Source organism: Zootoca vivipara, chromosome 10 (assembly GCF_965207765.1).
Source record: "Zootoca vivipara chromosome 10, rZooViv2.hap1.1, whole genome shotgun sequence".
In the NCBI taxonomy this organism is placed as follows: Eukaryota; Metazoa; Chordata; class Lepidosauria; order Squamata; family Lacertidae; genus Zootoca; species Zootoca vivipara.
The window spans coordinates 8,942,147-9,014,235 of NC_142593.1; positions in this window are offsets into that span (position 1 = coordinate 8,942,147).

The window sequence follows — 72,089 nt, forward strand, 5'->3', positions numbered from 1 at the left end:
TTACAAAGGAAGCATGACCTAGGTATAGTCTGCATGCCTTTTCTCGTTGCTCTAAGAATTTGGGTGCACATATCTTATCAATATATATAGAGGACTCTATATCAATATATAGAGGACCCAGGTGGCGCTGTGGGTTAAACCAGAGTCTAGGGCTTGCTGATCAGAAGGTCGGCGGGTTAAATCCCTGCAATGGGGTGAGCTCCCATTGCTCGGTCCCAGCTCCTGCCCACCTAGCAGTTCGAAAGCACATCAAAGTGCAAGTAGATAAATAGGGACCGCTCCGGCGGGAAGGTAAACGGCGTTTCTGTGTGCTGCTCTGGTTCGCCAGAAGTGGCTCAGTCATGCTGGCCACATGACCCGGAAGCTGTCTGCGGACTAACGCTGGCTCCCTCGGCCTATAGAGCGAGATGAGCACCGCAACCCCAGAGTCGGACACGACTGGACCTGATGGTCAGGGGCCCCTTTACCTATCAATATATAGAATTCCTTTGTAGATACCATAAAAACGCCCCAACTCACATTCCTCTTTTTCCCAAGAAGGTCAAAGCTTAAAGCATGGCTAGGCAAACTAAGGTCTGGGGGCTGCCGGCCCAATCGCCTTCTCAATCCGGCCTGCAGACGTTCCGGGAATCAGCATGTTTTTACATGAGTAGAATGTGTCCTTTTATTTAAAATGCATCTCTGGGTTATTTCTGGGGCCTGCCAGGTGCTTTTACATGAGTAGAATGTGTGCTTTTATTTAAAATGCATCTCTGGGTTATTTGTGGGGGATAGGAATTCATTCATCCCCCCCCAAATATATATAGTCCACCCCCCACAAGGTCTGAGGGACAGTGGACCGGCCCCCTGCTGATAAGGTTTGCTCACCCCTGGGTTAAAGGAACTGTCAAGCCTCTATAACCTTGCAAGCAGTGCCTGCCTTGAGGTTGTTCCTGTTCTGACATCAGTGCCAGAGAAACGTACAATTATAAATGTCTGGCGATGTTTCCTTTTGCCCTTCAGGTGACCCACTTCTGTAGGATGCATGGGGTTGTTAATTTTCACACACAAGCAGTTAAAACAATCCAGCATGTTAAACTGGCACCACAAAAAATCCACGAATGCTGGACGTTTTGTTCTGCCGCTACAGTGGGCTAATTAAGATGTGTCACACAAAATGTGCTTTGACAGTCAGAATCGCACCAGTAACAGAGCTTGGATGCCTTGCATGACTTATTGCTTAGAGTGAAATTCTCTGTTGAAAATCCAGTGCAGGCAGGAGAGATAAAATTAGACCTTCATGATTTGGACTTAATATATTTAGTGATTTCCACTTATCGGCTATTGTATCTTGATGGCTACAGGCAGGGAGCCTGTGCCTTCTTAAATTAGAAGTATTGGATGACAGAAATATACTGCGCTGTTTTGAGCCGCCAAACAGCAACTCTAACAAAAATGTCTCCCAACAAATGCTTTGACATATGTCTGGACACAGGCATATATTGAAGACCAAAAAAGAGGACACATTTGCCCACTTCTACTTTTAACTGTAGATCGCTATGATGACTCTAGCCATGAAAAAGTAGACATGTCCTGAAAAAAAGAGACATATGTCTGTAACTGATAATGGGTTGGATCTGAAGGCTTCCTTCTACTGATGGAAGGAGCTTTCATCTGGTGGAACATCTAGTACAGGGGTGTCAAACTCAAATTCATCGGGGGCCGCATCAGCAGTTTGGTCACCCTCAAAGGGCCGGTTGTATCTGTAGGACTATGTGTCCACTCTTTATTATCATAAATTATTGTCACTGCATTCAATTATTACTGTTTTTTGTAATAATGTAAGTAATAACTAGCTCTGAAAGCAGAAACATAGTCAGAATAATGGCAAGTAGATATTCAAATGTACAATTATTGTACAATTTATTGAAAAATGATTTTTGGTAACTGCACTGGGTGGTGGAGGCTCACTAGGATTTCATGCAGGACCTTTGCAGAGCTACTAGTACCTGGAGATTCTGGGGTCTTTCTGCATGCAGGACAGATGTTCTGCCAGTGAGCCACCACCCTTCACCAAAGGGACTGGCTGAGGTTGACTCACTGGAGCTGCTCTCCTGGTTCCAGGGTTTAAGGGCCAGAAGTATAAAGCAGCATCCTATGTTTCTGAGGAGAGGGAGAGGGAGGGGAGAGAGGAAGGAAGGAAAGAAAGAGGGGAGAGATAGAAGAGTAGGAAATAAGGAAGGGAATAAAGAAGGAAAGAAAAAGAAAGAGGGAGAGAAGACGGAAAGGGAGAAAGAAGGAAGGAAGGAGAGGGAAAGAAAGAATAAGAATGAGGGAGAGGAAGAAAGATGGGAAGGACGGAAGGAAGAAAGGAAGGAAGTAAGGAAGAAAGAAAGAAAGAAAAGAGGGAACAGGAGGGAGAGAGGAAGGAAAGAGGTGAGAGAAAGAAGAGTAGGAAAGAAGGAATAAAGAATGAAAGAAAAAGAAAGAGGGAGAGAAGACAGAGATAAAGAAGGAAGGAAGGAGAGGGAAAGAAAGAATAAGAACGAGAGAGAGGAAGAAAGAATGGGAAGGGGGGTGGCCACCTTGATTCAGCGCCAGAAAAGAGCACGAAGGGACCCAGGGGCAAAAAGCATTTCCCGTGCAGCATGAGGCAGCGGGTGTCCGTTTTAGGAGAAGTGTGTAAAGCCTCAGAGTTGCACGTTCGTGAGGCTGAGCCGCTGCTGAGCTCACGTTCATGAGGCTGAGCCGCGGGAGGAGGAGGTGAAGCAAGAGGAGGAGGAGGTGGCGGCTACCCGGGTCGGTGCCCGGCAGCACCGTGCGGAGAGTCCTGAGCCTCTGAGACGCAGCAGTGCTCTGTAGCACGTTGAATCCTCCTCCTCCTCCACGCGGCGCTGCTGGGTGCTTTGTCTGTGCTTCAGCAGCAGCAGCAGCAGCAGCCGTTTCCAGGCGCCGAGCCATGGCAAGAGGAGGAGGATTCAAAGTGCTACAGAGCACTGCTGCGTTGCAGAGGCTCGGGACTCTCCGTGCGGCGTTGCCGCGCGCTGACCCGGCAAGCTGCCTCCTCCTTCTGCTGTGGCTCGGGGCGCTCCACGCAGCACTGCTCCGGCCGCCTTTCTACCCCCCCCGGCCCCAGCTGTTTGTCGGCGCTTTGTCGGCGTGGCGCTTCAGCAGCAAGGTCCCGCTGCTGGGTCCCACTGGCTGGGGCGCTCGGCGGGCCACATGTCGAGGTCTGGCGGGCCGGATTTGGCCCCCGGGCCTTGTGTTTGACACCTGTGATCTAGTACAACCCCCTCCAAGGCAGGAATCTCAGCTAAAGCATCCATGACAGATGGCCATCCAACTTCTGCTTAAAAATCTCCAAGGAAGGAGAGTCCACAACCTCCTGAGGGAGACCATCCCACTGTTGAACAGCTCTTACTGTTAGTTCTTCCATTTATTTTTCCTGGTTTTTTCACTTCCAGGGAAAGTCATTTGTGGGATATTTTCCCCCTCCGGTGCCTTGATTTGGGGGCAGGCATCGTTTGTAGCTTTACGTCAGGCAGCAAAATACATTGATTCAAAAGAGATTTGTGCTCTAAAAGAGTGTTAAGATGAGCAGCATTAAAGGTGTTCACTTGTGACGCTGAACACAGCTACAATCTGTCTCCATGCATGTAAAATGTGTTTGTGTGGAAGACTGTACACTTGTCAAGCTCACCTACTGTGTAAACTGGTACACAAACTGTACACTTGCTGAAGATGTCATGTGAATAACTGTACAGGGGTACAGCTCCACTATCTGTGTACACAGGTACACATATGATTCCTTTTATTGAATAGAACAAGATTGATCTGAATGAGCACAAGTTGATCATGCGGAAGCCAACATAAGGCACAAACTAAAAAAAGTTAAGTTTCTCTTTAGGAATTCTGCAGCATGCAAAGTGGCCCTCTTGGACTTATACTTTATCTTTTTAAGAAGCAATTCCTAAGTAAGCCATTAAGCAAAATAAATAAATAAATCCTGACAATAATAACAGCCTGGCGGTGGCATAAATTAGCCCGTGAGAGTATTGAATCTGTTTGAGGCTTTCAATAAAAGGTTTGGGAGACATATTGAGGATGCTTTCTGTCTGGGACATTCTTTTCAAGTGAAAGAGTTGGACTGAATAATCCATTGATGTGCTCACCTCTCTGCTTTCATGGTGTCTCTCCTAAGCCAAAAATTGTTTCACACAATGGGAATAATAAGCGGGTTCCATTAGTGAAAATAGGTTCTTTGCATGCTGGAAGACTCCCCAAGAGAGGATGGGTGAATGTTCATGGGCTCCCATTTTCCCTGATCCTTGTACTGTTTTAAAACGGAACTTCTGCCTTTCTGCAGACAGAGACGTGTGAGATCCACCCTTATACATTGCAAGAGGCATCAGTCAGCAATGAACCTGGAACAGAAAGCAATGAAACAGGAACTTCGTGGCATGAATCCATGCCCTGGTCTAGCGAGGAGACTGTGTGTGGTTGGGTTTTAAAGCCCCTTAAGGGTATGGTGAAGAATGAAGGAACACAACACCAGTCCCTGAAACTGGCAGGCTATATGAAGCACCTGAATTGGCCAGGCCTGTTAAATATAGTAGGAATCTAGCCTTTTGCCCTGGCTTGGCTGACAAAGCAGTAGTTTCTGCCAGTTCCTAGGGCCAGTAATTTGCTTTGGGGGATTCTGGATTGCAGAAGGCAAGCTGTGGATTCGAATACAGCTCCCCACGGCCCAGACCTGGATCTAATAGGTGACCAGCCGGAAAAACAAGTCAATTTGAACATCCTTTTTTATACTACTACTTGATGCTGCACTAGGGTGACCACTTCTGCATTGCCAAAAAGTAGGAAACCCCAGAAATAGAGGGGGAGAGAGCATAAGAGAGGATACTGATTTACTGAAAATTCGCATACTGAAATTTTTTTGTATAAATGAGAATTCAGAAACAATGACTATAATTTAAACAGCAGTGCAATGAAGACTAATCAGGTAACCTATAAGGCTGCTCAGTCTCTGTCCAAGCTAGAACTGCTAATGGGCAATGCGAAGTCTCCTGCATGGTGTATTGGTTGAGAGTGGTGGACTTGTAATCTGGTGAACCGGGTTCGCTTCCCCGCTCCTCCACATGCAGCTGCTGGGTGACCTTGGGCTAGTCACACTTCTCTGAAGTCTCTCAGCCTCACTCACCTCACAGAGTGTTTATTGTGGGGGAAGAAGGGAAAGGGGGTTGTTAGCTGCTTTGAGACTCCTTAAGGGGAGTGAAATCCAAACTTCTTCTTCTTCTTCTTCTTCTTCTTCTTCTTCTTCTTCTTCTTCTTCTTCTTCTTCTTCTTCTTCTTCTTCTTCTTCTTCTTCTTCTTCTTCGCTTCTTATGGCTTTTTCTCTTGGACCAGACAGCCCTTCAAACTGAGGACTAACTTCTGCAATTCAGATGGTAACATAATATATCTCCCACTAGCATGCAGGACTATGACCAAGTGCCACATGGGCCTGCTCAGTCTGCTACTCAGGTACCAAGTGGTTGTGGCGCAATTTCAAGGCACCTGCTCCCCCTTCTTAAGGCAAATCTACACCATACCTTTCAAGCACATAAAAGGTAAAGGTAAAGGGGCCTCTGACCATCAGGTCCAGTCGTGTCCGACTCTGGGGTTGCGGTGCTCATCTCGCTCTATAGGCCGAGGGAGCCAGCGTTTGTCCGCAGACAGACAGCATGACAAAGCTGCTTCACCTGCTCCCCATTACACCTGAACCTCCCAATATGTAGAGACTTTAAAGGGGGATATATGGCAAACTTGAAGAGTCAGGAAGGGTGCAGGCTCTTCATGTTGGCTAGATTCAACGTGTTCCCCTCTATGGAGACAGAAGGAAGATATCTAGCTCTCCCAAAAGCCGAACGTTTATGTAAATGCGGGAAGAATGAACCAGATACATTGGACCACATTTTCTTTTCCTGTAATTACGGTATTAATGCGAGAAGACGATTGCTGGATGCTTTGCAGGTGGATGCATCGATCGCAGCAATGCCAACTATTCAGGGGTTATTGTCAGATAATAATGATGGAGTTACTTTAGTGGTGGCTGAGTTTTTGTGCTCGGTTTACGCAGAGAGATTGGGCCACTGTGGAGAGGACCAGGGGATGCTAATTGAAAATTGATATATTGTTCTAAAATACTAATTCAATTAATATGTATTTTATTTCATGAAGTTTATAATGTGAATGTTTTATTCATAATTTTGTTCTGAAGCTTCTGAATTTGTCATGCCTAATAAAGGTTATTGATTTGATTTGATTTGACAAAGCTGCTTCTGGCGAACCAGAGCAGTGCACGGAAATGCCATTTACCTTCCCGCCGGAGCGGTCCCTATTTATCTACTTGCACTTTGATGTGCTTTCGAACTGCTAGGTGGGCAGGAGCACATGGCTTTCCCCAAATAAAGCCATCCTGGGAGCAGCACTGTTTACTTTTCACAGAGCTACAGTTCCCAGCACCCTTAACAAAATGCAGCTCCCAGGATTCCTTTAGAGCAGGGGTGTCAAACTCAAATTCATTGGGGGCCGCATCAGCAGTTTGGTCACCCTCAAAGGGCCGGTTGTATCTGTAGGACTATGTGTCCACTCTTTATTATCAAATTATTGTCACTGCATTCAATTATTACTGTTTTTTTTTTGGTAATAATGTAAGTAATAACTAGCTCTGAAAGCAGAAACATAGTCAGAATAATGGCAAGTAGATATTCAAATGTACAATTATTGTACAATTTATTGAAAAATGATTTTTGTTAACTGCACTGGGTGGTGGAGGCTCGCTACGGTTTCATGCAGGAGCTTTGCAGAGCTACTGGTACCTGGAGATGCTGGGGTCCTTCTGCATGCAGGACAGCTGTTCTGCCAGTGAGCCACCACCCTTCACCAAAGGGACTGGCTGAGGTTGACTCACTGGAGCTGCTCTCCTGGTTCCAGGGTTCAAGGGCCAGAAGTATAAAGCAGCATCCTATGTTTCTGAGGAGAGGGAGAGGGAGAGGGAGGGGAGGAAGGAAGGAAGGAAGAAAAGAGGGAGTGGGAGGGAGAGAGGAAGGAAGGAAAGAGGGGAGAGAAAAAAGAGTAGGAAATAAGGAAGGGAATAAAGAAGGAGAGAAAAAGAAAGAGGGAGAGAAGACGGAAAGGGAGAAAGAAGGAAGGAAGTAGGGAAAGAAAGAATAAGAATGAGGAGAGGAAGAAAGATGGGAAGGACGGAAGGAAGAAAGGAAGGAAGGAAGAAAGAAAGAAAAGAGGGAGCAGGAGGGAGAGAGGAAGGAAAGGGGAGAGAAAGAAGAGTAGGAAAGAAGGGAATAAAGAAGGAGAGAAAAAGAAAGAGGGAGAGACGACAGAGATAAAGAAGGAGAGAAAAAGAAAGAGGGAGAGACGACAGAGATAAAGAAGGAAGGGAGGAGAGGGAAAGAAAGAATAAGAACGAGAGAGAGGAAGGAAGAAAGGGAAGGGGGGTCGCCGCCTTGATTCAGCGCCAGAAAAGAGCACGAAGGGACCCAGGGGCAAAAAGCATTTCCCGTGCAGCGTGAGGCAGCGGGTGTCCGTTTTAGGAGACGTGCGTAAAGCCTCAGAGTTGCATGTTCATGAGGCTGAGCCGCTGCTGAGCTCACGTTCATGAGGCTGAGCCACGGCAGGAGGAGGAGGAGGTGAGGCAAGAGGAGGAGGAGGAGGAGGCTTGCCGGGTCGGTGCCCGGCAGCGCCATACGGAGAGTCCCGAGCCTCTGGGACGCAGCAGTGCTCTGTAGCACTTTGAATCCTCCTCCTCCTCCACGCAGTGCTGCTGGGTGCTTTGTCTGTGCTGCTGCTGCTGCAGCAGCAGTCGTTTCCAGGCGCCGAGCCGTGGCAGGAGGATTCAAAGTGCTACAGAGCACTGCTGCGTCGCAGAGGCTCGGGACTCTCCGTGCGGTGCTGCTGGGAGCTGACCCGGCAAGCTGCCTCCTCCTGCTGTGGCTCGGGGCGCTCCACGCAGCGCTCCTCCGGCCGCCTTTCTACCCCCACCCCAGGCCCCAGCTGTTTGTCGGCGCGGCGCTTCAGCAGCAAGGTCCCGGTGCTGGGTCCCGCTGGCTGGGGCGCTCGGCGGGCCACATGACGAGGTCTGGCGGGCCGGATTTGGCCCCCGGGCCTTGTGTTTGACACCCGTGCTTTAGAGGAAGCCATGCAGTGTGGATGTGACAATTCTTTATCTTTTTACCACACTTGGATTGGAAAACCCTCCAAATAAAGGTCCCATTGAAACAGAGATAGTGAATCCTCCTCTTCCCTCCCCTACCGAATGACTGTGCAAGATCTCCAGATCACTTTGGGATCCCTATCTGGTTGGTGCTGGATTGTCCCAGGTTAGATCTGAAGCACTGGATACGGCTCAGAATTAGATTGGTGGACCCATACACAGCTCTAGTAATACTGTATGTATAACTTAGAGGGTAGTAGAGTTCATGAGGGGGCAATATTTACTCTTTCAGCAACAGAAGTAAAAATGTCTCTCTCTTAGGAAGTGATGGATATGCTTAATCAGTTCAAAGACATTAGCCAAAACAGTAAATGCCAATCCATTCAACTTTATTTGTTTCCCTCCTCCCTTTATTTCCCCCCTAGACAAGACCACCCATACTTGACTACAGGCCCACATTACTTCAGAATCATTTATGGAAACATGACTGTTTATGTTGGCAAATGCAATTGTTTGTAGCCGTGTCCAAATTTTCATAAATCAGAGGTGATGAAATTAAAACTGAAGGACACCCAAATTACTCTGTGTTCAGCGAATGTTCAGCTTTACTTGGTTTGTATTGCAGGTGACATTTATGCTAATGGAAACGTTTGCTCAGCTATATTATAGCCACACAATTCAACCTGCTATAATCAAGGTTGTGTCAGTGGTTTGAGTCTGGACCATATGTGTATGGAGTTGTAATTTAGCAACGCCGGGGATTGCTCCATTTAAATATATTGGTAGACTGCAGAGGCATGTTTTTTTTTTTTTTAAAAAATAATTTCATTACAATATCGTTACTGCTAAAGTTATTGGAATAAAATCGTACCGGTGTCTGACTTGGTGTCTGGGCATACTTCCAGGTTTTGTGGTGCTGGGTTCAAGTGCTGGTATGATGTCATTACTTGGGATACACAGAGAACCAATGCAAATATTTCAGTACCCTGTTTCTCATATTTTAAGACATACCCATAAAATAAGCCATAGCAGGATTTTTAAGCATTCAAGGAATATAAGCCATACCCCGAAAATAAGACATAGTGATAGGCACAGCAGCAATGCCGGCCGCGGCAGGAGGAGGAGGAAAAAAATAAGACATCCCTTGAAAATAAGCCATAGTGTGTTTTTTTGAGGAAAAAATAAATATAAGACGTGTCTTATAATATGAGAAACACGGTATATAAATGAATCTGTGGGGTGGTGCATTGGAGCACCAATGCATACAGCTGTGGACATATAAGCACATCTTTCATACATTGCAGGGAGCATGTAGATGTCAAGGGGTGGGGCCAATAAGCATGATCCTGCTTACTCTTTCACATATCTAACATATATGATGGTGGGGAACATATGCAAGTTAATAGAGCTTGTGTTGGAAAGTGGAACACAACACTCTTGTAGTTTCTAAAACAGAGGATATGCAACAATTGGCTCTGTCAGTGGGAGAGAGAAATACGGTACTTTGGGTTGGAGACACAGTGGTACTTCGAGTTACAAATGCCTCAGGTTACAAACTCGGCTAACCTGGAAGAGTTACCTCGAGTTGAGAACTTTGCCCCAGGATGAGAATGGAAATCGTGTGCTGGCGGCATAGCGGCAGCAAGAGGCCCCATTAGCGAAAGCATGGCTCTAGTTAAGAACAGTTTCAGGTTAAGAACAGACCTCTGGAACGAATTAAGTTCATAACTAGAGGCACCAAGGCCATATTTTCCCATCTATAAGGCGTCCCCATGTATAAGACACCCCCTATTTTTGGGGACTCAGATTTAAGAAAATGGGGGAGATGTATCCGTGTATAAGACACCCCCTAATTTTTGACATTATTTTAAAGGGCAAAAACTAGTCTTATACACGAAAAAATACGGTAAGTTAAGCTATTGGAGCTACTCTGTGTTGCTAGGAAGCTTCTAAAATCTCCTGTTCAGGAACCTGTGGAATCATCGGGAACACCTTGTGACTTTTTGTGTGCAAAGCTTCATGCTTCTATATGTTTCTAGATTCTCTGCTGGAAACTCCAGTGACTCCTGTTGGTTTCATTTGTCTGTATGAACTTCCATTTATTTTGTTTGAGCATGAAGACAAGGGTTGCCAGAAGACACCAATTTCCATTCTGACCCGTTTGTCATATTCAGTGCTGTTTCCATTCCACCGCAGTTCAGCTTCTGACAAAAAGATGCAGGATTCATCTATCTTCCACATTTAGCAGTCGATGTGAGCTATGCAACATGGTGGAAAATACAGTAGACCATATGTCAAGCATAAAAAGGGATAGTAGTGTTTTCTAGACCCCCCCACTGGCAAGTTGTCCTATGATCTTCTGTAAGTATCTTTGTTTGATGGTACAGCAAATTGAGCACCTGCATGAGTAGTTAAAAGGACATGTGAGGGACAACTGCAGGCATATGAATTGAGTCCTTTGTGTCCTAGTTTCTCATGTTGAACACCAGGCCTCTGCACTTATGAGTAGAGCCACTATGGAAAATCTGTAAGCTCTCACCAAGTAACTGAATAAGCAGTTATTATTGGTTACCTGTCAGCTGTATGAATCAGTGAGCAAAAAGGAAGAGAGAGAAATCTGAGGAGGAGAGAGAAAATTAGTTTGGCTAGTAATTTTTTTTATGTATGCCTGTTGTCTTTGTCCATGGAGTTTTCTTGACAGGGATACTGGAGTGGCTTGCCAGTTCCTTCTCCAGGTGGATCACGTTTAGTCAAAACTCTCCACTATGACCTGTCCATCTTGGGTGGCCCTGCATGGCATAGCTCATAGCTTCCCTGAGTTATTCAAGCCCCTTCGCCACGACAAGGCATTGATCCATGAAGGAGAAGGGGACGACAGAGGACGAGATGGTTGGACAGTGTTCTCGAAGCAACGAACATGAGTTTGACCAAACTGCGGGAGGCAGTGCAAGACAGGAGGGCCTGGCATGCTATGGTCCATGGGGTCACGAAGAGTCGGACACGACTAAACGACTAAACAACAACAAAAATTTTAAAAAAGCTTTCTACCCTTCTTTAAAAACCATAGCGTGTGATTTGGGTGTGGGAGAGGGCAGGGGGAAAGAATGAAAGCCTTACCACAAATGAAGACATTTTAGGAAAAAGTTAGAATAATTTTTATACAGAGATTTAGCATCCCCGATGAGAAAGAAGTTGCATAGGTCACACTGACATAAAGTTAAAATATGCCTATAATCCAATTATGCTCACTAGATGAAAATAACTGTCTTTTTCTATTCCCGCTTATTATTTTTTATTATAAGAGAAAGGCAGCAGAGTGCCGAATTAAATGTGTCATGATGCATTGACCTGTATGAAAGTAATATGCTTAGTTAGCATATTGTTGTGCCTTCCCACTCCATCCCCTACCTGTTTAGAACATCACCCACTTGTCAGGTGGGAGCAAAATGGCCAGCCAATCAAAGTGCAGAGAACAGAAAAGGTCGGAATCATACAGTGTTCTATTATGCTTGACATGATATTCTTATGCATTTAATGCCTCCTGTACTGGACAGAGACACTGAAGAGAACAGGAAATGACACTTGATTAATCTATTGTCCAGGCAAAACGTGTTAGAAGGATGGGATACAGTACAGCCAACCTTCTTACAATTTCAAGACTAATCTCCTGATCCTCTTTGCTTGTCACATCTGATTTACTCAGCATGTGTGTAACGTAAAAACCACATTTCTATTCCATAGTGGAATCCTGGAGTTGATAAGGTTCATAGCTAAATTCCCCCCTCTAATGAGTCTGTGGATTGCAGAGGTCAGATACTCTATGATTACCTTACCAGAGGGAAGGGTATTAATTGATTGAGTTATATAATTGATAGAAAGTCAGGCATTCTCTTTGGTTACATTTTCAATTTCTAGTTTTTAGAAGGGCAATCGAACTATTGAATTAAAGATGGGTGTGAGTAAGAAGATGAGTCATGCAATGCCAATTAAAGTTTCTTTCATGTAACACCACCCCTGTGATGCCTCACCCAACAGTAGCAAAAATAGAAAACTCAATTTTCAAATAGATACCCTTTATTTAAAAAGGCCATGTATATGAAATTGTAATATTGCTTTTTTCATAGGATTCCTCTGAAGTGGGTTGTAAATTGCAACTCCTTGCTTCCTTGGTAGTTCTTAAGGAATAAGAAAAAGGAGTGATGCAGGAATATTTTAAGCCTGTCTTGGGTAAGTTTTTTAGGCTGCAATCCTAGCCCCACTTACCGGGAGTAAGCCTCATTGAATTCAGTAGGACTTAGACACATAGTTAAGATTGCTAATGACACTCAACTCAAAAGACTGCTAGGATCTACAAGGACATTCATTTTGTAATGCAAGCCTATATGTGGAAACAATAATTTTGCCACATAGAACACGTTTGGAAGCTGAAATCTGTTTCTGCTTTCATGTATGTGTACATGTTGGGTTGCCCCCAACATATGCATTTATCCACGTACTGATGTCTGGATTCCTTGGTTTCCATTGAGCATCTTACACAGAGTAGCTAGATTCTGAAGATACTTTGCTCAGGTTGATTGGGACAACAATGCCATTCCTGCACTCCAGCAGGAGAGAATTTGCTGCACCCATACCGTTCATGGAGAAGATCTGTGTTGGTCTCTCCCAAGGGGATGGGGTCTGGGGGATCACAAGGGCTTTGCACAAGATGCAAAGAGCATCTGCCTGGCTATTTAGACAATTTGTGCTTCCAACACCTCATTCATGGCATCACCCTCCTCCCCTGTGCGGGATGTGCTTTGCCAATTGCCTTGTTGGGAGTCGAGTACGATTTTTGAGATTTCCTGATTGGTCCTTAGGACTCATCTTTCCCACCTTTTCCACACTGTTGGGTTATTCTCTTTGGTCTTTTGATGTGTATTAGCTAATCTGTATGTTTGGCATGTAGTGTAGGGAGGGTAAGGACAGGCATCGTGAGGCATTACTGGGGCAAGGACATTTTGAGTTGCCTTCCATAGTTGTTGGCTTTGGTAGTGGAGTTATTGAGGGTTGCATTTAGAAATGGGGTGCACATCTTGGTGAATGCCTGAGAGCAGGGCCTGGATGTATATGTTGGGTTCATATACAAAAGGCTCCTTCTGCATAGAGGGAGAACGCTCTCCCAATGCTTGGCTGAGGAGCCACGGACTGTGGCTGTTAGCATGCCCAGGGGACAGGAGTTTGCTTCCCTTCTGGACATTAACTGAAGCCCACCTGCCCATACTATCATAATTTGGTGAACTGATTTTCCAACCCTTCTATAGTTAAATTTAATCAATATAACCATTTTACCATCCTTTGCCTTTTGAATCTTCTTCATGGGTCTGTGGGCAATCTGTTCGAGACATGCACAGAAACACGCTTTGTCCAAAATGTGTGAAGCAATAGATTTAATAATTGCTATTGTGCTTTGGGACATAGCATCCCTAATGTTTCTCCCCCACCTCACTCCCCGCCCTATGTCACCCTGGTAATTTACATCTCACTTTATCTCTCCTCTCCCCTCTGATTTCTAGTGCAGTGATCTGTTTGCATTAGAATTGAGCATACAGCTGCATAAGGCAGATACCTGATGTTCAGCAGAGGTGCACATGATTAGCATTTCATACAAAGAAGTGCCTCTGATGCTGGTCCTAAGCTAGCTTTTAACACATTTTGCACACACTGCCTCAGTTGGAGACACTTCTACAATCCAATCTGAACAAATCTCCTTTTCTTTGCATAAGACCCTAAATGATAAATCTATAACTGAAGTATGAATCTGCAAACCTGTGATCCCCCTTTCCAGAGCAAAATGACAAAGGAAGCACTTTCTCTGCAGTGCTAATGGAAGCGGAGTCATTTGTCATGCACAGGGCTCAATCTGTTGGATTTTTTGAATAGTCAAGTTACTTTAGAGCCGGTCTAATGTAAATACTGTCTGTTTAAGAGAAACAGGTGCCGGTGTTTCTGTTAATTGCTCACAGGCGTGGGCTCTGCTTTTGGTATATAAGGCTCTGCCAGAAAGCCTTCTGTATCTCTTAGTTAGATCTTTCAGTTTGATTCATCTCTAAGTAGATCACTCTCTTAGTTGTTCTCAGTTTAAGAGATTCCCAGTTGAATCTTAGTATGAGAGTTGCTTAGTTATAATGCTAGTTTGCTGTTAATTCTCGGGTAGTTTAATGGGAGTTTTGTGGGAGTTTGTGGGAGGTTTGGAATGTGGGAGAAAGCATTTATCTTTAGTTTAAAGTCTCTTTAGAGTCAGTTTGTATTTCAGCTAAAGAAACCCAACCGTCTATATTTTCATCTGCATACTTTTACAAGTGTGCAGCTAGTAAGGGGTTTCATATAAGGGTGGTGTTTTCTTAGCCAGGTCAACTTCTGACTGTGTATACTCTGTGTGAAGCGTACTTTAAAGGGCCGCTGTAAAACTGGGATATATGAGTTAGATTAAGCAAGTTTCAATACCCAGTTTTCTCCAATATTATACTTATCATATATATTATTTCTCAATACAATCTGGGCAGAAATCTTTGTCCTTCGTATAGTCAAAGTTTTGAGCATGCCCATTGTTCCATCAGACTATTTTTTGGAGTACAATCATAACAGAGAAAGTCGGCATTGGATGCTAACTATGGATTCTGGTAACCATTCTTGCCTAATGCAGTTATATTTGCTGCCAGTAAAGTATGAGAATCCAGTTAAACCCAATACAATTAACTGATGTTTTGTACATTTCCCCCTCAGTTTATGATGTTCAAATGTTAGTCTCAAGGGGACAGAGATGGAATCAGCCTACTGTGTGTTTGTGTGTATATCATAATGTTCAATGGTGGCTGGGACAATATAACAGCGGTCCTAAAATATCTACATTGGCTCCCAGTGCATTTCTGAGCACAAAGTGTTGGTGCTGACCTTTAAAGCCCTAAAGGAGTGTCTCCACTCCCCATCATTCAGCCTGGACACTAAGGTCCAGCTCCAAGGGCCTTCTGGTGGTTTAGGAGGTTACAGGGAACCAGCCAGAGGGTATTCTCGGTAGTGGTCCCCCGCCCTGCGGAACACCTTCTCATCAGATGCCCAACAGATAAACAACCAGACAACTTTCAGAAGACATCTGGAGATATCTAAAGTTTTTTATGTTTGTCATTTGCTGTTTTTTTTTGTTATGCTGGAAGCCTCTCTCACACACAGCAAGTTAAAAAATGCTAAAAATTGATCCTCCCCCCCCCTCAGTTAAAGCAAAGCATGTCCTTTTTTCCAATTCTGGTGAAAGCTACTAATGCATTGTATCCAGGCTTATTATAGAGCACACACTTTCCTTGGTTTGGTGGAGATCTGGTCAAGTGGTTCAAATGTCATTAAGATTTCTGCCCCATTAAAGTCTATGAAAAATAAGTTCTATCAAAATAGTATTTAATTTAAAGTTTTTGCCAATAATTTTGGCCACAACTTTATTGAATCAGAGCATGTTAGTGGTTGCCTAGGTATTGGTTCCCAACTACCTGACCCTGCACTGTGACAGGAACAGGACTGACAACTGGACTCCACCAGAGGTCAGTAAGGGAAAACATACTGGGGGAGCACGGAGTTGAGTGCAGGCTCCAGTTCACCCTATATGCTCCCAGGGACTCTGGCGTAGCCCTAACCCAGGGGTCAGCAACCTTTTCCAGCCATGGGCCGGTACACCGTCCCTCAGACCATGTGGTGGGCCGGACTATATTTTGAAAAAAAATATGAACCAATTCCTATGACCCACAAATAACCCAGAGATGCATTTTAAAGAAAAAGACACATTCTACTCATGTAAAAACACACTGATTCCCGGACCATCCACAGGCCGGATTGAGAAGGTGATTGGGCCCCTGGGCCTTAGGTTGCCTACCCCTGCCCTAACCCTTGAAGGGGATCAGAGAAAAGCAAAGCGAGTCCCTGGATTCCTTTAACGGAATTCCCTAGCAGCAGCAATGGAGGGGCAGGCACAGCCAACCACTTCCCCTCCACAAAACATTGAACCAATGCCTAACCGCCAACCTTACAAAGTTGTGACGATTTGCTACACGATAGGCAAAAACCAAGTGGCAACAGCCAATCAGCCAAATGGCAAAATTCCTACCGGGCCCCTGCTCCAAGACAGACGGCCCCTAGATAGGCATAGCAAGGCCAAAAGAACAGCCCTAAATATCGGGAGGGAGGGAGGGTGATCTGGCGCATGTCACAAGAAAGAAAAAGCTCCCAGCGATGTGCAGCAGCTTAAATAGCCCCTCAGCAGCCAATAGACAACCCAACAGGCCTAATTTCTGCTCCAGCAACTGAGGGGCAACCAATGGGGTGTTGTGGGTATCCAAACAGTCCTGCCCCACAACAGGGAGGCAGTTTAGGTGATCTCACCACAACACGTGTTCTCCATGATGGAGGACACAATTTAGGGGAGTTGCTAAAGGTAATAAGTTTGACAGCATTTGGTTCCTATTTATAAGTTATGAAAACAAATCTATTGCCCCTGTGCTGTCCCCTGTGCTCTCACACTACTCTCCGGTGGAGAGAGTGTGATTACCTAATAATCTGTTTTCCTGACTGTGACTGAGTTGATGTCCCTAATTCTTTTTTGAGCTTCTGTGCATGAACGGACTCCACTTACCTGTGTAGCATTATTTGAAGTGCTTTCTTTTGTTCCCTGTTTATGTTTTAAAAAGTCAATAAAACTTGTTTTAAAAAAGAGAATGTCACATTACCCTCCTCTGACTCAGAGGATTCGAGCCCGGAAGCCCTAGTACAACCAGAATCTGCACTTGGCCCCTATCAATAGGCTCTTCTTAGCAAAGGCAGTGTTAGCTGCTGAGCTGCGCTACCTCCTAAGACGTAGCTGCAGCTCCTATGTAAGGTTGAGTCTTGCTGCTGCTGAAACAGCATCTGAGCTCCATTCTTATGCAATATTCAGCCCACGCTATCATGGGTGAGCTCAACTGACCTCTGCCAAGGTCAGCACTCTTGGTAGAACAGATACAGGACAAGGAAAATTTAAGAAAATCCACAAAGGCAAAAATGAACTCATATAGCCATTAGGCAACCAGTTCAATCCCCACACTTAAGAGGAAGAAAACCAGGTAAAAGGTAAAGGGCCCCCCGACCATCAGGTCCAGTCGTGTCCGACTCTGGGGTTGCAGTGCTCATCTCGCTCTAATGGCCAAGGGAGCCGGTGTTTGTCCGCAGACAGCTTCCTGGTCATGTGGCCAGCATGACGAAGCTGCTTCTGGCGAACCAGAGCGGCGCACGGAAACGCCATTTACCTTCCCGCCGGAGCGATCCCTATTTATCTACTTGCACTTTGACGTGCTTTTGAACTGCTAGGTTGGTAGCCATTAGGCAACCAGTTCAATCCCCACACTTAAGAGGAAGAAAACCAACCGCTCACTATATACCCAAGGAGGACACCACACTCGGAAGAGGTAAGGTTGCCGGAGATCTTTCTTTTCTAGGAGTTAATTTACCTTCAGGCCAGCCTGCCAACAGTCTAGGGTCCTCATGGGACAGGTTTCCCCGCCATTTGCATGGGTCCCTACTCTGTGATTCAAGGTCTTTTTTCATCACAGGACAACCTGGGAGCTTCCCAACATTGTTCAGTTGTCCTGACCCCTTGGCATTGCTTTCTGAGGCTGCAGAGTGGCAGCTTTGAAAAGGGGTGGGAGGGAAGTGGGTAGGTAGTCTACTGCTTTAGGAAGACAGGTTTCAAAGTGGTATTTGGTGCCTGAAATAAAGTATTGATCTATATACCCAAGGTCTGCATGGGTATACTAGGAAACTTGTATTGTTGCATAAATCCACATTGTCTTGTTATTCAATAGATTCTAAAAGCTATAAAAGACAGAAGTTGACTTATACAGTACAAAAAGGTTAACAGAATTAAATGAGCCTTATTAGGACACATGTTGTGGCAGTGATACAAAGTGACAATCACCCCCTCCAGCTCTGAAAGCTCTTTCCTTGATCTCTCTCCTCAGTCAGCAGGTCTTCTGCTTAACATGAGCTGGCATTGCAATTTTGCATGCCATCACAAACTGCAACAGTGAGCTCTAAGCAATGGCATCCACTTAATTCCATATCCAGATTTGAGGATGCCATCCTCAGGCTGCCCACTCCAAAGCAGACCATCAGATGTGCTGCACACCATGAGCTGAAAACTGTTGCGGGGGGAAACCCCCCAAATAAGCATAACATCCTGTTGCAGATATTAATATTGCACACAGGTTGAAGTGACCAAAACCATAAAAAACTGACTCCTTTTGGAATACAAATCATTGTCCAGACCCATAAAAATAGTATTCCAACTTTTACTGGCGGAACTCTTCAGAAACATAATATAGACATCAAAGATACACCCCAAATATCCATACAAGGTCTTGTGCTTTCCAACACAGCCTCAATATCTTAGAAAATATGAAATAATTCAAACAGACCTAGAAGCAGAGGTCTGTCTCTCCACACTGCCTGCTTCGTTTACGCTCTTTCAGGAGAGCTTCATTTACATTCTCACTCCATGGACCAGCCACCACCCTTTCAAGATGGCGAATGTGCAACTCAATACCTTTGTCACCTGATCTAAGGTTACAACAATTTAGAGCAGGGGTAGGCAACCTAAGGCCCAGTGCCCAAATGCGGCCCAATTGCCTTCTCCATCTGGCCCGCGGGCGGTCCGGGAATCAGTGTGTTTTTACATGAGTAGAATGTGTCCTTTTATTTAAAATGTATTTCTGGGTTATTTGCGGGGCATAGGAATTCGTTCATTTCCCACCCCAAAATATAGTCTGCCCCCCCATGGTCTGAGGGACCCATGGCTGGAAAAGGTTGCTGACCCCTGTTTTAGAGTAACAGAAGACAATCGACAGGTAACTGTTAACCTATTTAGGTTCTTTAGAAAATGACTGTGGAAAAGCCCCAATGTTAAACCTTCTCACTAATACACATTTAAGCATTCTCATTTCACTGTCAATTAAACTATTATACTTAACAAGTCCGTGTATATTTTGTTCCACAGAGAGGCCTCCTTAGACATACTAGTGATCCAGATGGTGTAAGAAATGCTGGTGTCTCACAGTTCCTGTTGTCTGGAATAGATAGAGCTGTTTACCTGACTTGGCTGGGATGCAGTAATTCTTGTTCATGAGACAGAGCTGTGGGTGAACAGGAAGCATGACACACCTGCATTAGTGTTGCCTCAGAAACTGCAAGGAACCAGCTAGGTCTGCATGAGGAGAACACCAGGATGTCAGGATCAGATGGCACCTGGACTTGGACCAGATGAACTAATCTTCAGCTTTGAATGACACACAGTATTGTACTCTCAGCATCCAGTATGGCTCCCTCAACACTCATAGAATCATAGAATCATAGAGTTGGAAGAGACCACAAGGGCCATCCAGTCCAACCCCCTGCCAAGCAGGAAACACCATCAAAGCATTCTTGACATATGCCTGTCAAGCCTCTGCTTAAAGACCTCCAAAGAAGGAGACTCCACCACACTCCTTGGTAGCAAATTCCACTGCCGAACAGCTCTTACTGTCAGGAAGTTCTTCCTAATGTTTAGGTGGAATCTTCTTTCTTGAAGTTTGAATCCATTGCTCTGTGTCCACTTCTCTGGAGCAGCAGAAAACAATCTTTCTCCCTCCTCTATATGACAACCTTTCATATATCTGAACATGGCTATCATATCACCCCCTTAACCTTCTCTTCTCCAGGCTAAACATACCCTAAGCCGTTCCTCATAAGGCATCGTTTCCAAGCCTTTGACCATTTTGGTTGCCCTCTTCTCCAGAGCCCCAATGGATTGGTTTATTTGTTGTTGTTTGTTGTTGTTCTTGCAAAAATGGCTCCCCCCTCCGCATATATAAGCAGATATGCCCTACTATACGGTTATGGAAAATATTTTCCTCGTTTAAATGGATTGCATTGCCCTTTTTCCCCTAAAGCAAACAGAAGCATTGCATCAGCAAGTCAAGGCAGACAAATGGGATATGTGTCGGCAGGTGGGGGGGGGGAAGGAACTAAACCGCAACATTGCAAACAAGCAAAGGGAAAAAGGGCCAGTTGCAGAGAAGTAGGAAATGAGAAAAGATTAGTTTTGAGGAGAAACTTTAATAGCAAAGGTTATTATATGCAAGGCATTTAAATGGCTCTATAAAACCATTAATAGCTTCAATGCTTAAGTGTGCAGGAACTTTTAAAATAAATTAGAGAGATAACAATTGCCTATTTTGTGAAACGCAGGTCTGCATTAAATGCCTAGCTGATTTCTTGCTTCCTTTTCATTTTCTGTGGCTAATACTACGAATCCCTTTGTGGTCAGAGGGCCTTGAAAGCTAGGGGTGTGCAAGGGGTTCAGCTGAAGCCTGAACAGAATTGGGCTGATTTGAGTGGATCCAAGCAGGTGGCGCTGTGGGTTAAACCACAGAGCCTAGGGCTTGCCGATCAGAAGGTCAGCGGTTCGAATCCCTGCGACGGGGTGAGCTCCCGTTGCTCGGTCCCAGCTCCTGCCAACCTAGCAGTTTGAAAGCATGTCGAAGTGCAAGTAGATAAATAGGGACCACTACAGTGGATAACAGATGGCAGCTAACGGATTGAGGTTGAATCCTGACAATACAGAAGTACTGTTTGTGGGGGACAGGAGGCGGGCAGGTGTGGAGGATTCCCTGGTCCTGAATGGGGTAACTGTGTCCCTGAAGGACCAGGTGCGCAGCCTGGGAGTCATTCTGGACTCACAGCTGTCCATTGAGGCACAGGTCAATTCTGTGTCCAGGGCAGCTGTCTATCAGCTCCATCTGGTACGCAGGCTGAGACCCTACCTGCCTGCAGACTGTCTCGCCAGAGTGGTGCATGCTCTGGTTATCTCCCGCTTGGACTACTGCAATGCGCTCTACATGGGGCTACCTTTGAAGGTGACCCGGAAACTACAACTAATCCAGAATGCGGCAGCTAGACTGGTGACTGGGAGCGACCGCCGAGACCACATAACACTGGTCTTGAAAGATCTACATTGGCTCCCAGTACATTTCCGTGCACAATTCAAAGTGTTGGTGCTGACCTTTAAAGCCCTAAATGGCCTCGGTCTAGTATACCTGAAGGAGCGTCTCCACCCCCATCATTCAGCCCGGACACTGAGGTCCAGCACCGAGGGCCTTCTGGCGGTTCCCTCGTTGTGAGAAACCAAGTTGCAGGGAACTAGGCAGAGGGCCTTCTCGGTGGTGGCGCCTGCCCTGTGGAACGCCCTCTCAACAGATGTCAAAAAGGAAAACAACTACCAGACTTTTAGAAGACATCTGAAGGCAGCCCTGTTCAGGGAGGCTTTTAATGTTTAATAGATTACTGTGTTTTATTTTTCTGTTGGAAGCCGCCCAGAGTGGCTGGGGAGACCCAGCCAGATGGGCGGGGTATAAATAATAAATTATTATTATTATTATTATTTAAACGACGTTTCCATGCGCTGCTCTGGTTTGCCAGAAGCGGCTTTGTCATGCAGGCCACATGACCTGGAAGCTGTACGCCGGCTCCCTCGGCCAATAATGCGAGATGAGCGCGCAACTCCAGAGTCGGTCACGACTGGACCTAATGGTCAGGGGTCAGCCTTTAAGCTTTGGGCAAATTGGATACGGTGTGTGTGTGTGTGTGTGTGTGTGTGTGTGTATGTGTATGTATGTGTACATATATATATATATATATATATATATATATATATATATATATATATATATGGGGCTTCCTACTGAAAAACAAAACAAAAAACAACACTGCAACGTACAAAATGGTAAGGAGAAGATCTCAAGAGTAGTTTGGAAAACATGAAGGGAAAGCAGGAGGGATTGATCTTTAGGAGGTTTTTTTTGGCAGTGAGTTGTTGGAGGATTACTGTATGTACTCAAATCTAATGCCTACCTTTTTTGTCCAAATTACGTTGCGAAAATTAAGGTGCGCATTAGATTCGATGGCACATTTACATTTGCCAGCAAATACTTTTTTTGGTTTCAAGGTTCTGAAAACTGAGGTGAGCGTTAGATTCGATGGCGCATTAGACTCGAGTAAATACGGTATGTCATCCAATGACAGATCCTTTCATATCAGAACACCTTCCAAGCATAGCTCGATATTTACCCTTCATTCTGAAGTGATTGTGGTTTGCATGTAAGAACTATGTGACTAAAACAAAGCCTTGTCAGGAAGAGAAAAATATACCACCTCTCTGTTTTGGCAACATTCACGCTATACATTTAAAGCACCATGGTACCACTTTAATCAGTCAAGGCTTCTTCCCCCAAAGAATTATGGGAGTTGTAGTTTGTCAAGGGTGCTGAGAATGGTTAAGAAACATCTATTTCCCTCTGAGAGGTTCAGTCCCTAAAGTGGTTTAAAAATCAATCCCTCTTCACTGGGGACTCTGGGAATTGTAGCTCAGGAATAGGGGGCCTCCTAACAACTCTCAGCTCCCAGAATTCTTTGGGGGAAGGCAAGGGGGTTTAAAGGTATCATACTGCTTTCGATGTATTGTGTGAATGTGGCCCTTTAAAGAACTCTACATAGAATTAAATGGAAACTTTGAAAGAGCAAAGTTTTCAGCTGCTTCATTCTTCCAGGGGCAATGATATGGTTTGACACTGTTTTGTATCCACAGCAAGCTGGAAAAAGACAGGAGATGGGAAAACAAAACAATTGAATAGATTCTGTAGCCCAGTAACTGTCATAGTTGTGTGCGTGCGTGTGTGTGTAAGCTTTAAGGGTACATAACATGAATATGAATGAAGTGCCGGCTTCTTTTCCGAGTTCATCCAGGTGGCTGTTGAAAATAAAATAAGGGAAATGTACAGGCCTACACCATTCACTTCTTAATAAAGACTGATTGAAATTGCTGTCACAAGAGGAAGCCACATTAACAGTTATTACTGTGTTGCCTCATTTCTCTTTTCACCCCTCAAAAGGAAGATTTCTTACTTGAATGGGTCCTGCTGCTTTGATAAGGCATCAAAATCTGTCAGATGGTGAGATGAGAATCCTAACAAGTTGCAGATGACATTCAACCATAGCAAGCCCTCCTTTTTGTTGACAGCTTTTCTGGTAATTGTCTACAACGCTGACATTTAGACAAAAAAGACACCCGCAAAACGTGTGCACTTAAGAGAATGTAGCCGAAGCTAATCCTGTATTTATCTGAGGCTTTGTATTTAAAGTTGAAGATCATCTGCAAACTTTGGAGGGAGGAAGACATATCCAATCCTCAATGGAAATATCCTGGATCAAGGCAGGTTGAATTTCTGTTCGTTTGGTTTTTTTGATAGTAAAGTGCCATGAACAATAAATAACAAACTACAATGCCATTTCTTTTCCTGTTTGGGACCATGGAAAAAGGCAATTATAGTTTGCCATGTTTTCATTATGCAGTGGTTGTTGTTGCTGGAGCAAAGCTCTGTTCATTATTATTTATTAAATTCATATACAGTCGCACCTTGGCTCCTGAATGTCTTGGGAGTCGAACGTTCCAGCTCCTGAACGATCAAAAACCAGAAGTGAGTGTTCTGGTTTTCGAACTTCTTTTGGAAGCCGAACAACCGGTGCGGCTTCCTCTAATGTTTCCAGGATGCCTGCACAATCTGGAACCAATCGGAAGCCTTGCCTTGGTTTCCGAACTTTCTGGAAGTTGAACAGACTTCCGGAATGGATTCCGTTTGACTTCCAAGGTGTAATGATCTCTGGCAGGCAAGCAAGCCCCAATAAGAAGTAACAACTCTCCGGCAGTTTTATGTACGTTTATTTACAAAAAGACACATCCAGAGCATGGTTTCTCACCTGCTCACATTTACGATAGTTGGTCAGTCTGAATCTTCACCCCTCCCACAGCAGGAAAGACGCCAAACTCCTGCCTTTTCCCTCTTGCCCTTCCATTGCCCTCTGATCTTATCCAGTCACCTAGAACGAGGATTGAGAGGCTGGCCTGCCCCTCTCCACTTCCACTCCACACAGACTCAGACCTCTGCTTATCTGCTGATTTCCTAGCAGCACTCTGGCTGTCTTCCAACTCTTCCTCTCCTTGAGAGCTAACAGAGTCTTCCCCGGGAAGGGGGAGGTCAAATTGCCCTTTCTCGACTGCTCTCATCTCCAGTGGGTCACTTGTTCACTTAGTTCAATTTCTGAGTCTAACTCTTCTCCTGTGCTCGGTGGAGCCACGTTTCTGACACGAGGTATGTCTGTACCACCCTATACCTGCAGGTCTCAGGGTGGTCACATTGTATCATTGATGCTTCTGGACTGTTGCTATTTTCAGATGGGATACAATCCCATATCACCAAATTCAGGTTGTGCAATTGGAGTTGACTGAGGAGTCTTACTGAACAAACCCACTCCCCCGAAAGATCCAACCTCCTCACAAACAAATCAGGATGAATGCTCAGTAAACAGGGCACCTGGAAGCACCCCAAGGTCTTATGTTTCTGTATCTTTGAATGGCTGATACACTTGTGCTTTGAGCCTTCTTCCAGCATTCAACCTGATCACACAAAGGCAACAAGGGCAGAGGGGCAGGGACCTGAATGCCAACACTGTCCCCAATATGTGTGAGCTGCCCCAGCTTCTTCACTCCCAAATTTTAGGCAATGATCAGGAGTGGAGGGATCAGGGCAGTACACTTGGGGGGCATTGGGGTGAGGCAGGTTTGCACCTCCCAGTCTGCTACACATCCCCCACCCCATATGTTGTCGGGCTAAATGCCTGAAGAGGGATTTAGTGTCTGCAGTGATTCAAGGGCAAGGTTAGTGTCCCATGTTGACATCAACCATCTATTCCCATGGTATAGCTATGAATAGGAAGAATAGGGACCCACTGACTTGTAGGGTTAGAAACCTCCCTTTTAAGGGCGAACAGTGTACAAATGAGCTTTCCTAAGTCAAGAAAATTAGGTTTGATTTCAGAAAACAGAACCAGCTTGGCTATTAGTTGGTGCTCAAACTTGTTTTGAACCTTCTCTCTCTCTCTCTCTCTCTCTCTCCCTCCCTCCCTCCCTCTCTCTCTCCCTCTCCCCCTCTCCCCCTCCCTGTATCTGTGTATGTAACTGGACAAAATATCACAAAAAGGTAAGGAGGACCAAGTGGGTCCCCTAAATAGTCCAAAGAGTGACAGGGGGACCCCCAATTATCCCTTGTTAAGCCCAAAGCACTCACAATAAATGAAGGGTTGTGGAAGAATTAGTAACTTGGAGCGAAATTAATACATAGTTCAGTCAGTAGAGGATGAGACTCTTAATCTTAGAATTGTGGGTTCGAGCCCCACATTAGGGAGAAAGATTCCTGCATTGGACTAGATGGCCCCTGTGGTCCCTTCTATGACTTCTATTATTAGACTTCCACACTGTTTCCTAGCTAATATTAGATCTTCAATGGGTTTAGTTCAAAGAGAAGTGTGGACTTCTCCTGGCAAATTTCAGGTCAGGACTTGTTTCTCTCTATTTTTGGTTTCATATTTTTTATTATTTTATTACAAAGCAAAACAAACAAACAAATAAAGAGAAACAAGTCCTGACCTGAAAGTTGTTTCTCATGCACTGATGCACATTTGCACTGAAATTCAAAATTGAATGGCATGTACAAAAGGAGAAATGTTATGCTATTGATCTTATTAAATAGCCCATGGTCAATTTAATCAATCTCTCCTCCTCTCTCTCTTGGTGTGTGTATGTCTGTACTTAAAGGCTTTAAACCTAGTAGTTGGATCAAAATAGTAGTTGTGTGGTTCATTTAGAATCGTTCAGGTCATTCCTGTCAGGGATTTCCTGGAGGATGTCTCTCTCTCTCTCATTCTGTGTATGTGTGTATGGAGGGAGAGAGAGAGAGGGAGGGAAGGAGGGAGGAGAGCGAGAGAGCGAGAGAGAGAGAGAGCGCTGTATGTATTGAAGAGGCATGGGTGGTCATTAAATGTCATTAAAGGGTCCCTTTGTGCTCATTCCTGTTCAATGTTCCTGAATGGCTTGTACAGTGATTAAATACAAGTTCTCAGGGTGCTACTACTGCTTTCTAATCTACTTCTCTTTTTAATCTGACCTTTCACTTGTTGCCTCTGTATTTTGACAGTGTGTGTCTTTTGTGGGAACTGATTTGGTATTTATCTCAGAAAAGAACGAGGTACTGAAGCTTGGCAGGTTGTCTGACCAAGATGGAGTGGTGGTGACATCTTTTGTCAATGGGGTCATGGATATCCTGGTCTGCAGTTTTGAGTTACTCTTTGATCCAACACTGAGGCTGTCCTTCTTGTCAGAAGTACTGGCTTAAAAGACCTTTCATTAAACCTGACTGGTGAGAAGGCTTTGGCAGGGAGCAGTCATTAGGAGTTTTGGAACTAGGTGTCACCAGTATGCTGAAGATGCCCAGCTCTACTTCTCCATAACATCTGGATCTGGAGAGGTGGCAAAAACTCTGGATCGGCATCTGAATGCAGTGGTGGACTAGATGAGGACCAAGAAACAGTGCCAGAGGCTTCTGATTCGTCGCGCTGGTGAAGTTGGACGCAGGGACTTCGTGCTCCGAAGTCCCTGGCTTCGTGGAGGGGGGGGGAAGTCCGCAGAGCGAGCGGACTCCCCGAAAAAACACCGGGTAGAGAGTCCCGGTGACATAGTGCCCATCTGTTTGCTCCGGACGCGAATCCTCTGCTGCCCGAGAGCTCAGTAGAGCAATCGAGAGCCAGCGGAGTGGAGTCGCGGGAGCCATTTTTGGGTTTCATCTTACCTCCTTGAAGTGAAGCTCCGAGTCCTCAGCCTGCAAGCGGCGGATTCTTCCAAGGAAATAAAAGACTTCTTCAAAGTAAGTCAAATCTCCATTCGGATCTTAAAAATTTTAAATTTGAAGATAGGAAGAGATTCTAAAGTAACGGAAGCCGGTCTCTTCCAAATGGACAATCGGGAGGCGCATTAAATATTCCTAAGCCGAAAAGGGAAAACTTCTTTCAAGATTGCGGACCCGAGAGAAAGAAAGACTTTTCCAAACCTCCCCAGCCCCCGGTGTCGTTGCCCCTTGAGGTTCAGCAGCAACAAGGGGGAGGACGCTTTGACAGCTGTCAAAAGCTGTCAAATTGTTAAAGGACTAAGAAAGATGATTTTATTCCTGTGAATTGGAAAAATTGATTCAAAAGATTTTAAAAGGATTTAAGTGGACTGTAAATTTGAAATCTGATGAGGTTAAAGACAAAGGATAAGAACAGCCAAGATGGAGCCGACAACGTGGTAGAGAGGAATTTTCCAGTACCCTTCTGCCCTTATCTCTGGTCTGCCTGTGGTCAAGTGAACTATGAAAACAAAATTCTCTCGAGCTTTCCAGGAGGCTGTGCTGGGCTATCTACAAACATGGGAAGATATCTACAAGGAAAGGCAATGCTTCAATCCAACAGAAAAGGAGAATGAGGTGCAAGAGCAAGATTTAGAGGACAATTTTGATTATGAGATTGTGTGTGAGGAGCAACAATTTGAGGACAATTTGGAGACTGATTCAGACCATAAAAAATATGTGTTGGATGATGAAAAACAAAGATCAGAACAAAGAGATGAGGCCGACAAGGAGAAGCAAAGTGAAGAGAAGATTGATGGAAGTGAAAATCCTGGAGAGACTGAAATGTTGAATGGTGTTAGTGAAGGGAGGGAAAGGCAGAAAGAGGGAGGAGCAGAGGTCTGGAAGTGGATGTGGGAAAGAATTGGTGTGGGGTAAAAAATTTAGTTTAAGGTACTTTTTTTGGTTTATGAACAACGGTGTCGGAATCTTGGCCTGTTAAAGGATATGCTGATCCAATTGGGAGGAGGGACATTGGGGGGGGGAGGAGAGATTTTTATAGTTTAAGGTTAAGAGCTTTCTGGAGGGAGTAAAAAGAATGGCTGAGGAAATATGCTTAGAGTTTGTTTTTGAATAATTTTGGTGATCAGGAGGTGTTTGGGTGGAAAACTGCCTGTCTCCCCCTTCTTACTCTTGGTACCCAGTGGCAGGGGGTGCCTTGAGGGGAGAGGGAAGGGTGGAGGGAAACCCAGACACAAAAATGGAACCTTTTGACTGCTGGACTCCTCGGGCTACCCCAGTGGCAGGGGGGGGGCTCAGAGGGGGACAGCATGAAGAAGGAGGAGGATTGTGTTAATATTATAAGAATAAGATTCTGAATTGGATTAGAAAACCCGCCATAACTATGTAAAGAGGTTGGGAAATCCAGGAGGAGGAGAGTCGTGGAAGCCATTAATATTTTTCCTTTTTCCTTTTTTTTTCTTTCTTTTTTTCCCCCCTTTTCATTTTTGCTTTTTTTTCTTTTTTCCTTGTTTTTCTTTTTTCCAGTACAGTGAAGAAATAGCTGGGGGATAAGCCAATCCCCAGAGATCCTCCGCCTTTGTCCTCTCAGTGGCAGGGGGGGGGAAGGAGGGGGGAGGAAGGAGGGGGGAGGTCGAACCCAGCTTAAAATGGACCCCTTTGTTCCCCAATACCCATGAGTCTCACTGGTGGCAGAGGTGGGCTTGTGGGTGGAGGGAAAATGAAGGGACAGAGTTTATGTTGTATACTTTGTATGTGTTTTCTTTTTCTCAAAATTAATAAAAATTATTTTTTAAAAAAAAGAAAGAAAGAAACAGTGCCAGAATCCTGATAAGGACTTGTTAAGTGGGATGATTCTGCTTTAAATACATAGTGCAGATGGGTCTTCAGTGACTACAGGAGGTCCCAAAGAAAGACACAGTCTTCTCACTTGTGGACCAACATTCCCACTGCCAGTGTGGGCAACAAATGAAGAATGAGCTAATGGAGAAGAGATGGAGACCTAGGCGCTGGCCCTGAAGATTTGGCACTTTCAGCTCGCCACTATGCAAGAATGAGACAATTAAATCTCAGGTTTTGCCTAAGCTGTACAAAAATACAAGTTTGCTTGGGCAAGAATATTGTCCTGTAGACAGGTAAGTCCTGGCTGAGCTGCAAACCATATTTTGGAAACTTTGGAAAGATTCAAGTAACACTTTATTGTTGAAGTCCCAGTGTGACAAGAAGAAATTACATTCAGAAGATGAATTGGACTACAAGCAAGTGAAAAATATAATGAGTATTTGGCAAGGCATTTCTGAAAGCAGAAGGTCAATGTTTCATGCTACAGGAGCATTTTAGCGCAGCTCTACTTTTTCCCCCCAAACAGGGTACCATTTAGATCAATATGGAATTGGCCCTAAAGTATTTAAATGGATTACAGCATTAATAAAGATTAGCACATCTGTAGCCCTTGATGTTCTCATTGCATAGAAACAGGAAAGGGTCTTGAAAAAAAACTTTCTTCTTGGACCAAAGCAATTTATAAAGTGGGAAGCTATCTATTAAGCTACTGAGAACTACAATGTACAGGAACCTGGGACTCATGATATTTGGTCAAAAGGGTTCAAATGACTTTCACCAGAAATGTCATAATTTGAGGTCCTGTTGCGACAATAAGGAGAAGCGCTTCTTTATTTGCTTAGTTTTAAATTGCAAGTCTGCCTGTGCAGGGAAGTCCTAAAATCAATTTTCAATTTATAGCACACAAATTGCAAGATACTTCACATTTGCTTTGACACCATCTGTTCTTTTCAAGGATAATTTTAAGTGATCTCAGTTGCATCTGCTTTTGTTTTATAAAAGGACTATAAACACCATTCCCACTAGGTATGTGTTGGAATAAAAGAGAGTAAATAGACATTTACAATGTAATTGCACCATATTCATTGTGAAATATTTCATTTATTGACTTACCAATCTAATGCCTGTGCTCCATACTGTGTTGCAAAGCAGGACATATATACTCTGAGTCCCAGATAATTAGAATAGAAACGATCTTCATGGGATAATGAACATCTTTCTAGAGTCCTGATTTTGAATTATCTGCTTTATAATTGACATACAGATCATGTTTACTGTTCCATCATATGTTGAACCCCCCCAAAAGAAATGGGTTTGGGTTTATTAATTTATTATTGGCTTTATTAATATCCAACCTTAATCTTAGTCCTAGATTTCAGATCCACTCTGTTATAAGGTACTTTCACTACAAAGGAGCTCTACTGCCTACAAGAGCCTCAATAAATGAAAGGAAAGGGAATTGTCCTGGAGAGATGGGAGGCAAATTGTAAAAATGTTCTGTAAGGATGAAATTTGACCTTTATTTGCCCTGGCACAGAAACATCCTACTCCCTTCCTTTCAATGTAAATGTTGGCTGAACATTCTTTCACCCTTCCCCAATATCCTGAAGAACCGAAACTGTTCTTAAACCGAGGCATGCTTTCCCTAATGAGGCCTCCCGCTGCTGGTGCCCTTCCACCGTTCAGATTCCATTCTTTGTTGTTGTTGTTGTTGTTGTTGTTTAGTCATTTAGTCATGTCCGACTCTTCGTGACCCCATGGACCATAGCACGCCAGGCACTCCTGTCTTGCACTGCCTCCCGCAGTTTGGTCAAACTCATGTTCGTAGCTTCGAGAACACTGTCCAACCATCTCGTCCTCTGTCGTCCCCTTCTCCTTGTGCCCTCAATCTTTCCCAACATCAGGGTCTTTTCCAAGGATTCTTCTCTTCTCATGAGGTGGCCAAAGTATTGGAGCCTCAGCTTCAAAGTAATGGAGCCTCAGCTTCCATTCTTAGACCGAGGTAAAGTTCACAAACTGCGACACTATTTTCAATTTGCGGAGTTCGTAAACCAAATCGTTCTTAAATAGGACTGTTCTTAAACCGAGGTACCACTCTATTTCATTGGCAGAGTCCTTTAAAAACACAAATGAAGCCCGTTCAGACATTCAGGCTCTTTACATGTCAACACTCACAAGGGACAATGGGGATGTTCCCCTTCTGGTGTAACTTGAGCTGTGTACACATCATACATTTAGAGCACATTTAAAGCACTTTTTTCCCCTCCCAAAGATTCCTGGGAGCTGTAGTTGTAAAAGTTGTAAAGGTGTTGTAAAAGTCTTGTAAAATGTTTCAAAAGTTGTTGTGTGTGCACACTCAGAGGATGACCTCCAAACCATCTTAAATATCTTTGCAGAAGCTTACAAAAAATTTGGCCTATCGCTCAACATTCCAAAAACTAAAGTGCTGCACCGACAAGCACAAAACAATCACTTTGCAGCACCCCAATCCAACTCAATGGTGTAATGTTGGAAAGTGTTGATCACTTTTCCTACGTGGGCAGTTATCTTTCCACAAGGGTCGAAATAGATGCCAAAATCCAGCATCACCTGAGCCTTGTGAGCATAGCTTTCTCCTGATTGAAGTGCAGAATGTTTGAGGACATTTGCAGAGAAACAAAAATGCTTGTTTACAAAACTATTGTACTACCAACCTTACTGTATGCTTGTGAAACATGGACCACTTATAAATGCCATCTCCAACTCCTCGAAAGATTCCATCAACGGTGTTTCCAAAAACTTTTACATATCACTTGGGAAGACAGGCAAACTAATGTCAGTGTACTGGAAGAAGCAAAGATCACCAGAGTCGTGTTGTTCAGATGCCTGATTATCATCATCCAAAGCGACTACCCTATTCCGAACTTAAAAATGGAAAGCGTAATGCTGGTGGTCAACAAAGGAGTTTAAAAAACTTTCTTAAGGCTAATCTAAAAAATGTAGCATAAACACTGACGGTTGAGAGACACTGGCCTGTGAGCGCTCCAATTGCAGAACAGCCTTTACTGAAGGTGTCATGGACTTTGAAAATGCTCAAAAGAGAGAAAAGAGCTAAGAGGAAGATCTTTGATTCCTGCCTCAACTATTGCCCTTCATTTTGTGACATGTAAGATATGACCACTTTGATATTTTGCCAGTTAGGATAACATCATGTGCTAGATCCATCATTTTTGTTTGTTTGTAGAATTGAGTGTATTTCTACATTCTGGGTGAGTTTCTAATAAATCAAATGGTTCCGTTCAGGACAGCTAGTGTGTTTTTATCTCACTTCATGTTATTGCTTTGGGCCTTTAGCCAAGGTACTATTGAAACGTGTGCGTGCTGATTATTTTGGTGAATTGGATGGGAAAAACAGATCTGGCAGAGCGGTGATTCAGTAGCACAGTTCGCTTTCTCTCTCACAAATGCTTTGTTCATTGCATTTCATTTTTAAAATTTCTAAACCGTCCAGCATTTGAAAATATTGTCGCAGTGGACAAAAAAGAAATAAAAGCAAAGCGCGGAAACAATAAGAATAATAATTAAATCCAGTGGGGTTTTTTCTGGGGGGATGCAGGGGTCCGCATACCCCTAAACATTTTGTGAATCTTTGTATTTTTGTCCATTTATTGTATTTATTTTTCCCAATTCGAACTATAAAATGGTGATTTTCTTGAGTCAAAATTAAAGTACCCCTAAACATTTTTAATAGAAAAATGCACTTATTAAATCCATCTATTAAAACAACATGAACAGCCTCCAGCAATGCTACCTTGATAAAGCCTGGTGAATTTTTTTAAAAATAAACAAATCTTAAGGTGGGATCTAAAAGGACAAATGGTTGGCTTCATCCTTATCTCCAGGTTGGGGTGGTAATCCCTTGGAGTGTGGGTACTAACAAACCAAAAGTTCTCCTTAAGGTACCCATTAAATGAACTTTTGATGTTTGGGGCACCTACTTGAACATGCTTTCAAATGTAACCAGATAAATACGCAAATCAGGTTTTTCTCTTTTTCTCGCTTCCAAATGTAACCAGATAAATACGCAAATCAGGGGTTTCTCTTTTTTTTACTTATTATTTTAGTTGTGGCTCCACAAATACAGAAGAAGAAGTAAAAGTCTTGAGTATGAATTTCATCCGACCTAGGCAATGCTTACATAGCAGGGAAATGTAGAACATTGCCTATGAAAATCATTCTCAAAACCTGTCGTTGTGAACTTCCATCCATTTCACATTGCATGACACACCCACACACACTCTTTTCAGGCATTCTAAATGTGATTTAAGTAAACATGAGAGGAGCATCAGTCCAAGTATAAGCATGCTAGCTGTACTATCGCCGATTGTCCTCCATGATCTGGAAAGTGAAGTATGAGTCTTGTGCTGGTGGAAGAATCCTGTGCATCTTAGAACCCTGGAAACTCAGGTTTCTAAAATGTGTGGGGACTGTCCCCAGTACTGGAGGCTCCCTGATTCATATGCTCATCCTCCAACTCATGGAGGGCAACTGGAACAGAGACTGAGTGGGGGATATTCATGTGTACCTCCATATTTTTTTCTTAAATCGCATCTGAAAAGGGTGCACTATTCTGGAGAGATCATGTTAGCTTAGAAGCCTTGGGCTCTGCAACCTAAATTTATCAATTACTAGCATGTGTATTTGGAAAGAAACACAAGTTCTCCCCCTTCTGAATTTGAAATCTATCCATTCATTTGCAGTAAAAGCACAATTTACTATCTCCATCTTAGGGCAAATATGGTCAATTCCTTTACTGTACTATATCTCATAAGCCTTCCAGGCAGTAGAGAAGGATATCTTTGAGCTGGCATGTTCCAGATGTAAAATGGCACTCAAGAGCCCCATTAGTAAAGATCTGAAGACACATTCAGCTTAGTAGCACTTGTCCAAAATGTACCTTTTATAACTATTGCTTTACCCATATAGAGGGGGTTTCCTCTCTTAGGAGGTCATTATTATTTCTACATCCAAAGCAATCTGCATGCCTTTTAAAAGTAGCCACTGTTCTTCAGCTGAAACCTCTGGATTTCTTAAAGATCAATTCTCACATAGTTCCTTCACATTGGATACTGATTTTAGTTATTCATTGTTAAGAAAATAAGGTGCATATAATAGCCGAACAATCAGATAGAACTCCTTGAAACAGACAGTGCTGCATAATAATGCAGGATAAATCTCTAATAATGGATCTAAATGCTTGAATCAGTCCCTGATCCTGACCTGTGATATAGTCAATGCTCGACCTGGAAACTGTATTTTTAAAAGGACTTGGCAGCTATCATCTTTGTAAAATAAAATAAAAAAGCTTTTCCCTGCTGTTGCCATAAAACACACACACACACACACACACACACACACACACACACACAATCAGCGGCAGGGATGTACCAATAGCGATGTTTTTTACAGTCAATTGTACTTACCCAAATTCATGAACCCATTATCACATAAATATGCAGGCTGGTTTTGCAAGGCCTCCTTAATCAGCACTCAAACGCTATTGTTATGACACTAGATTTTAAATGTGTCGCCATTCCAGTTTCAAATGTGCTTGCAATGCTGATAGAAAGGGACCATTCTCATCTTCTCTGATCCATTTACACAAAGAGAGCAGATTGCAGAAATACTCCTCTCATTTCTTTCAACAACAGCCATTATGTAACATATACAGTCCAATCCACAATCCTCCACAAAGAACCAGGTAAATGCTGTCTAACAGGCATTAATGAGAAGGAGTAAAGATGGTCCATCTTTTGGGGCTTCTATACTATACATACCAGTAGTATACAAGAACCAGGGTCATCTTTAGCATATGCACCGCAGGGGTGCAAAGATCTGCCCAGCGCCCCCAAATTTAGTTTAGCCCCCAAATTAACTTTTATTATGCTTATGTCAGACACCACACTTACGCCTTATCTCTTGTTTACAAAAGAAGGGAGGAAAAAGAAATAAACTTTTTTATTTGCTCATTTATTTACAATACAGTGAAACCTCGGTTTACGGGAACCTCGGTTTACGAATGTTTGGTTTATGAACGCCGCGGACCCATCTGGAATGGATTAATTCACTTTCCATTACTTTCAATGGGAAAGTTCGCTTCAGTTTATGAACGCTTCAGTTTATGAACAGACTTCCGGAACCAATTACACCCATGCTTCGGGTTAAGTACGCTTCAGGTTGAGTACTCCGCGGACCCGTCTGGAACGGATTAATCCACTTTCCATTACTTTCAATGGGAAAGTTCGCTTCAGTTTATGAACAGACTTCCGGAACCAATTGTGTTCATAAACCGAGGTACCACTGTACACTTATACTTAAGTATACAAGACCACCACACTTAAACATATAAGTATTGTTTAGGCACCTTCTTAGGAAAAACATCAGTCGTGTCAAAGGTGCCGCCGACCTCACTGCCGCATAGCAGCTCAACACAACACGTAACATAATATTTTGATGTAAGAGTTAATTTTGCGTGCACAGCACCATTGTGAATGACAAGCGCCACTGCTGGTGCGGCACATCTTTGGTAGAGGAGCACACAAAGTTGAAAGTCCTTTAGTGAAACAGTAGGTATACATTTCAGTAATACCTAGGAATATATGCATTTTGTTTTTCTAGCTTGATCAAAATTATTTATTATTTCATAACAGGTAGATAGTTAAGAGCTTAGGTGGCTTCAGCGGCAGGCACCTGGTGCCACCCAGAATTCGGCGTCCGGGTGCCCCACACCCCTTGCACCCCTGGGTAAAGATGGCCCTGACAAGAACCTATTGTAAGAAGGCTCTCCATGGTCTCATGCTTCCAGGCTCCCTATCATGTTTAACTGGAGATGTCAGAGATCAAACCTGGAACCTTGGTCCTCTGGTCCTCTGTCACTGAGTTATGAGCCATTTATATTTATTCAGGACCCAGGTGGTGCTGTGGGTTAAACCACTGAGCTTAAGGCTTGCTGATCAGAAGGTCGGCGGTTCGAATCCCTGTGACGGGGTGAGCTCCCGTTGCTTGGTCCCAGCTCCTGCCAACCTAGCAGTTCGAAAGCACGTCAAAGTGCAAGTAGATAAATAGGAACCGCTACAGCGGGAAGGTAAACGGCATTTCCGTGTGCTGCTCTGGTTCGCCAGAAGCGGCTTTGTCATGCTGGCCACATGACCTGGAAGCGATACGCCGGCTCCCTCGGCCAATAATGCGAGATGAGCGCGCAACCCCAGAGTCGGTCACGACTGGACCTAATGGTCAGGGGTCCCCTTACCTTTATATTTATTCAACATACTCCATCACATCCTGATATCAGAACTCCGAACATTCCCCCACCAGCTGCAGCCAACACTGGGAAGTGGCAGTGGGGAAATACGCTGTGGCAGGGATGGGAAAACATTTCCACCCGAGGGCCACATTTCCTTGTGGAGAGCCTTCTAAGGGCAGACATCCCAGTGGTGGGCATGGCAGGAGAGGAATGTGAGTGGAGCAATGTATGTGGCTCTTACCTTTCGATATTAAGGGAAATCATTTCTGCCTTCTACACACAAACCTCTTCATCTTTCACCCAAACAAGGATTATTACATTCCAGTGGGTTGTAGTCAACTAATTTTTAGTCAGGGCACGATTCCACTTGTCCCATGCCTAGAAAGCATTTTCCCCTGGAAAACTCACTCTTTACCGCTCAATTGGAACAAATGGCAACCTGCGGCAAACTTGGTTGCTGATTCAGCAGTAAACCGCGGGTTTTCCCGGGGGAAAGTGGCAGGGCAAACAGAGGTTTGCCCTCAGAGTCAACTCATTGGAATTGATGGGCCTAGGATAGCCACAGCAATTGATTTCAATGGGTAAAATTATTTGAATGCAACCCCCAAGACACATTCCACCCTGGCAAAAGCACACACAAAAATATAGCTTCTGTTGTGATATAAAGACCTGTGCAGACTGTGAAGTAAAAATAACCATAGTGTGAGCTTGTTCTTCTTGAACAGAATAGCCCAAGAAGACTCAGCATCATATTCTTACAGAGACAGGCAGTGCTTTTTCTTCTTAAAAAATATTTAGAGGTACTCTCATTTTGACTCGAGAAAATCACCATTTTATAGTTCAAATCAGGAAAAATAAATACAGTAAGTGGACAAAAGTACAAAGATTTACAAAATGTTTAGGGGTATGCGTACCCCTGCATCCCCCCAGAAAAAAACATTGTTTGAGGGTATCCACGCTTCTCTTTGCTTCAGAAACCACGGGTAGCAAAGCAGAGCAGAATGGGGCATTCAGTGCAATCCCTTTTTCTGAAGTAGGTCCCATGTGTTACACCGTGGACTTACTCCCTAGTAAGTCGATTTGGAATTGCAGCCATAACAGCCAGTTCATCTGTTGCCCAAATGGGATGGGAGCTGATAGGATGGCCGTTTAATGCATCTCCCAAAAAGTGGGCACAGTTTTGCACAAAGTTAGCAAATAGATACCGAATCACATGTAGAAATAATTGCTATAATTAACCCTCTAGTGGGTGGTGCTGTGGGTTAAACCACTGAGCCTAGGGCTTGCCGATCAGAAGGTCGGCGGTTTGAATCCCTGCGATGGGGTGAGCTCCCATCCCGTTGCTCGGTCCCAGCTCCTGCCAACCTAGCAGTTCGAAAGCATGTCAAAGTGCAAATAGATAAATAGGTACCACTCCGGCGGGAAGGTAAATGGCGTTTCCGTGCGCTGCTCTGGTTCGCCAGAAGTGGCTTTGTCATGCTGGCCACATGACCTGGAAGCTGTACGCCGGCTCCCTCGGCCAATAATGCGAGATGAGCGCGCAACCCCAGAGTCGGTCACGACTTGACCTAATGGTCAGAGTTCCCTTTACCTTTATGCCTGGATATAGCACTAGGCAGTACTCTCATTTTCCGACTCATATTGAAATAAGGTAAAGGTAAAGGGGCCCCTGACCATCAGGTCCAATCGTGTCCGACTCTGGGGTTGCGGCGCTCATCTTGCTCTATAGGCCGAGGGAGCCAGCGTTTGTCTGCAGACAGCTTCTGGGTCACGTGGCCAGCATGACAAAGCTGCTTCTGGCGAACCAGAGCAGCGCACGGAAACACTATTGACCTTCCCGCTAGAGCGGTCCCTATTTATCTACTTGCACTTTGATGTGCTTTCGAACTGCTAGGTGGGCAGGAGCTGGGACCGAGCAACGGGAGCTCACCCCGTCGCAGGGATTCGAACCGCCGACCTTCGGATCAGCAAGCCCTAGACTCTGTGGTTTAACCCACAGCGCCACCTGGGTCCCTTCATATTGAAATACTGCCCCTCAATGAGGCCAAACTTAGATTCACAAAATGTTTAGGGCTCAGAGCTGTGTATCATGTTTGGCAGTGGTTCTTGAGATTTCCAGGCAGGCAGATTTTTCAGTCCTATCTGCAGTTGCCAAGGATCGAAGCCGGGATCTTCTGCATGCACATCAGGTGCTCTAACCCTGAGAATTACGGCTCTTCCTCTGCACCTGAGGATGGTACTGTTCCAAAGTATTATTTTGCCATTGCCTTGCAAGTGTATTATTCCAATTATTCCAATTCTAAAACCGAAAACAAAAACATTCAGAGGCTGCCTGCCAACTAAACAAGCACCACTCCATGCTCTGCGGATTTATACCCGATGAACAGCTACCTGTATAAGCTTTTCATTTCGGAAGCTGCATTGTGCTTAGTAAAGCCTGACTGAACTCTTTGAGAATTTAAAAGCCTCAGCCCTTTTGGTATTCATGGAAGTCAGATCAGATGCCAAGACAAACTCCCTGCCGCTCTTAATGGGGAGGCTGGAAGGCAAGGAATGGCGTTTGATGACATGCAGTGGTATGTACAGAATCCGGATGTGGTTTTATGAGGATTTGGAGTTTGAAAGGGAAATATTTGAACCGAGGAAATGACTCCTACTGTACTCAACACTTAAAACAGGCAGGTCTTTTTAAAATATGTCCGAATGCCAGTTGCTGGGAAAACAAAGTGGGAGAGGGCTATTGCCCTTCGTTCCTGCTTGTGGCATATCATTGGGGAAGTAGACCTTTGGTTTTTTAAATATATATATAAAACATTTCATTAATATAACAAAAATAAAACAATAACAATATCAAATCAAATCAAAACAAAACATAAGAAATTGACTTCCCCCTAGTCTGTGGGTAGGCAAACTATGGCCTAGGAGCCGGATCAGCCCAATCACCTTCTAAAGACAGCCCTTGGATGGCCCAGGAATCAGCATGTTTTTACATGAGTAGAATGTGTCCTTTTATTTAAAATGCATCTCTGGGTTATTTGTGGGGCCTGCCTGGTGTTTGTACATGAGTAGAATGCAACTGTGCCCCTGAAGGACCAGGTGCGCAGCCTGGGAGCCATTTTGGACTCAGCTGTCCATGGAGGCGCAGGTCAATTCTGTGTCCAGGGCAGCTGTTTATCAGCTCCATCTGGTACGCAGGCTGAGACCCTACCTGCCCGCGGACTGTCTTGCCAGAGTGGTGCATGCTCTAGTTATCTGCCGCTTTGACTACTGCAATGTGCTCTATGTGGGGCTACCTTTGAAGGTGACCTGGAAACTACAACTAATCTAGAATGGGGCAACTAGACTGGTGACTGGGAGCAGCCGCCGAGACCATGTAACACCGGTCTTGAAAGACCTACATTGGCTCCCAATACATTTCTGAGCACAATTCAAAGTGTTGATGCTGACCTTTAAAGCCCTAAATGGCCTTGGTCCTGTATACCTGAAGGAGTGTCTCCACCTCCATCGTACAGCACGGACACTGAGGTCCAGCTCCAAAGGGCCTTCTGGCGGTTCCCTCACTGTGAGAAGTGAGGTTACAGGGAACCAGGCAGAGGGCCTTCTCAGTGGTGGCACCTGCCCTGTGGAACACCCTCCCATCAGATGTCAAGGAAATAAGCAACTATCTGACTTTTAGAAGGGAAGATTTTAATGTTTGATATTTTATTGTTTTTAAACTGTTATTATTATTATTATTATTATTATTATTATTAATGTTCTGTTGAAAGCGGCCCAAAGTGGTTGGGGAAACCCAGCCAGATGGGCAGGGTAGAAATATTAAGTTGTTGCTGTTGTTGTTGTTGTTGTTGTTCTGTTTTTATATCTAGGAATATATGAATCATGAATCAGTGACTCATTCCTCCCCACCTCCAAAAAATGAGGAAGCATTTTAGAGCATGTTAGATAGCCCAATGAAGTTGCTTCAGTTTGGTAAGGGTATTTTCACTCATTTTATGGTATAGTATGATTGTAGATGGTAGATGGTATGGCCTGCAATAGATTGATGCCCCTATCCTCCCAGGTTTGCATATAATGTATGCCTTTTTCTTCTTTTTACTCTCATTTTTGTAGAGATTAAATCAGATGGGCACAAATTTTAGCAAGATATTGATCCGCCTTTCACTTATACTGTGTCTCATACCAAGTGTGTCAGAAATAGTGAGGAGCTTGCCAGAGATCAGGTATTGATTTAAGTTCTGTCTGTTGCTGCAAGACTTCATAACAAATTTCCAATGGCTCTGAATGGCTCAGCCAACATTGGCTGTGCATGGCCAGGTTTGTTAGTTTCTCATATGCTTGCTGAGCAATCTTCAGTCAAAGATTAACTCTGCTTATGAAAAACGCTGCACACTCTCTGTCTCTTTCTCTTTTGCTAGTGATATAGATTTCCAGTCAAATGCTTTTAGTCCATGTCGCATGGCCAGATGACATTCTGGTTCAGTTTTGTCAATTTTTATGCTCTCAAACAACATTTACAATGCCAAAACCATTCAGCGGCAAAAGCCAAGCAGTGATATACTCTGACATCCTGTGACTGGATTTGCATGCTTATAGCTATTTTCCAGCTTCATGAATAAGAACAACCTTTTGTTCTGAGCTCACTCTGGAACATAAAGAGAGGTTCATCTGTGGTGTTCAAATGAGATCTAAGAGATGAATTTGAAGTAACAGCATTTGTTTAGCATTAGGAATAATAATTGGACACATGCCGCGATGGCAGTCATTACCCTGGAGAACACTTACTCATCTTCACAAGTTGTACAAATTCTGGATTCAGTGTCTGCATTTCACTGGAATGTATGGTAGTGAAACAGACACTCTGATACCCTTTCACCTTGAAGCCCGCAGGAGAAACAGCTGAAGCCCCATTCAACAATATGCTTTTATTGACAAAACGGGTTCTCCAATCATGGAGAGCACGAGTTGCGGAAGGGTTAACAAGACATCCCCTGGGTTGTTGGGCAGATTAGTCTGGAGCAGGCATCCCCAAATTTTGGCCCTCCAGATGTTTTGGACTACAATTCCCATCTTCCACGACCACTGGTCCTGTTAGCTAGGGATCATGGGGGTTGTAGGCCAAAACATCTGGAAGGCCACAGTTTGGGGATGCCTGGTCTAGAGGGTCTGGTGATTGGGGCATTCTTGTTGCTGGGGTATAGAGTATGTTGCAAGTTTTGGTTGACAGCCTTAGCAAAAAAAAAAAACCCTGTGTGCAGCTTACAGTTTCACTTTTGCCAAGTGCAATAGATCTCCCGGCCACCCGCCTCTTTTTTAAGGGTCTTTTGCTATTGACATTGCTATGCCTGTCTTGGGGTCGTCAGCTTTGGGGCAGGGGCCCGGTAGGAATTTTGTCCATTTGGCTGATTGGCTGTGGCCATTTGGTTTTTGCCTACTGCGTATCAAATCGTCACAACTTGTAAGGTTGGCGGTTAGGCATTGGTTTAAAAATTTGTTGGTGGAGGGGTATGGAAAGGCTGGGCCTACCCCTCAAAAATTGCTGCTGCTTATAGAGGTATTCCATTAAAGGAATCCTGGGGCTCGACGGGCTCTCGTCTGTACCCCCGCAAGGGGCTAGGGCCTTACAAGAGCAAGAGCCTCAGGGAGCATTTCAGGGAGGGGAGAGTGCCTGATTCACAGCTCCATCCTCTCCCTCGGGGTGTTTACCTACTGACTTCCCTAGATGGCTAGCGGAAGTCAGTGCGGATCTGTCCCAGGGCGGGGGACAGATGGATTAACCAATGCCTAAGCAACCTCTCACATTTGGTTGTGGCCAAAATAATGCCAAAAACCTTAAACTTAAATTGCTGTGTGTTGTGTGAGTTATTGGGGGGATGTCTTGTGACCTCGACACGCAACCATCAAGTCACCAGCTGAACACACAACTTTACGACGGCTCAACGGCTAGTCTTCCTTGCAGTCACACAGCAAAAGTCAAGTTCCAACATGGCTTCTTCTGTTGACAAAATCGTCTCTTGGGTTCAGGAACCTGCAGTCCAAACTGCTGAAAAACCCGTCACAGGAAACTTTTGGGAGCAATGAAGTTGTCTTGTTTTTTATTTGAGTATGGTTAATGTTTTTTGTTATTAGTTATATGGTGGGTGTGTTGTCTACATGCTTTGCCCCCAAAAGGGTTATGTTAGATAATATATTAATGTCTTATATGATCCCCATTTCCCCCCTTCCTTTAAGGTGTACACACACACACACACACACACACACACACACACACACACACACACACACAATGAAAGTCACTTGGAGACCTGTCAGTCAGATGGTATTGGGGGGCAGTAATCTGTAGCAGGGTGGATGGTCTTTCAGGCCCTCTCTACTACTATTTTGCACCATGCAGGAGCCAACATAATTACATTATTATTATTATTATTACAGTCATACCTTGGAAGTCGAACGGAATCTGTTCTGGATGTCCGTTCAACTTCCAAAACGTTCAAAAACCAAAGCGCGGCTTCTGATTGGCTGCAGGATGTTCGGCTTCCAAAAATAGTTCGCAAACCGAAACAGTCACTTCCGGGTTTGCGGCATTCGGGAGCCAAAACATTCAAGAACTAAGCTGTTCGAAAACCAAAGTACGACTGTATTATTATTATTATTATTATTATTATTATTATTATTATTTTTAAGTAGGTTCATATTCATCAAAATATCTCAGGGTGGTTCACAATAAAAAAAATACTGTAGTTGAAACAAAAGCAACAAAACCACAGCCATCTCCCACATTTAAAAGGCTGTAGTATATTAATCAGCCAAAGACCTGGTTAAAGAGGAACATTTTCACCTGGCACCCAAAGATATATAATGAAGGTGCCAGATGAACCTCGCTGGGGAGACAATCCCACAAATAGGGAGCCACTGCAGAAAAGGCCTGTTCTCATGTTGCCACCCTCTGGACCTCATATGTAGGGGCCTCAGATGATGAAGTTACATAAAATTACAAATGTCAGTTTTGGGGGTGTTCCCATCATGCTCTGAAATGGCTTTTCGTCTCCCTCCTTCCACTTGTAGCTGTGCTAAACATAAAGCGTGAAGAAGAAGAAGAAGAATTCTGAAGCACTGAAAAGCTTGTTCACTACTTTGTGATGTCTTAGCTCAGGGGTCAGCAAACTTTTTCAGCAGGGGGCCGGTCCACTGTCCCTCAGACCTTGGGGGGCAGGCGGGCTATATTTTTTTTGGGGGGGGGGGGAAATGAACAAATTCCTATGCCCCACAAATAACCCAGAGATGCATTTTAAATAAAAGCACACATTCCACTCATGTACAAACACCAGGCAGGCCCCACAAATAACCCAGAGATGCACTTTAAATAAAAGGACACATTCTACTCATGTAAAAACACACTGATTCCTGGACTGTCCGTGAGCTGAATTTAGAAGGCGATTGGGCCGGATCTGGGCCCTGGGCCCTGGGCCTTAGTTTGCCTACCCATGTCTTAGCTGATCCTCCCAAAAGCTGTTGTGCTGCTGTTGCTTTCTGATCTGGCCCCTTTGGACTAAACAGTTCTGCAACCTTGATAATCTGCAGGTTTCCCATCTAAAGGCAGCATTAGTCAATCTGTTCTCTGTTCTGCCGACAGCTGTCATTGTTTTCGCAGTCTTTGAGGATGGCTGGGTGACCCATCAGCCAGTGTCCTTTTAGCTGCCAGCTCATCAAAGTGAATTTGAATGTTTGGACTCCTGTCTAAATATTAGTATTGCAAGAGGCAAGTAAGTATTGGGGGCAGCTGGGTGGGAAACAGTTTGCAAGCCATCCTAATTCTTAAACTAAAATTAAAGGGGGATAAAAGGAAATAATTGACTGAATTCCCAGGGAAGGCAGCGAGCAAATTAGAGGGAGCAATAAAAGAACCATTTTCTTTTTCTCTGCCACCTGTTCCCAGACCCATTTCCCCCTTTCCTCTCTCTGTTTTAGTTAACTTAAAGGCATTGCCGTCATTTCCCAACTGCTGTGCCTTTTGTTTAAAATGAGATATTTGAATACCCGCCATGCTGTTCCTCTGAACGAGCAGCCGAATCTGTACTGCTTCCACAGCTACCACTTAACAGAGTAAGTGTTTGGAGTTGTTGTCAAGGTCTTTCGACTTGGGAGGAAGAAACTTGAACAGCATAAACCACCCATTCTACCTAGCCCCAAAGGTGCATTCCTAAACACTTGGCCTGTGGAAGAGAAGGGCCCCAAGCCACCTGGTATATACTGCCCTGTCAGAAGAGTATTTTCTACCTAATGAGAGAGAGATACGACTATAAGGAGGATATGAGGATGCCAGGCAGACATTTTTCACAGTCCTGTACATACAAAACCCTGCATATGCAAAGTATCTCCTCTAGGGCCAAACTAGATGGAATGCTGGCAAGCCAATCTCTTTTTAAAAGCAGAAAAGGTCCATCTTTAAAAGCAGAAAATAAGCTTTATAGGCAGGAGATACTTAACAAGTCATGGCCTTCCAGGAGTTGTATTCAACTCTGTGAGCAGAAGGCAGTTTGTACAACTGATCTTTCCGGTGTTTTTTTCTGGGGGTACGCAGGGGTACACAGACCCATAAACATTTTGTGAATCTAACGGGAGAAGAAACTAAAAAATTAGTTATTTTTAGTTTATTCTATAGCACAGTGAATCGCCAGTTCCTTTGTTACCCCCCAATGGCACCCTCATTTCCTGTCACGGTGTTTCCTGAGTCTCAGATGGAAGTGAGCGTTTAATGTGTGAAGTAGGAGTTGGAATCTAGCACGGTGATTGGTCAGTTTCGTTGTTAATGTGTGAAGCAGTGTAGAATGTGGATGTGCGGTGTTTTATGAGGTAATGCATGTTCTTTGTACTTTTGTCCGTTTACTGTATTTATTTTCCCTGATTTGAACTATAAAATGGTGATTTTCTTGAGTCGAAATGAGAGTACCCCTAAACATTTGGGGTTTTTTAAAGAAAAGAAAAACACTGGCTCCTTCCCTTCCCTTCTTTTTCTTCCTCTTCCTTCCTTTCATCCATATTGGCATTGTACAGATTCTGAAAAAGTCTGCTTTGACGTCTTCCGGGAAACCGAGAACTGCGGTAAAAGTGCTGTGTTCTGTCCACCTGCCATTAAGTTACCAAGTCATAATTTTATTGCCCTATTAGCATTGTTATGACAATAATTGTATGAGACACGGATCCTAATAGGAGGTCAAATTAGACACTGGCCTGAAATCATTTTCATTACTTCCACTGCAAGGAAGAATTCCAAGCATTATGAAGCACCATTTATTTCTGGACTGAGCTGAAGTGCCATTTGTGTTCCTAATGCAAAGTCAGAAGTACAACTGTGCATAAATTACTCTGCTGTAACTTGGACTATTAAATCAGCATGAAATAATGGCTTCCTGTTCTGTTCCTTCCCAGAACTGGTTCACCTGCTGCAGAGAAGCAGGGAAGCAGACTACAAGCACTCATCGCTTGGGCTTCTTATTTCCCTGCTTCGATGTAAAATATATCTCAGGTCCAATAGCATCCTTCTTGACAAAGGGTTAGTAAAGCAAAGGTGCTTTATCTGCAGGTTGCTGGGCGATCATTTTTATTGCACTTCTTACAATTTCCCTGTGACTGAGAAACTTAATCTTCTCATACATATTTACCATTTGAAAGAGCAACTGATGAAAATTGCCTCTCACCTTGATTAAACAGACCTTTCTGGATCTAAATTTGTGTTAATAAATATTAATTTGCATTTCAACAGGAAATCAAATTTCACCTCGTGTTTAATTATGCATCTTTACTCTCTTTAATTGTTATTTTGTAGACATTATCTTTTCTTTTCTTTTGCTTTGTTTTTGTTGCTGCACAGACAACGTAGCCTTCAAGCAGATAACAGGAGTTCTATTCTGGAACCTTGCTGCTTCTTCATTTAGTAAACAACTCTGTCTCAGTAGTAACTCTTTAATTGGTATCATTTGTGGACTATAAATGTCTGCAAGCAAGTTCAAATAGAAATTGAATTTTTGATTTGCAGCTTTGGACTTCAGAACCTTTTGGGTCCTTTGACACTATTTCCTTTATTTATTTACATCTAAGCCAGACATCCCCAGACTTCGGCCCTCCAGATGTTTTGGACTACAATTCCCATCTCCCCCAACCACTGGTCCTGTTAGCTAGGGATCATGGGAGTTGTAGGCCAAAACATCTGGAGGGCCACAGTTTGGGGATGCCTGATCTAGGTGTTGCTCAGTTGGGTAGGTTGGAGACTTTGTGATGGAAATGGATCTAAGCAGTTTGGGGATGCCTGATCTAAGCTCTCATCCTATACACACTTACCTATATGGTGTCATATACTTTGGTTTGTGTGAAGAAACCCCTTTACTTAACTCTCTCATCTCCTGCCAAGCATGTGGGTGGGAGGCCTGCTGGTGATACCATCACCGATGGAGCCCAGTAAAAATGGGAAATTCTGAGGGTGGGGACAGGATGAAACTTAGCTGGGTCTCATTCCAGTCTCACAGACACCTCACAGCCACCTCACAGATATCACTTGCTAACACTGGGCCAGGTTCAGGCCTGATCCCCAGGCCTCAATCCTGCCGCCCCTTTCGCTGTGGCCATTGTGGGGCGCTATAGCCTCATTGAACTAAAAAAGGCTTGCTTATGAGTAGCAAACGATCTTGCGTCAGTCCTAATGTTCCTGTCCTAATCACTCAACAAATGGCTGAGGGGGTTGGCCCCGTCTTAAGACGTAACAGAATTAACATAGGTACAGGGTTTCCGCTGTGGCACGTTCACTCGATCAAAAGAAGGATGAGTTCTCTCCTGCTCCTGCTGTGGTTCCACTGCTGGCAATAGAAACTTGAGGAATCTTGGGTGTTAGATGTGAAGCATCTAGGTGTTGCTCAGTTGGGTAGGTTGGAGACTTTGTAATGGAACTGTTTCCCTTTCAGAGGACATTTTCCCTGTTATCAAATGAGATTTTTGCACTCTCCATCTAGTTGGCCACTGCAATTAGTTTTCTGTGGAGGCAGCTCCAAGATAATGTCCATGATTAGATGCAGACTGCCTCTTTGTGGCCTTCCTTGGTTGCATGTTGGAGAATCACAAGTGGCAGAGGGTGCTGTTGTACTCAGTTCCTGCTTGTAGGCATCAGGTAGGCCACTGTGAGAGCAGAACACTAGACTAGATGGGCCTTTGGTCAGATCCAGCAGGGCTCTTTTATGTTCCTATGGGCATGGAACAATAGTATCTTACTTTTTCTGATTTGATAGAAGCTGCATAACTTTGTCCTGAGTAACAACAACAACAACAACAATTATTATTATTATTATTATTATTATTATTATTATTTGCAGTACTGTTGTCTGCATTTGCAACTAAGATTTTCACCTGGATTTACTTCTTATTTCTTTTGTTTGTTTGTTTCCATTCTCCACGCAGAAAGGTTAGAGAATCCTGTTTTATTAGAGAATCCTATTTTGTGTCTTGCTACAATGCTTTTGTACAGTTGAGCATCACTGCAGCTGTGCCTTAATTCTGCATTTGTTGCTGATGAAATGGGTTTGCAACATGTTTATCCTTCTGCTTTGATGACCTTCTAACCGAAATCTTTTAAACACATTGTCTGCTACCTCACAACATCTGACATATTCACACTTCACTCTTAGTATGATGCTCATGCGATAAGTAAACACGCTGAACCTTCTGGAATAATTTAAGCAGATTGTGCTAGTTTCTCAAGCTCAACAACTAAGGTAGATTTCATTGTTTCTCAGAGTGAACCAGCACACATTGTTAATGGCCAAGGAATTGGTCCAAGTGGATGATTCAGCCGTCTGTCATTGACAAATTATGACTCTGTGCAGTCAAAACCATCTGTCCCAAAAGAGCTCGGTCAGCTTTCACATGAGTTCCCTTCCCTTAGCTACAACTTGTACAGTTCTATTGAGGGTTGATAATGCTTTTAGTTGTAACTCTATTTATGTACCAGTTTTTCCGTACCTGAAAGTTGCGGTAAGCTTCTTCTTTGCTATTGTTGGCATTTAAAAGGTCACTCACAACATTTGGCGGGGCAAGCCGACCAGCAGACAAACTACTCAGTTCTCGCTTCTTGGAAGGGAATGGATTTTGCCAAATGATTTGGAACATGTCTATCATACACATCATGTTCAGTTCTGGACCTTATGAGGCCTGGATGGATAAACCAGTTATCTATAACATCCATCATATTCTGAAAGTGATGAATGTATGCACTTCTGCAGCCTGCTCTAATGTAATACCTGGCAAGTGCTCCTTTACAAGCACTGAAGTGTTTATACCACCTGTGTCTGTTTGTAATTAACTTTTCCTTCAATAGTGTGGTCCATTGCTATCCTTCCGAAGGTATTCTGTTGTTCAGTCTTGGCAGAGAATCTACCATTTCAGTTTACTAGCAGTACTAATATATTTTAAGGTGACTTGATAATAATAAGTTCAGCATGTTTTTCAAATGGCGTGGAAGGTTGTGAGAGCAGTTGGTTCTGCCATGTGCAAAACAACTGTAATGTCTTTTGTCTTCAAGGTGAGGTTTCCCACTGGAGTTTGCGCACAGGACTTCCAAATCTGCAGGGCTCTGACCTGCTCCTGTAAACTCTGCTCATTTCAAGATGTTTCTCAGTTCATACACAGATGGTGATGATGATGAAGAAGAAGAGCTTGGATTTGATATCCCGCTTCATCACTACCCTAAGGAGTCTCAAAGTGGCTAACATTCTCCTTTCCCTTCCTCCCCCACAACAAACGCTCTGTGAGGTGAGTGGGGCTGAGAGACTTCAGAGAAGTGGGACTAGCCCAAGGTCACCCAGAAGCTGCATGTGGAGGAGCAGAGAAGTGAACCCGGTTCCCCAGATTACGAGTCTTCCGCTCTTAACCACTACACCACACTGCCGTATGTATAACTTCACAGATACATAAAAAAAATTATTCTATTGTAGACCATCATCACTTCCTTTGTTTGGAAGTGGCAAACATGTTGGGTGAGGGACCCACTTAAGTTTTGCACTGACTCATGCACCACTGCTAGATTGCATCTGGCAAGTTGTTTTGTCACCATGAGCTCACATTTGAGTTTTCAAACAATTGAGGTGCTTCCCCTCTTTTTTTAAAAAATGAAAGCTGCTCATTCCTGATGGCTGTCATGGCCAATAACTCCATTCTAGTATGGTTAAATCTTCTTCACTACTTTTCCATTTCTGTTGCTGTGCCTTCTTCTTTCACTAGTTTGCCTTTTGATTTTTATTCTTTAATGCATTTGGTGTGACCCACTTTGAATTATATAAAATAAATGAGGATATCTCTTTTCAAAATAAATATTAAGGGGTGAGAGTACACACACACACACACACACACACACACACACACACACACACACAGAAGACATAAGTGAGGATCAAACATTTCTTATTTCTTTAATGTCATGACAAGTTTAGTTCAGGGGAAGTAGAGCTTCCCATAGACCTCCACATTCATCAGATATATTCTGTAAGTAGGTGATGCAATAACTGAATCACATTTCAAGATAATAGATACTCTGTGTTGTACCTAATGATTTCATTTGTTAAGTAAGAATTTCATTGAGCAAAAGGAGAGAAAAGGTCTGTAGCTTATTCTAAATGCGAGAAATCAATGTACCCCTTTTAGCCAATCAACTCTAATTTGTATCATTGAACACTCAGCATGCTTTTCTTGTTTACGAGCTGCTCATTATGTGAAGCTTTCTTGTCAAATGGGTGGAGCTGGAGCAACAAATTCATGGTACACTGAAAGTCTGAGTTAGACTTCTCAACTTTAAAAAACCAAGTCACTTTAAATTCTGGCAGTTGTCCTATAAATGAATGAACTACCGAAACATGTTTTCAGTTTCTTTTGTGAAGTATCTCTCTGTTTCAACTGGTAACATTTTGTATTTCCTTTCCTGCATAGAAATTCCATATATTAACATATACCTGCTGCATTTATACCAATCAACAATGATTGGCTGAGTTAGTTCAATGACTCAGAGCAGTCAGTTGCTTGGGGAATAATACAGTTGTCAGTTACTCACTCACTCAGGTTCTATGAGGGAAGGGAAAGTTGTTAGTTTGGCTGGGATTAAAAGCTTTCAAAAAAAGCATACCTTCCAAAAAGTTGGGAGGAACTTCAATGGTTGCAAATTTACTACCGGGCCTATCAGCATATAAAGCCCTTAATAACTCGGGACCAGGTTACCTATGAGATGCTAGGGAACAGGAAACGGTGGTGAGGTGTTGAAGGGAAGAGCTCTCTGTGCTGCTCTAGGGTAATGTGGAGGACACTATCTTTTCACCATGGTACGAAGTTGCACTCATATCCTGCTTGCAGGTTTCCCCACAGGTTGGCCACTGTTGAGAACAGGATCTTAAGCTAGGTAGACCATTGGCCGTATGCAGTGGGCTCTTATGCTCTTATGAGGATTTTCATCACAGAAATGGGGTACACTGTCCACTCCTGTGAGTGCTTTAGGTTTGCAGGGGAAGCAGGCAATGCCAGTCACAAATCTCAGTTAAATAGAGTACGCAGGACCTTGGACAGCTCCAAAGGGCCCTGCTAAAGCACTAAGGCACTGGGTGGTATTCAAGATTGACTCAGAGAAATTAATGGGCCTAACTTAAAAATTCAGTGGGTCTACTCTGGGTAAAATTTAGCTGAACAGCCCCCATTACGTCTCCAAGTAAAACCTTATGTAGGTTGGCCAGGCCTCAAGTGTGGTAGGCTCCATCTCCCTGGAGCTTGTTAAGGAGCCCGTGGCTTTTTTCTTTGCAGCCTTTGGATTCTTCATGAGTTGGGAAATAGAGGACTTATTCCGTGAGTCAGATGATGCTAGTTGGGCTCTGCTGTCTGGCTTGGATGGCTCTCAATAAGGTAAATGAGGTAGTCCTCCTGGGGAAGTCGCCTGAATCCTGTCCTCATCTGAGTACTCTGCCATACACTGCAAAATTCCTGGAAATGTTAAATAATAATAGAATCATAGAATCATAGAATCATAGAGTTGGAAGAGACCACAAGGGCCATCCAGTCCAACCCCCTGCCAGGCAGGAAACACCATCAAAGCATTCTTGACATATGCCTGTCAAGCCTCTGCTTAAAGACCTCCAAAGAAGGAGACTCCACCACACTCCTTGGTAGCAAATTCCACTGCCGAACAGCTCTTACTGTCAGGAAGTTCTTCCTAATGTTTAGGTGGAATCTTCTTTCTTGTAGTTTGAATCCATTGCTCCGTGTCCGCTTCTCTGGAGCAGCAGAAAACAACCTTTCTCCCTCCTCCATATGACATCCTTTCATATATTTGAACATGGCTATCATATCATCCCTTAACCTTCTCTTCTCCAGGCTAAACATACCCAGCTCCCTAAGCCGTTCCTCATAAGGCATCGTTTCCAGGCCTTTGACCATTTTGGTTGCCCTCCTCTGGACACATTCCAGTTTGTCAGTATCCTTCTTGAACTGTGATGCCCAGAACTGGACACAGTACTCCAGGTGAGGTCTGACCAGAGCAGAATACAGTGGTACTATTACTTCCCTAGATCTAGATGCTATACTCCTATTGATGCAGCCCAGAATTGCATTGGCTTTTTTAGCTGCTGCATCACACTGCTGACTCATGTCAAGTTTGTGGTCTACCAAGACTCCTAGATCCTTTTCACATGTACTGCTCTCAAGCCAGGTGTCACCCATCCTGTATTTGTGCCTTTCATTTTAATAATAATAATAATGATAATAATGATAATGATAATGATAATAATAATAATAATAATAATAATAATAATTTATTTATATCCTGCCCATCTGGCTGGGTTTCCCCAGCCACTCTGGGCGGCTTCCAACAGAAGAATAAAATAATCGATTAAAGATTAAAAGCCTCTCTAAACAGGGCTGCCTTCAGATGTCTTCTACAAATCTGGTAGCTGTTTTTTCTCTTTGACATCTGATGGGAGGGTGTTCCACAGGGCAGACGCCACTACCGAGAAGGCCCTCTACAACTTGGCTTCTCGCAATGAGGGAACCACCAGAAGGCCCTAGGCACTGGACCTCAGTGTCTGGGCAGAACAATGGGGGTGGAGACGCTCCTTTAGGTATACTGGACCGAGGCCATTTAGGGCTTTAAAGGTCAGCACCAACTACTATTAAAGGCTACTTTCACTAACTTTAGCTCTTATCTGGATCCCTATTCCCCCCACGACTGCTATTTGCAAAAATTCTAACTGGCCAGACAACTACAGTATTTGTAGATCTCCACTGTCCGTCTTGACCTTTAGATTTTGGAATACAACCACCTTCCATCTGTCAGTATGTTTAATTTCAAACTCATTTAGAGAGAGACAGAGACAGAGACAGAGACAGATACACACACAGAATCAGGCCTTCTACAGTGCTTTTTGTCCTCTAAATTATCCATCATGTTCAGGTTTTTTCTTCTTATTGTTGGCACTTGACTCAGCTCTCCTTATAGATGCCATTCCAGAAATGGCCTTGAGAATAAAATCTTAAGAGAAGAGCAATGTAATTTGATGCTGCCCAGGGAGAAGAGACAACACATCCATAAATTTGATATAAAAACCATTCTCTCAAAAAACAAATTTCTACTTAAAGCTTGCCACACAGCTGCTAGCTTCTTACTTACAATTATGTGTGTATATTATGCATAATATGTTTGAGTTGTTGACAGGGCTTTTTAAACAGTTTTCTTTTTTCTTTTTCTTTTTGAAAACAGCAGCTAACCCCAGACAAAGAAAACAATATGTTAAAAGCATATATTTTGTTCATTCGACTTTGGTGAGATTTGCAAGCTGGCTTAATGGATTTTTGTTCTTATACAATAATTGTAAATCATAATCAGGATATTATGCAAGACTGTGCGAATAATGGTTCCATTTGAAGAATTATAGAATTATCCCATCTTGTCAGCATTAAGTGAAAATTAAATTCAGAATGCTACAGCGAATGGTCTCCCAGATGTGCAGGATTAATGTTGTCAATCAAATATCATCTGGGACTATTTATCATAGCAAAACTGTATCATTGAATGTAATTCTGATCTGTTCTTCATTCTTTCCATTCTTTTGATTTTCTGCCTTAGTTAATTACCAGCCATGAAAAGGAAGCCAGGAAAACAAAACGGATGACCAGACGTACAATGCCAGACAGAAAGAGAAAAAGAGTGCATTCATTCAGATGTAACAATTTTTCCAAATGGCAAAATATACACACAAAATATTTAACAGCTACTTTTGAAGAAGCCTTTGCATACAATTAAATAACAAGCATTTTGAATCATTATATTTTTAATTGAGAAGTACAAGGCTGAATTCATAATGCCGTCTGGATTAAAATATTTCTAGAGTGTCTCCTGTATCATCTTGCATTTGAAAGTGCCCTTAAGAAGCTTTATATTGTGTATCAGAAGGTGTATTCCACATTCGTAAGATACTTTTCAATTTATTCATAAAAGAAATAAGAGTTTGTTGTCCCCTGTTGCAGCAGAATATCCCTCTGGAAATTATAAAAGGTATTTGTTGCTTGTCCTGCAATAAAAGTGCTGTAAGCAACATATAATAGAGGAATAAACCGTCACAACTTAATACAAAGCTTTAAGAAACACAGTTCAGTCGCCCGATCCACAGCCGCATAAAACAACCAATAAAATAAAATGTAGGAAGGTCACCTGTCTTTAGCAACTATCTTAAAGTTTTCAATCAAAACTGCACGCAGAAGAAACCCATTTCTTCTACCAAGGGAGGAGCTTCCAGTGGGTGCCACTAGGGTTGCTACCATTTTCCAAACAACCTCAATTTTAAGAATGGTATTTTGGAACCCTTTCCCCACTGGTGCGAACACTGAAAGCAATGCACAAATGAAGCCTATACGATGAAGCTAGCAATTTTCAGTTTCAGCTGCAATTTGTCATTTTGAGGCATGCTACTTTCATGAGACTGGGACACGGGTGGCGCTGTGGTCCAAACCACAGAGCCTAGGGCTTGCCGATCAGAAGGTTGGCGGTTCCAATCCCCATGACTGGGTGAGCTCCCGTTGCTCAGTCCCTGCTCCTGCCAACCTAGCAGTTCAAAAGCACATCAAAGTGCAAGTAGATGAATAGGTGCCGCTCCGGCAGGAAGGTAAACGGCGTTTCCGTACGCTGCTCTGGTTTGTCAGAAGCGGCTTAGTCATGCTGGCCACATGACCAGCTGTCCGCTGTCTGCGGACAAACGCTGGCTCCCTCGGCCAGTAAAGCGAGATGAGCGCCACAACCCCAGAGTCCTTTTACTTTCATAAGAACGTAAGAGAAGTCCTGCTGTATCAGGGCAAAGGCCCATCTAGTCCAACATCCTATTGTCACAGTGGGCAGATAGATGCCTCTAGGAAGCCCACAGCCCTGGACAGAACTCTCCCTGCTGCCTCTGTGGAAGACATCCTGTATAATAGTCATTGATAGCCTTATTGTTTCCATCGACCTTCATCTCTAACTCAACCTTCCTGCGAAATCATGGCAAAATTCATATGACAGATGTGTCTGGCACCTGCCAATCTAGACAGACTTGCAAAACTTCCTTCTCGGCTCCAGTACAGTGACCAGATATGCGCGGAGCAAAAACACACAACAAACAAAGGCTGGGAGGGTGTGCTAATTGAAAAGAAAAACCTAACCGACCGTCCCCCAAGGTGCAGCCACTTTGAATTGCCTGGCTTCCAGCCAATTTCCTACCAATCGAATGGGGGCATGTTGGTCTAGCAACAAGGCTGCTGCCCAGGCGATGCCTGCTGCTCTACTGCTGCAAATTGCCTCCTCTCAGCAGGGCTGCACAGCTCCAGTGGAGGGCCCTTGGCATCCACGCTGGCCAATTAAGGGCAACTTGCAGCTAACAGTTTATTATTTCCAGCTTCCTTTGTACCTGCACCGCGAGAAATTCAGTACCTTTTGTGGAAAGTTGAAATATAATTTTGAACATGAAGGTAAAGACATCAGCCACTTGTGGGCAGATTTGTTAATCTATTGTTGTTGTTTTTTAGAAAGTTCAAATGAGAAAATTAAGATCCTCTGCCACACCTCTGCCTCTCCAAGTTAGTAAATCATTGCAGACTCACGTATCAGTCTAATCATTTTCTCATTGGAAAAGCACTTTTCATCAGCTGAACATATACCACAGTAATGATCCAATAAGACAACAAATGTAGGCTTTTACCAAGAGGGTCTTTTCTTTTTGTCTTTTCTTCTTTGTTTCCCCCCCTTCTTTTTGTTCATTATAATGAGGCATTGGAAAGCTCCTTCTCCCTTCTTGTAATGATTTCCCTCGCAATCATAAGCCAAGTAATTAAAAAAATAACAAAGGCGGACATTTCCAGAAAGTTTCTGCATACCAAACGTAAATCTCCGATGCCAGCCTTCAAATCAAAACACAAGACTTTGGAAATTATGCACCAAAAATAGAAGCTCAATGTTCATCTAAAAATTGATTTGGATAACTCACAAGCTTGGGAAGGTGTCATCTGACTGAGTCACACAGTCCCCTTTAGCTTATTGAGTTTGGCATCTTTACTATTTACTACTCCTTATTAAGTTTTTTTCCCTTTGCAAACCATGCAAAAAATGGTGCAAAGCGTCAGCAAAAAATGCAGCCAACTATGCTTTAAAAGGTAGATTCACAAATGGAACAGAGGGAAGCTTATATAAGCAACCTTTACTCTGCCCTTGTTCCACTGGCCATGCTGCCTTCCCAATTGTCCCTCTCTGTGCCACAGCAAACATGAAACCAGAAGAGGCTGATGTGTTGGAGGTGGGGTGGGGAGAGCTTCTCTCACAACACTGGCACCAGTGCCAGATTTATGTATAAGCTAAACAAGCTATAGCTTAGGGCCCCACTCTCTTGCCCCCCCCCCAAAAAAAATTAAAGGAAAAACTCCCTGGATTTACATTTCCAAACAATAAGATAAAAAAGCGTGCTCTGGTCCATGGGGTCACGAAGAGTCGGACATGACTAAACGACTAAACAACAACAACAACAAAAGTGTTTTGTGTTGTATAGGCTCCTATGATGTAAGTAATGGGCCCCACCTGCTAGCCTGTTCGCTAAAATAACACTGGTTTACATATATATATATATATATATATATATATATATATATATATATAATTTTTATTGATTTTACATAATAAAGAAAAACATACACAACATAATATCCCCCTTCTTCCACCCCCCCCCTCCACAAGCCCCCATCTGCCACAAGAGAGTCTCATGAAAGGTGAGCAGTTGAAGGTAGTCCATTTTATAATTGGGTTTGTCCCCACCCCCCTCCCTCCCCCAGAGCCTCCCCCTGCCACCAAGAGGCTCTAGGATGACAAGGAGAGATGCAGGCTGGTGTCCAGCCAACTATTTATCCATACGTACATTAAAATCTTTTTTAAAAAAACACGAAACAAAAAAAAAACAAGCAAAAAATATACATCATATTTTCAATCTCTTACTTTGTTTAACATTATCTTGGTGACTTCCTCAAATCCCTTCTTCCTAATTTTCATAATTTCCTACTAATAATCATAGCAGATTTCTTCATCCCAATTTCAATTCTTATTCTTTAAGCAAACATTCCAACATTTATACCTAATCTCTAAACTTATCCCTTTCCCTTCTTAACATATATTCCACCTTCCTCTTACCCACCCTCCACGGGTCCCCTCCTGCCACGAGAGAGTCCCATGAAAGGTGGACAACCGAAGGTGGTCCATTTTGTAGTTGAGTTTATCCCCACCTCACCCTCCCTCCCCCCCGAACCCCCCCCCCGCCACCAAGAGGCTCCAGGAAGACAAGGAGAGATAAAGGCGGATCTCCACCCAACTATCTAACTAACCTAAAATCAATTTTTAAACTTCATAAATCTAATTCCACAAAATAATCATGTTCTCTTTTCCCATGCCATTTCTTCCCCTCCCCAACAAGTAAAATCAAATAATTGTTCAAATCTCTAAACTCATATGTCTTCACCTTATTTTTCCTGAATACCTCCTCCTCTCCCCTGGATTCTTTCCCCCATTCGATACAGCAATTCCGTTATCCAGCCAAGATTTCAAAACCATTTTTCAATCTGCCTTTATTAAAATTTTGCAATTTCTTTTCTAGAAATGTAGGGTGGCTACATTCTGCATGTGCAAATGGCTTTAGATACCTATGAGGTCCATTAGTTACCATATAGCATATATTCAACACACAAAACAGTGACAATTTGTTGTTGACAAAGGACAGGTGGACAGATTACCTTCAGTAGCTTAGGGCCTCATCAGATTTAAATCTGGCCCTGACTGGCACCATTGCAGCTTACATGGATGGAGATGAAGCAGGGTGGTGAGAAGGTTAGGATTGAGTTGATGTTCTGGGTAACCCAGTGCCACATTCCCACTGGTACATTCATGAGGCCCCAGCTTCATTGCTGCCCCACCGCACCCCGGGTAAGCTGCAACAATTCCAGTGTGTCCAGAGGGTAGCTCCAGCTGCCACAGTGGCTGCTACGACACAAAACAGATGGTTTTAACTCAGCTGTGTTTCATATATCTGGCCCCATGGCAATGCGTAAATCCCAGAAAGCTATGTGCCCCCATCATTCAAAATGGTCCCTTTTGGAAAGTGTTAGAATTGTGAATATGCCTTGTGACCTCCTTCTCATTGGCTCAGCCGCAGGGATAGTTAACCTTCAGCCCTTCAGATGTTGCTAGACTCCAACTCCCATCAGCCTCTGCCAGTGTGACCAAGGGTCGAGGGTAATGGGATTTGTAGTCCAACAAAATCTACAGTGTTGGTTTCATAATTGAGAAGAGCCAATGTGGTGTAGCGTTTATAGTATTGAACTAGGAATAAAGCTCAGTGGGTGATTTTGAGAAACACAGCACTATGTTAAGCCATTAGTCTCCCATCAAATCACAGACGATGGAAACTGTAGTCCAAAACATTGGTGGCGGGGGTGGGGGAGCAGCGGCACAAAGTTGGGGAGGGCTAGGTTACTGCCTGCAACTAGTTTCATGGTTCTCTGTCCTACAGGTACAGGTTGTTCTCTGTTCATTTTGGATTTTGTGATACTCAGAACACATTTTAGGCCAAGAGGGACACGAAACATAATGTACGTTTCTGAGCACAATTCAGAGTGTTGGTGCTGACCTTTAAAGCCCTAAATGGCCTCGACCCAGTAGACCTGAAGGAGAGTTTCCACACCCATCATTCACACTGAGGTCCAGCTCCGAGGGCCTTCTGGCGGTTCCCTCACTGCGAGAAGCGAGGTTACAGGGAACCAGGCAGAGGGCCTTCTCGGTGGTGGCACCCTCCTTGTAGAATCCCCTCCCATCAGATGTCAAGGAAATAAACTACTATCTGACTTTTAGAAGACATCTGAAGGCAGCCCTCTATAGGGAAGTTTTTAACGTTTGATGTTTTATTGTGCTTTTAATTCTGTTGGGAGCTGCTCAGAGTGGCTGGGGAAAGCCAACCAGATGGGTGGGGTATTAACAACAACAACAACAACAACAACAACAACAACAACAACAACAATGTATTATTATTATTATTATTATTATTATTATTATTATTATTATTATTATTACATGGGTGGAAAGCAAGAGTCGGTTTGCAAAACTTAACACACTCCTTTTCAACATGTACATGAAGCTTTTTGTTTCCTCAAAAAGTGTTTCCTGAATAAACATCCTCTCATCTTGGATGTCTACAAGCAACTTTTTTATATATAAAATGAAGTTCAACATCTGCTTTAATAGCTTCTAATGAAACTAAAGCCTTGTTCCAATACCCCAAGGCTATACTTTGTTTCCAATTAATGTTTGAACTCTTGGAATTCTGTATAGTTTTTATGTTGTTCATGCAATGCAAATTTGCCCTAATGATTTTTAGCCATGTCCAAGTCTAGATAAATAGCGCTTAATAGTTATAACATCATTAACTTTACAAGGCGTCTATCATTTGTGACTCGCTGCAAGATTTTTCTTAAGTCTGGCTTTTATACAAAGAGAAGAGGGAGGGTTAAGTACTTCAGCTATAACCCATACTCTGACGTATGCTTTACTTTCAACCTGTTAATTAGATTTTTAAAATAGTTCATCTTGAGGCCTCTTTGGACCACAATGAAGCAATCCGCTACCTTGCCATGTAAGCTTGAACTGCCATTTATTTTCACTACTACTACTACCTGTACACCATATTAATAATCCAATTTTGATTATTGGAAGCTGGAGCATCAACATAATGACTTACTAGCAGTTCCTCTTCTTTCCTAAGCATCCTCTATGTTCACTTTTTCCATCACCTCATAAAAAAAGGGGTTTGACTGGCTTGACCAGCTTTTAGCATTGCTGTGACCTCTGAATTATTCATGGAAAGACTGTTGATAAAGTCAGAAATGTAAAGAGAGAACCAACTTTCTCCTTCACTTGTTTATTATTCCACTAGCAAACATCTTTGGTACACTTGCACATTTCTGAAAGCAGCGTTTCCCACCCTTACCCCAGTACTTTGGAATTCTTTTTCCTCTGCCATACATGAAAAACGATCATTTCCTCACTCTCTGTGTCTTGTAAATATATCTCATTTTGCAGATGCTCTCCCTAATAATCCATAAGAATGGTCCCTGTAACCCTTGGCGTTTTGATATGATTCTTATCTCTGGTTTTGTTCTATTGTTCTACAGGTTTGTTTTTTTTAATGTTTTGTGCTTGTTGCATACTGCTTAGAATGGTAAAGCCCTCCCCGGCAGAGGCTCCCCTGGTGCAAAATAGGAGGTCAGGCAAATATTTTCCCAGGTTTTCTAGCATGTCTCTGAGGTAAAAGGTAAAGGGACCCCTGACCATTAGGTCCAGTCGTGACCGACTCTGGGGTTGCGCGCTCATCTCGCATTATTGGCCGAGGGAGCCAGCATATAGCTTCCAGGTCATGTGGCCAGCATGACAAAGCCGCTTCTGGCAAACCAGAGCAGCCCACGGAAACACCGTTTACCTTCCCGCTGCAGTGGTTCCTATTTATCTACTTGCATTTTAACGTGCTTTCGAACTGCTAGGTTGGCAGGAGCTGGGACCAAGCAACGGGAGCTCACCCCGTCACAGGGATTCGAACCGCTGACCTTCCGATCGGCAAGCCCTAGGCTCAGTGGTTTAACCACAGCGCCACCTGGGTCCCATGTCTCTGAAGCATGTCTCTGAAGCTGGGTTTAAATGCATGTTTTTATTGCTTTCTTGTGCATTTGGAGATATTAAGATTGCATTTCATTGAACTTTTAAAAATGATCTCATGAGCTCCCCCAGGAGTTGTGTGCAACAGAGAGCAGCAGACAGGCATTTTAAATAACTAACTAAGTAAACAAACTAAACATTTGGAGAAAGAAGCACAGTGCTGAATATTTCTGCATCTGCACAACCTACTAGTAATGTGCCTTGCAGCATTCAGCCTTTATAAAAGGTGGTCATTGCATATGAACTGGAGAATGTAGCCCCTTTTTTATGCATTGTATATGGGTAGTTCACAGTCTTAACCATATCTGGCACCCTGGTGCCAAGATCCCTCCGGCGCCCCCTGTGAGTGAGGCGGGCAGGAGGGGCACACGGGGAGCTGAGAGACGCGGAGGAGGCAGCCCCAGGCTCGCACTCCCTGCGCACCTTCAGAGAGCAGCCTGAAGCCGCTCAAAAGCTGAGAGGCGTGGAGGAGGTGGCCCCAGGCTCCTGCTCCCTGCACGAAGCTCCGGAGGCACGTGGGGAGCACGAGCCTGAGGCTGCCGCGTTGCACCTCTCAGCTGTTCAGGCGGCCCCAGGCCAGCGCTCCCCGCGCACCTCCGGAGAGCTGCCTAAAGCCGCTCAACAGCAGAGGCACGCGGAGGCAGACACCAGCGTTCGGCGCCCATTCCGCGCCCCTGATGGCCAGGCGCCCTGGCGCCTTGCGCCACCCTGCTCAGGCCTAGGGACGGCCCTGGTAGTTCGCTCACCTATTGAAGCAGAAGGTTCACCCCCAGCTTTGCATACTTAGGCTAGCCTTAGCCCCAGTCTCAATGACCTGAGCCAAGGCACCTGCAGAGGAACTGCTATTCATGAGCAGTGGTTGATTCATAAGGGTTCTATTGCAGATTCATCACATGGAAATTGTGGCAGGGCTTGGACAGGCGTACAATGTCAGGGTCGCAACCGTGCTCCTGCATCAGTGTGTGTGTGCCCAACATGCCTGTAACATGTGAATAGAGCTTGTGCTTATTGCCATGAGTGTTAGTGCAAGGCAGGGGAGCCTCTGCCGGGGAGGGCGTTAGTGCAAGGCACTGCCGGTTAGAAGCCATACCATTATGTGTCTGTGAGAATGTGTCCATGCATATGTAGGCTAAATCCCCAGTCAATCTAGGCTCTGCCTCATAGCACTTTCCAAGCGGCAGAATGTTTGAAATGAAATAATAGCAACATTATGGGGAAAAAATATGATGTTGACTAGTATCAAGTACTGGTCTGGGGGGAAAGAAGGATATTAACAGCAACAGCTGATGTGTGTCATAGGGTGATCTTTAACCCAGAATTAACCCAGAAGGAATAATAACCCAGTGCCTGGGCTCACGGGTGGCGCTGTGGTCTAAACCAATAAACCGTAGGGCTTGTTGATCAGAAGGTCGGCGGTTCGAATCCCTGCGACGGGGTGAGCTCCCGTTGCTTGGTCCCTGCTCCTGCTAACCTAGCAGTTCGAAAGTACATCAAAGTGCAAGTAGATAAATAGGTACCGCTCCGGCAGGAAGGTAAACGGCATTTCCGTGCGCTGCTCTGGTCCGCCAGAAGCAGCTTTGTCATGCTGGCCACATGACCCGGAAGCTGTCTGCGGACAAACGGTGTTTCCGTGCACTGCTCTGGTTTTGGTGTTCCGTTGCACCAGAGGCAGCTTAGTTATGCTGGCGACATGACCCGGAAAAACTGTTTGTGGACAAATGTTGGCTCCCTTGGCCAGTAAAGCGAGATGAGCGCCACAACCCCAGAGTCATTCGTGCCTGGACTTAACTTTCAGGGGTCCTTTACCTTTACCTTTGTACCTGGGCTCACTGATTCAGGATACATATCCAATGCCCATGCCAAAGCCTACTTGGATCTGTAATCAATAAAATTATAACCTACTCATATTCTGCACAAGTGTTCTTAATTTATTGTATGAAACTGCTGTGTGTGGGTTATGTCTCCATTATATGACAACTATCACCATTATCACAGGATAAAAGGAGCATCTGAGCCAACCTTCAACTTCATGTTGGGCAAAGAATGATGGCAACTCTTTACATTTAGGCTGAGAATATGCGGTTGACGTGTGAAACCTACATATAAGGCTGAATATGTTTAATTTGCCTTGCTAGCTGGTGTTATCTGCTCTTCCTTTTCTAAATATTGTAACAGGCAGCCTACAAGATGTCTGGGAACTTGCTTAAGAAAGCACAGTTTTTCATACATATTTACTTCGGTAAGCATTCTCCTTCATTTTGATGTGTGGTCTTTACTCTCCTAAGGGTAGAAATAACAATGGAAGAAGCACAATAAAATACCTCTAGTAAAATTAACTGAGAAGTCTTCCACTACATGCCAACCTGGTCATTAAAATCCAGCCCAAACAATATGTATATTTACAGGTAGGTAGCCGTGTTGGTCTGAGTCGAAACAAAATAAAAAAATTCCTTCAGTAGCACCTTAAAGACCAACTAAGTTTTTATTTTGGTATGAGCTTTCATGTGCATGCACACTTCATCAGATACACTGAAACAGAAGTCACCAGACCCTTATGTATATTCAGAGGGTGGGGGTGATGGGAATGGGTGATGGACTGATAGGAGTGGTAAACCTGTAAATGACTGTTAACGACTGTTAATGACTGCAATTGGTCTTGCCGGGGGTGGGGGGGAAGCAAGCTTGTTAATGAGTTGCAATTCAGCAACTTCTCTTTCCAGTTTGTTTCTGAAATTTTTCTGTAATAAAACAGCTGCTTTGAGATCTTGTATAGAATGTCCTGGGAGATTGATGTGTTCTCCTACTGGTTTCTCTGTCTTGTGATTCCTGATGTCAGATTTATGTCCATTTATCCTTTGGCGTAGGGTTTGGCCTGTTTGTCCAATATAGAGAGCTGAAGGGCACTGTTGGCATTTGATAGCATACACAATGTTAGAAGATGAGCAATTAAATAGTCCTGAGATGGTATGTTGGGCATTGTTGGGGCCAGTAATTGTGTTGTCCGGGTGTATGTGGCAGGAAAATTGGCATCTGGGTTTATTGCAGGCTCTGGTTGAGTGTCCATGTTAAGTCCATGTTAACCACCAGACTTAACATGGACACTGGTCCATGTTAACCACCAGACTTAACATGGACACTGACATCAGGAATCACAAGACAAGAAACAAACTGGAAAGAGAAGTTGCTGAATTGAAACTCATTAGCAAGCTTAAAACCATGGAGCCACCTGGAATGAATAGAGACATAGGATTCTTATCTCATTATACATGATCAAGCTTTCCTTAGCACCTCAGCCCTTGCTTCTCTCCCCCCCCCCGCAAGACCAATTGCAGTCATTAACAGTCGTTAACAGTCACCTACAGCTTTACCACTCCTATCAGCCCATCACCCATTCCCATCACCCCCACCCTCTGAATATACATAAGGGTCTGGTGACTTCTGTTTCAGTGTGTCTGATGAAGTGTGCATGCACACGAAAGCTCATACCAAAATAAAAACTTAGTTGGTCTTTAATATGTATATTGTATGGGTAAGGGGAGAATTTCAGCACTGATGTAAGCAGATTTAAGAGATTAGTTTGAAGTTCATGGAACTTAATTTCTATGCAGCTGTCAGCATGCAAAATTCAGTCTTCCCCAAAGAGGAACTGATTTATGCAAAGTTGTGTTTGGGAGATTTATGGCTGCTTAGTTCTTCTCGTTGGCTTGGTTCTTCTTTCAGAGTTAACATTAGCTTTTTGATGGACAGTTTTGAATTTATTTTTTGAAATGAAACATTGTCAAGCTAGATCTGCTTGTTTCATTTTTCAGTTCAATGTGCATTTTTACTGCAGAGGCATAAAGCTCTGAATATAGGATGTTAATGGGAAGTCTTGCTGCCCCTTGATGGCAATAATATGAATGGCAGAACCATAACTTAATACATAAGACTTTCATGCATTTTGCAATAGTTTGTTTAAAAGTGTTCTAAAGTCTTTAAAATTCATTTCCTTTCAAACTGGATTTAAACAGGGCAATATCTGATTTCTCCCAGGTGAGTGCCACAAAAATATTTATTTTATGTATTGTGCCGATAATCATAAACCAGAGATATGCATGCAAGTACAGTATTCGATTTGATTTGTATTCAACCTTTGCAGGCTTGCTCTACCCTCTAGGCTAATGCCATATCATGATTTCAGAAGTTAGTCATGAAGAAAATAGAGGAAAAGGAAGAAGGGGGGGCGGGGGGGGGGAGAGAGGACAAAGTCATTCTGCAGAAGATTGTGCAAGCACCATAGCCAAAGAGTTACATTATTTTAGGGTACAAATCCCTGGGATCTTGCATGAAACATCTTGACACTACCATTATTATTATTTACCATTCCATTATTCAGCATGTGCCCCGGATCATGATGCATCATCCAGAATTAAGTGTCAGCAGAAAAGACAATTTGCTTTTGATAGGCCTGACTTAGTACGGGGTGGATAAATGTAGCAATTCTGCCTGGGTGGGAAAAGATTTTTTCCAGCTCAAAACCTTTTTTTTTCTTCTGAAAAGCAAGGTCATTCATAGATGTTGGCCATCCAAATATTTGCGCATTTTGGCAAGTCTTAAATAGTTTTTATTTTAGATAAAGCTGATGGTGACAAGATATCATATGCTCCCCTTTTATCACACTGAGGCCGACAGCAGGCCAACTGGGCCCTTTGTGTGTGAAGACCCCCAAACCCCCTCCAAAATAAATCATACAGGACACAGAATATTTGTTTAAGATTTTTGGCATTAATTTGGCCACAACTTTATTGATTACAGCATGTGAGTGGTTGCTTAGGCATTGGTTCGGATCATACCTGCCAAGTTCCTGCCGAAAAAATGAGGGATCGGCAGACCGGAAGTAGCGCTGCCGCCATTTTGGAACTGGGTGGAGCAGCACTGGAAGTCGCTTCTGAGCATGCTCCGCCCAGTTCCAAAATGGCAGCCGCGCCAGAAATCGCTTCTGCGCATGTCCAGAGACTCCAGACATGCGCAGAAGGAGCCTCCCCCGGCCGGTAAGTAAACCGGGAAAATCCGTTTTTCCAGCTGGGAACGGCTGGAAAAACGGGGGTTTCCCGGGGAATATGGGAGACTTGGCAGCTATGGTTCGGATTACCTGAAACTGCACCGGCAGGAACAGGACTGACAACTGGAACCTCCAGAGGTCAGTAAGTTAAAACATAATGGGGGAGCACAGAGGCATATTTCCGCCTCTCACCCCAGATGCTCCCAGGAACTCTGGCATGGCCCTACACCTGAGAGGGGATCGGACAGAGCAAATCGAGCCCCTGGATTCCTTTAACGGAATTCCCTAGCAGCAGCAAGAAAAATGAGGAGAAGGCGCAGCCAATCCATAATCCCCTCCACTAAAGAATGAAGCAATGCCTAACCTTACAAAGTTGTGACGATTTGCTACATGGTAGGCAAAAACCAAATGGCACCAGCCAATCAGCCAAGAGGCAAAATTCCTCCCGGGCCCCTACTCCAAGAAAGACAACCCCTAGACAGGCACAGCAAGGTCAAAAACACAACCTTAAATTATAGGGAGGGAGGGCAGATGATCCGTTGCACGATGCGAAAAAGAAAGTACTTTGCCTCATGCAGCCCCTTAAATGGCCCCTTAGTGGCCAATCAAACCCCAACCGACAGAAAATTTCCCCCAGAAACAAAGGAACAACCAATGAGGTGCGGAGGTCATCCAAACTGGGCTACCCCAGCAACAAGAAGGCAGTTGGGTGATCTCACTGCAACACATGGCTTTCCATGATTTGGAGGACACAATTTATGTGTGTTTGTAAATTGTCCTCTGTGCACTTCATGAAAGTCTCGTGCTAAACCAACTTGGGAGAACTTGGGCAATTGTACCCCATTTTGTCAACCATTCATGAGCCGCAAAATGGGAGGATTTAAGCAAACGAAGGGATTCCACCGCACTTTCTCCCAGTGGCTGCCAATCTCCCTTGTGGTATATGGTGTGCAAAGGGTTAAAAGGAACGGCAACCGTTGCTCCTCCTATTCAGAGGGATTTATGTTGGGTGCATTCCAGCCCTCAACCAGTTCAGTAAGCTGGTCTCAGAGCTAGGACTGCACATCACCTGTTAATAAGACAACTGTTGTGCTCTTCTCATGGAGTCTGCAGCAGTGCATGGCTAACAGGATGGTTTTGCAGCTATGTGGGTAGATGGCCACTTAATAATATTTACATCTGTCACTCGAAGCCCCTGGGATTGATGCCATGTGGCGATATTGCGTCCGTCTATCTGCGGTTTGTGGGAAAATAAAATGGAATCTTCTAAAGATGTGGCGATGCAATGTCGTCACATAATATTGCTCCCAAGAACATTTAAAAGAAGGAAAAAATTGTGGCCATCACTTGGCAGTTTTGTCGGTAATCTGCTCTTAATAAACGCGCCTGCACCAAAATTAGCTGCCCATCTTTTGCTCCTTCAATACTAAGCTGCAAGCTATCTAAGGAATTTCAGTTAAACAGCACCTCACATTTGTCAGATAGGAAGATACAACTCCCTCCCTCCCTTGTCAATGAATTCTCCTTCCCTCCCAACTACAGTGGTACCTCTGGTTAAGAACTTAATTCGTTCCGGAGGTCCGTTCTTAACCTGAAACGGTTCTTAACCTGAAGCACCACTTTAGCTAATGGCGCCCCCTGCTGCCGCCACGCCACCAGAGCACAATTTCTTTTCTCATCCTGAAGCAAAGTTCTTAACCCGAGGTACTATTACTGGGGTAGCGGAGTCTGTAACCTGAATCATTTGTAACCTGAAGCATTTGTAACCCGAGATACCACTGTACTTTAAAAAAAACCAAGCCCAGAATTTCACTAGTGCAGGGGTCAGCAACCTTTTTCAGCTGTGGGCCAGTCCACCGTCCCTCAGACCATGTGGCGGGCCGGACTATATTTTGAAAAAAAATAAATGAATGAATTCCTATGCCCCACAAATAACCCAGAGATGCATTTTAAATGAAAGGACACATTCTACACATGTAAAAAAACACTGATTCCCAGACCACCTGCGGGCCGGATTTAGAAAGCGATTGGGCCGCATCCGTCCCCCGGGCCTTAGGTTGCCTACCCCGCACTAGTGCATATACTTTCTATGAAACCAGCAGCGTTCAGCATAGCCTTTAGATGCTATGCCTCACAACTGTCCCGTATCTGCTCAGATCTGCAGATACCTTCACCATGTGGTGAGTCACTGAGCTACAGGTGACAGCTCCTCAAGGAAGTACCCTCACCTTGGATTGGTCCTACCCAAACAAGCTTCCCGTGTTGAGCCTTTTTTGAGAAACCAGATTCTGAGCTCTGCCTCTTCATGGATCCGAAATGGATCCTGATTTCTGGCATGCTCAATGATTTTGTCCTCTAGTTCCTAATTTGTTGTTTGGCCGTGAGTTACACCTACTGATTTGCCTCATGACTTCTGGTTTCTGCTTGCCCTCAAACGATAGGCCCATACTAACAAATTGTCAGTGCAAACTCCTTCCCCATCACTTTCCCTGAAAGTCAAATAAAAGACACATACATGAGTAATGCAGAGCCAGTGTGACAGAGCCGGACGGAAGCTCTAACAGATTCTTAAAATGAGCTTTTGTTATTATAAAATTGGATACCAAGGAACCATCAATAAAAAGGCCATGAGGAGATCAATATGTAGTCCTTTATAGCCCTATTTTAAGATTTTGTTGGCTACCAGAAGCTTCTACAGTAAGATTTTCTGTATAAGTTTCACAACTGCACTGTTTCCCTTCATGCAAGAGTTTAGCTTGTTGAACGTTTCCCCCCTATGAAGAACATTTTTAAAAAGCATTTTCAATGCAGATAAGCAATATAGCAGATTAGTGAGATAGCTACTTTACTTTATCAAAGATAAGGAAAGTAATTAGAGTTTAAAGGCCCATGCGTTACCTAATTAATAAAGACATTTAATAACTGAAGGCAATCTGATTGTAACTCTACTTTTTCTCTTCCCAAAGTTGTGCTCTTAATTTATTAGTGGGAAGATGCTCTTGCAATGGACCTTGCAGTTTGCTCAAGTTCAACAGTAATTAATTTAATGCAGTCACAATAGGTGACGCCTGGCTTTCATCTCCGGTGTGCTTCACAGAAATATGTACCGTACTTCTTCAGTTAACTAAATCCACCTGTCAAACTGGTAATATGAGTTGCTTGAACCAAGAGAGGAACTGATAGTGCCACCTGGAAACAGAAGACTGGGCAGGACTTTTTAACACCTTCAAGTATTCATAAGGCTTTCTGAGATACTGTGATGAACCTTAGAAAGTGTGGTGTGAACTTCAGAAGAAATCAGGCCTCTCTAGATTCAGAAACTATGACGACTTATTAAACACTAATTATGCATCTGCTCGCCTACTGCTTTGAAATCTATGGCAACCTTGATTCATTCACAGATGAAAAGGGGGAATGGAAGGATCTGCACAAAGCTTTGATCCACAGAAACATTTCACTAGTTATCAAAAACAAAGGAAATGGGACATTCTGCAACCTATAGCTCTCAGCTTCAATCATCTGGCTTTAGCGTCATAAGGGAAATGCTTGTGTATATGAGTCAAGGGACCCAGGTGGCGCTGTGGGTTAAACCACTGAGCCTAGGGCTTGCTGATCAGAAGGTCAGCGGTCCGAATCCCTGTGACGGGGTGAGTTCCCATTGTTCGGTCCCTGCTCCTGCCAACCTAGCAGTTCGAAAGCACATCAAAATGCAAGTAGATAAATAGGAACCACTACAGCGGGAAGGTAAATGGCGTTTCCGTGTGCTGCTCTGGTTTGCCAGAAGTGGCTTTGTCATGCTGGCCACATGACCTGGAAGCTGTACGCCGGCTCCCTCGGCCAGTAATGTGAATTGAGCGCGCAACCCCAGAGTCGGTCACGACTGGACCTAATGGTCAGGGGTCCCTTTACCCTTTACCTTTATGAGTCATTAAGGATCTAACAATTACAGATAAAGCTTTCATATATCTCCAAACGGTGCTTTTCAGTGAAGCTTTTGGGATACCTGTGCAATCAGTTGCCTTCTTTAAACCTGGGGCTTTTCCAGATGGCTTGTTTATTCAGCATTCATCCTGATTTGTTTTCACTAAGTCTGTGCAGAGCATAGGCACCAACTCTAAGTAAGTTGGAATCTATTAAGTAGTGCATGGACATATCAGACAACACAGCGATTTCACCAAGTAGTCCTTTTGTAAGTGAGCTGGAACTGAACTGAACAGCTTAGCCGGCCTGCTTTATATAGGCAGCCGGCTGTCAACATTGTAACAACAACAGCCCAGGGTTTCCCGCCTAAATTAACTGACGTGGAACTGAATGAAAACTATATACACAACACCCCTGGTGGCCAGAGTGAGAACTTCAATACATAACAGGATCGGACTAAGCCTCCCCAATCTTGAGAGGCTAGGTCTCACTGGGCCTCCCTGCAGCAGTGGCAGGCCTCCCCAGACCTCCCCGCAATGGCAGCCATCCTTGTCCAACCTCAGTTGCGTGTCAAGGCCCCCAAGTCAGCCCCCCTGTTAGAATAAAGGAATTCACACTGACACAGAATTTCGGTTTAAGGTTAATGGGCAAAATTTAGGCCACACAGGGCTGGCTCCATGTAGAGTCCCGGTGTTGTGGGGTGCTAGGTCGCCGGGTCGGGAGGCGGGGCGCTGTGCGGCAAAGCCGCGCGGAAGCCATGCTGCGAGGGCGGGGGCGCCAGAGAGATCTCAACGCCTCAGTGCCAGGGCGTCCGACCTGCTCGAGACTGCCCTGAGGCCACAACTTTATTGATTACTGCAAATGTGAGCGGTATTGGCTTAGGCATTGGCAAAAGACTATATTGGACTCCTGCCCCCTTTGCAGGAAGTCAGTAAGGGTAAACCACCAAAAGAGGAAGGCACTTTGGGGAAACCTGCCTGCAGCTGTCCTCGGTGTTCCCAGAGGGCTGGCATGGCCCTAGCCCGTCAACCTGACTTTGGACAGAACCCAGTCCCCGGATTCCTTTAACGAAATACCCTTGGTCAATGGAGGGGCAGGCGATGGCCGACCTCCCCTCCCCCCCCACATCAATAAGCCAATGCCTAACCACCAAATCTTACAAAGTTGTGACGATTGCTAAGAGGTGGGCAAAAACCAAATGGCCAGTGCCAATCTGCCAAATGGGAAAAATTCCTACCCGGTCTCCGTCCCAAGACAGGCAAAGTCCAAAGCAAGGCCAGAGGACACCTAAATTAAAGGGCTGGTGGGCAGGTGTTTGGCAGCGCGAAGCAGGTCGTGCTGCTGTCTTTATAGCCCCTCACGATCACCCCACTCAAAATGATTGGCCAAGAGGCCTGGGGTGATCGTGGTGCCACCCTGGCATGAGGGTACTACTCCGCCCACGTCGGGGAGGGAGGGAGCTGGGATGAGGGCCTGCCTGCAACCAGGCCCATCTTTTAAGATGATCCTATTTGCAAGAAATGCATGCCAGTGTTCTAGCAAGAAATACAAAGCTGAAACAGAAGAGCTATGGGGACATTTTGTCTTGTGGCTATATTAAAATTATTGCTGCATTTTAATTATTCAGAAAACATATTTATAGTTGCACTGCATTTTCCTACTTGGGAGAGGCATGAATAGATGGTGACAAATGGGTGGATGGGCTGTGAGAGCTGTTAGGCTTCCTAATGGCCTTTAAACTTCATGGAATCTATTACTCATGAAAGTAAGCAAATATGCCAAGGTTCAAAGTTCTTTTCATCTTCCTTGGCAGTGAATGTGAGTGCTAAAACTTCATTACTCATTTTGGATCTGTGTTAGACCAAGGATTTTAAGGTTCCTTTGTTTACTTTTGAGGTAGATCAGGATTTCCCACAATAAACTTTGAAATGTACTAGATAAAAAGCTGTTGTAATTGTTAGAAATGAACCAGTAAATTATTTTAAAAATCTATTTAATCTGAGCAATGTCCATCTGCTTGATGTGATTTTGAATCAGATGTTGTCATAACAACGGTAATTACAAGGAAAGAAGATACTTCCCTTGATAGCAATGGCTACCAACCTGTTAGCCTCCAGATGTTCTGGACTACAACTCCCTTCACCTCAGCCACAACACCTTGCTGGCTACCCCTGGAGTACAGGATGGGTCGCTTCCCTCAGTCATTTCAAATAAAACATGGCATCATAAGATAATGACGTGGTTCTTTTGACTGAAACTCAGTTGCAACTGCACATCACCTTTTGCTTCTGGGTCCTCAAATCTGGAGTTGGAAACTGAGGAAGAGGCAAGGAAACAAGATTTTGCTTTAAATGAATCCCAGCCAGTGAAGAACTATCTAGAATTCCTTCCCTTTGATTGATTCTCAGGCCATTCTGTGTGCATAGCCAAACACTGCTGCAATTTATCTATCACTAATTCTGTTAATTATCTATCACTAATTCTGTTAATCTGAGTTAAACCACAGAGCCTAGGGCTTGCTGATCAGAAGGTCGACGGTTCGAATCCCCGTACAGGGTGAGCTCCCGTTGTTCGGTCCCAGCTCCTGCCCACCTAGCAGTTCGAAAGCACATCAAAGTGTAAGTAGATAAATAGGGACCGCTCCGGCGGGAAGGTAAACGGCATTTTCGTGCGCTGCTCTGGTCTGCCAGAAGCAGCTTTGTCATGCTGGCCACATGACC